Source organism: Pempheris klunzingeri, chromosome 17 (genome assembly GCF_042242105.1).
Source record: "Pempheris klunzingeri isolate RE-2024b chromosome 17, fPemKlu1.hap1, whole genome shotgun sequence".
NCBI lineage: Eukaryota > Metazoa > Chordata > Actinopteri > Acropomatiformes > Pempheridae > Pempheris > Pempheris klunzingeri.
Window position 1 is genome coordinate 9,749,930 of NC_092028.1, and position 58,183 is coordinate 9,808,112.

General features: G+C 43.1%; 3 protein-coding genes across 4 annotated transcripts; all 3 read left to right on the forward strand.

The window, feature by feature from the left end:
• Window positions 1-1,848: 1,848 nt before the first annotated feature.
• LOC139216320 (microtubule-associated serine/threonine-protein kinase 1-like) lies at window positions 1,849-30,582 on the forward strand. The gene is made up of 27 exons (XM_070847413.1): window positions 1,849-1,876; window positions 2,751-2,793; window positions 11,760-11,854; window positions 12,687-12,762; window positions 14,664-14,736; window positions 16,041-16,201; window positions 16,894-16,969; window positions 17,750-17,959; window positions 19,193-19,294; window positions 21,403-21,535; window positions 21,624-21,691; window positions 22,138-22,214; window positions 22,370-22,578; window positions 23,995-24,133; window positions 24,248-24,380; window positions 25,124-25,289; window positions 25,428-25,529; window positions 25,663-25,785; window positions 26,137-26,246; window positions 26,374-26,534; window positions 26,705-26,943; window positions 27,070-27,294; window positions 27,395-27,624; window positions 28,077-28,199; window positions 28,301-28,434; window positions 28,532-28,719; window positions 28,922-30,582. The coding sequence occupies exons 1-27, from the start codon at window positions 1,849-1,851 to the stop codon at window positions 30,580-30,582; spliced, it is 5,085 nt and encodes a 1,694-aa protein (XP_070703514.1).
• Window positions 30,583-32,667: 2,085 nt separating this feature from the next.
• Window positions 32,668-40,760, forward strand: LOC139217390 (cysteine protease atg4da-like). The gene is made up of 11 exons (XM_070848731.1): window positions 32,668-32,761; window positions 34,173-34,423; window positions 34,548-34,631; window positions 34,735-34,908; window positions 35,691-35,994; window positions 36,087-36,151; window positions 36,497-36,624; window positions 36,899-36,977; window positions 37,063-37,139; window positions 37,537-37,656; window positions 37,858-40,760. The coding sequence occupies exons 2-11, from the start codon at window positions 34,231-34,233 to the stop codon at window positions 38,026-38,028; spliced, it is 1,395 nt and encodes a 464-aa protein (XP_070704832.1). The 5' UTR covers window positions 32,668-32,761; window positions 34,173-34,230; the 3' UTR covers window positions 38,029-40,760.
• A 622-nt stretch (window positions 40,761-41,382) lies between these two features.
• On the forward strand, window positions 41,383-56,878 carry smarca4a (SWI/SNF related BAF chromatin remodeling complex subunit ATPase 4a). 2 transcript variants are annotated; one of them, XM_070847152.1, is made up of 34 exons: window positions 41,383-41,466; window positions 43,052-43,315; window positions 43,598-43,730; window positions 44,980-45,438; window positions 45,644-45,742; window positions 45,835-46,090; window positions 46,718-46,844; window positions 46,994-47,167; window positions 47,329-47,502; window positions 47,658-47,825; window positions 47,927-47,977; window positions 48,086-48,216; window positions 48,373-48,436; window positions 48,528-48,637; window positions 48,853-49,000; window positions 49,153-49,316; window positions 49,445-49,511; window positions 49,641-49,751; window positions 49,861-50,103; window positions 50,278-50,391; window positions 50,805-50,912; window positions 51,055-51,141; window positions 51,263-51,309; window positions 51,413-51,579; window positions 51,745-51,908; window positions 52,041-52,307; window positions 53,634-53,711; window positions 53,804-54,022; window positions 54,148-54,410; window positions 54,580-54,685; window positions 54,822-54,923; window positions 55,061-55,193; window positions 55,278-55,417; window positions 56,187-56,878. In XM_070847152.1, the coding sequence occupies exons 2-34, from the start codon at window positions 43,094-43,096 to the stop codon at window positions 56,217-56,219; spliced, it is 4,929 nt and encodes a 1,642-aa protein (XP_070703253.1). In that variant the 5' UTR covers window positions 41,383-41,466; window positions 43,052-43,093; the 3' UTR covers window positions 56,220-56,878. The 2 variants fall into 2 exon arrangements, with proteins under 2 accessions (XP_070703253.1, XP_070703254.1); XM_070847153.1 differs by having other exon boundaries at window positions 52,041-52,268.
• The last annotated feature ends 1,305 nt before the right edge of the window (window positions 56,879-58,183 follow it).

Below are 58,183 nucleotides of genomic sequence, written 5' to 3' on the forward strand. Positions count from 1 at the left end.
TTCGTTCATCACTCCCTCCCTCCCTCCCTCCCTCCCTGCCCCCTTCTCCCTTCCTCCCTCCCTCTGTCTTTTCTCCCCTCCCTGGGGAGAGACCGGGTCCCTCTGTGAAGAAAAACAATCACACCAAGACAAGCTGCCGAGCATGATTTGCACGCCATGTTTTGAGAGCTTTTAGGCTGCTTGAGTGGTGCTTGTGTTGTGGAGTGTGTAGTCCTCGTGTGAATGAGGAAGAGCTCGGCTGGAGGGATGCTGGGAGTCTGTCTGAGTCTGATTAAGGACAGCCAGAAGCTCTGGAGGCTGTCCATGGTGCTGAAAGCCGTTCTGTCTTTTCCAGTCGCTCAGTTTCTGACGCTTTATCTCCCTTCTTTTCTCCCTATTGCTTGGTTATTAATCTGTTTCTATTCCACTCTGATTTCCACATCTTGACTTCTCTACTCCATTCTACCTATCCCTCTTTTCTAAATCCCAGCTCTTACTGTTCTTTCTATCTCCCTCTCGCACACTCAGAGTTTATCTGGTTGTGAGTTTATCAATACATTATCAGCTTTAGACAACCTCAGAGCAACAGAAGTGTTGAAAACAAACTACAAAACCAGACACATAGTGATTGAAATACAGTAAGACAGTAAATCACACACAAATACAGTAAAACACACAGCAGAGCTAAAATACCCACAGCAAAACAAAATAAGCATCAAAGTTGGTTCTTTGGATACATATAAAAAAAGCTATATTTCTCTCAGGGGAAGTTGGAAACCAAAAACGGTGCTAAGAAAGCTAGAACATTGATCTTACATTCATCATGCAGTGAACACACACACGACTCTAAATGAATGCTGATGCTGCTCTGTGTCCACTGGATGTGTAAATAGGTCTCTGTTTCAGGCGATATATCACTGGTTCTTTCGATTGCCCCAAAGTGGCCAAAGAAATCAGTGAATGCGGGCTTAAGAAAGATGTGTAACATGTTTATTAGTAAACTTTAGTGGTGTTGGTTGGAAGGTTTTGTTTGGACAGAGCCAAGCTAGCTGTTTTCCCCTTCCCCCCTGTCTTTATGCTAAGCTAAGCTAATCATCTGCTGCCAGTAGTTTCCTATTTAGCGTACAGAGTGGCATCGATCTTCTCATCTAACCTCTCATTAATTCCTAACGCCAGCATTCTTTCTAACGGCCAGCAGGGGGCGACTCCACTGGCTTCTAGAAGAAGTCCAATTGTATCGAAGTCTATGAGAAAATGGCCCTCCTTCTCACCTGATTTATTACCTCAGCATATATTTTCGTATTGAGTTTATGGTCTCAGTTGCTAGTTTCAAGTCTCCTTCAATACAGCTTAATGTTCTCCCATACAGAGTAAAATAGATGGTATGGTGGGGTATTCTTTAGGGCGGGACAACCTTGTGACTAACCACCAATCAGAGGCAGGGTCTTCGCAGAACGAAAATCACTGCTGGTTTCAAAACCAAAATGCCACAGTCCACAAACCAATGGATGACGTCACAGTGGCTAAGTACACTTCTTATATGCAGTCAGTGATGAATAAGGCTCCGCAGCGGGAAAGAGTATAACGTGTGTGTGTGCCTGGGTGTATGTTTGTGTGTGTATACTGTGCATTACTCATGTTTACACAATCACATTGTAGGGACTCATTGTGGGTACATTAAGTACCCCATAACATAAATCATCAATTAGGCAAGTTGTGGTTATGGTTAGAGTTCTCCAGGAAAATATGTCAGTCAATGTATTGTCCTCCAAAACGATGAAAATATGTGTGGTCACAGCCCACTACCTCTGTCTTCACCCTCTCCACTTGTCCCTATTCCCACTTCCCTGCCCTATCCATCTTCTCTACATGGCCCCCTCATCCCGAGTCATCGCGGGTAATCAAACATGAAATGAAGCCGCAGACCAACTCTTGTTTGTGTACCGGCTGTGTTCTCCTATCCATCTCACTGTTGTCTTCCACTTTCCACCAATACTTCCCATTTTTATCATCATGCTCCTCTCTCTCGGGACAACTTCCATTTGGATTCCGTCTGTCTCCTTCGCATCACATCCCATTTCCCTCCGTAGGACACTATCAGCCCCACCATCCATTATAGATGAGCACTGTGGAGTTGGCTTCACATCCAATCTGCCAACTGCACCCATTCATGGGTAAACACAGTCATTCAGTGCGTGTGTGTGTGTGTAATACATTGTCATCAGTTATGTTTTTGTGTACCTTTGATTCAATTCAATTTCTATTTTTCAGTTATGTAACAGTCCACATGACCTTGTCCCCGAGTCACTTCTTCACTCTGCTGGGATAGATTAACCTCCCTTTACTCTCTGCTTCATTCATTCATGGTGTCCGTGGCCTGCAGTGAAAGCTTTTAAGGCACAGTCCTCTTTCAGTGCTCAGACATTGAGAGCACAAAATAAAAAGAAAAGTACAAAACACAACCACAAATAAGAACTACACTCTGTACCACAGCGCCTAAGCCTTGAGAAAATGACCCACAATCCAATCCTGGCTTTTGTTTTTCCTGTCTAAAAGACAGACCCACCCTATCTCCCTCCCTCCCTCTCCCTCCCTCCCTCTCTCCCTCCTCTGGGTCTTGGCCACACTTACCCAGACACAGAGACACCAGCGCACATCTAAAGGTTGTGGGAGCCACAGTATGCATTGTCATTGCTATGACATTTTCTGAGACCTTCACACACTTTTTGACTGCTCTCCCTGACTGCTCATCTGCTGCTGCTGTCGCTCAGAGCTACGCCCAGAAACTGGCAACATGTTCCGACGCACTAAAAGGTACAATAAGAGGCGCAGAGAAGTGATGATTTAGTTTCTTTGATGTGAGGGGCGGTAGCATTGGCTCTCTGTTATGCTTATTCAGTGTCTCTGAGGCCCAGTCCCTTTTCCTGTGTGAGTCTACAGTGTCTGCAGTGTACGTTACAGGGAAGTTCATACTGACAGACTACTGTGTAAGGCCACTGTTTGCAAGTGTGCCTGTGTGTCTAACTTGGTTTTAGATGTCTGCTCTGTTGTGCTGAGTGTGCATGTTTAGAGTCGTTGTGATCTGTAGGATTTTACAGAATACTGTTACTGTAACACTAAACGTCTGGCAGCTTGTACTGTAAGTAGGTTTAAAAAGTTCACAGGAAAGGATGCAATGTGAGAACTTTTTTTCTAGTTGGATGAGAGGCAATCATAGTATGTTATGTTATGTTATGTTCTAGTAAGTGATACATGTAAATGTGTTTTTAAAGCACCTGTACTAACACTATCTGTTTCAAGAGAGTCCTTAAATACATATAAACAGTTATCTGATGACTTTTTAGCCATGAGAGCAGCGTGGATCTATAGACGGCAATATTGGCTGGTTCAAATCAAGATATCTCAACAACTGTTTGATGGATTGCCATGGTACTTTGTGCAGAAATTCATGATTCGTGATTAGGATTCATTCTCATGACTTTGGTGATCCCCTGACTTGTCATCTAGTGCAATCATCAGGTCAAAATCTAAATGTGTCCTTTACCTGCAACACCAATGACATTAGCCTGTTTAGTGCTAATTAGCAAATGTGTGCATGCTAACCTGCTAAACTAGCAAAGTTAACATTATACCTGCTAGACATCAGCATGCTTACATTGTTATTCTACACATGTCAGCATGAAGCTTCACAGAGCTCCTAGCATGGCTGTTGATGCTTAGTCTTGTTATGTGACAGCTCAAATGTGGAAATTTGGAAAATAGGAAGGGTGTGTCCTTAAACACAATGACTCCACTGTGATTTCACATATTGTGGTATTTCATCTTGTGGCACATGATTCTGTTAACAGTCAAATTTTCAGAATACACCTTTTCTTCATGCATTTAAGTGAAAATGATCAAATCTGATCTGTAAATACGCTCAAAAAATAAACCAAGCAACATAGGGATGTGTGAATATGAAAGTTAGCGTGAACCTTGAGATTTCTTTGTTTATTTACTACTATATGTTTGGCCCTGGATATGGTTTTGTTGACCCTGATGTGAGTGTAGGATTAAGTTATTGAAAACTATTGTATCAGTGACTCATCGTAGTGACATTTCCAGCAAAACTGCAGGTGGACTGATTCACCGTCTGAAGTGATCAATTGATGATTACATGAACCACAGATGAGTCAGACAGAACAACAAACACGTTTTATTTCTGGAGTCTGATTCACTGATGGTGAGAGACATTTCTCTTGGAGTTGGATGTTTGTGATGGGTTTTTATCCAGCTGAAGTTTTTATTATGGAAGACCTTGAATCCCCACCAGCTATAGCAAGCAAGTAAAACATTATCACATTAACAAATCGCATTAATTAAATAAATAATATGAGCACCACTTATCTTTGTGCTTATAATTGATATGTTTAATCACTCTGATGTCAACAGCCCCAAGATTTGAGCTGACATTCAAGCAACGGGGGTTTCCTGTTTGGTGGCGGTAGTAGTGGATGTCGTGCTGAGTCTCTCAGAGTGACTTCACTGACTTCCTACTGATTGGGGATTAAACAGGCTTCTATTACAGCAGAGACTCTCGCTATGGTGCACCTGAGCCCAGACACACAGGCGGACAGATGGAAATAATGCAGAAGTCTGTGCTGCACTCCTACAGAATCGTTTTCAAAATCCTGCAGTGTGGTTGGGTTCGTTGTATGGAGAGTGGGGTAAAATGCATAAACTGTGTAAAATGTAGATTTTAAGATAGTTTCAAGCATTTACCTGTAGTTGCTGAAAAGTTAACATGTCAAAGTCACAGCTAGGAAAGCGAGAGGAACAAGGGAGTGCGTGATTGAGACAATGAAAGTGAAGGAGGTGGAAAAAGAGGAAGGTTGTGCAAGAGGTGAAAGAGAAACAGAGATAAAGCGAAGGGCCCTGGGGTGATATCTATGTCTGCTCCTCCATTAGGGACCAGCTCACTAAGGTTACGTGAGCATGCAAGACATGCATACTAGCTTTGCCTCTCCCTCTCAATGTGTCTATCTTTGGTCTCTCTCTTTCACTTTCTGTTTTTTTCCTCCTCTTTTCTTTCATTCATTCTCTCAGTATTTTTCTGCACGTCAGGCGGGGTGATCGTTCATTCATTTACGAGGTCCGTGTCCTTGAGCATGCTAGTTTGTTCACTAAGTGACCATTAGCCGAACTGCTGCCCTAACGAGGCACGACAGGCTTGTCAAGCTTTGAATTCCTCCACACGTTGAATCCAGCTGTGGATCCAGCTGTAGTAGCCCAAGAGAGACACTCTGCATGTCCTTTCCATTGCCATTCTTCATCCAAAAATACACAAACAAAGGTGTGTGGAGCCGATAAAACTGCGTGTTGGTCTGTTTCAACCTAAACTGCAATCATTAGCATGTCCAGCTAACACGGCCACCATCTACAGCAGTAATTTAGTAAAACACATCCATTGTGTGTGTGTCTACACTCTGTGGGAGTTGTGCCTGGATCCTAGCAAAGTTTAGGGTAACGTTAGCAGCTCTGTCCTTCTGAATTAGGGGAAGTTTCCTCAAACAACCCCAGCGAAAGTTGGCTGAGATAGCATTAGATTTGCCTTGCTCGCTTATAGTGGTAAAAGTGAAATTGTTAAAAAATATAATTAAGTATGCAGACTGAACTGCCAAATGGGATAATGAAATAACAACATGATCTCACTAGGACTAATAGCTCTACAGTGTAATACAAAAACAGTGCCGTTTTCTATATTTAGCATTAAATCTTTTCATCTGGTGAGGATGGTGATTTTTTTCCCCCTGGGACTTGTAGCTTCAGCCTCAGTTTTTGATATGATTTCATGTATGTAGGCAAGTTCATATTTACTTTTTTATAAGATTTCTGTTTTGAAAGAGTCAGCTGGATAAACTAGAAAGCCAGGCAGAGACAGCATTTTCAATCAACACAGAGAGCTGGCGTTGATAGGCTAACACTTTCACATTTTAGCTGGCAAAATCAGTTTTTGCAACTTTTGTCTATTACTTTCTGAAATCTAGGACTCATTTAAAAAAAAAAATGTACTAAGAATTTTCAGTAATCCTATCTTCATTGCCGTCTGCATGGTGTGCTGCTGTGTGAGAAGCTTGCCAGCTGTAGTGACAGTGACCGAGGGGAGCAGGGGTTAGCATAGTTTCAATTGGGTGGATCCTAAAGGAAAGAAGACTAATAATTGGAGAGAAGAAAGGTTTTGTGTGCGTGTTTCCCTCGGGTGCTTTGGCTCAGGTGCACTATGCTGTACGGCAGACGGCTCACACACAGACTTAATCGTACCCATTTTGTGACACAACTCTGACACACATTCGGTGCGTCCTCTCAACATGCACACTGTCGTATCATGCCTACAGTGCTCATAATAACTCTTCCTCTGTAACTAAATACACCATTACACTTCACTTAACCAATTATGCGCAAACCAAAGGAGGTCAGTGAGAGGCCGAGACACCTGAGTCAGACTGCAGAGTTTCTCCTTCTAAGTGCTGTAGCTTTCCCCAAGAGGAGTGCACGGTTCAATACACACAGGCTCATACCGTAGGTGCTACATCCTGATTTCACTTCAGTAAAGGGCCCTGTCTTTCTTCTCCTCTTAGAGTAATGAGACTCTTATTCTCTTTGATCCCCTTTCTCCTCCACCGTCTCCCTCTCAGGGCTTCTCTTGTAGGAAAACACTTTTGAGGACACAGGCTTCTCAATAGAGCTAAATTTACCAGTGTTTGATAGATATTGCTACTGTCAGCTGCTATGTAGTTCCCCAGACTGAGACAGAAGATTTGAGCCTATTACAGAAGAAAAAACAAAAAAGAAGGTAGGGGCTTTAAAGTGCTGTCAGGGATGCTTGGGCTGAGAGCTGAGGAGCGTACCAGGGAAGAGAGGAGGTGAAAGAAAGGGTCATCATTTGACTTTTCTCCTGGCCATTGTGCATTAGGCCAGGCGATGATTTTGACATTTAACACAGTGCTCGATGCAGTCGAGTGGAGATCTGATGGAGCTGAGTGAGGACAGTGTTGTGCCTCAGGCCTTCACCGGGACCATTTTAGTCCTCGTCTTTTCCCAGTGCTCATGTGACCCGCTGGATCTACTTACTTTAAGAGACTTGGAGAGAAAGTGGATCGATTGGTGAGGACTTTTTGCCTCAGACATGCAGCTCCAGCCTCAGTCGTTTTAGCCATCAAATACATATTTAACATCATTCAACATTTAAAGCTGGAGTCTTCCAGCTGACTGGCTTCACTTCACTATAAAACTGAACCCTACCTCATATATATATTTGCATTACAGTAACATCTCACAGATGTTGCGATAACAGCACGTACATTTGCTCTGCACATTTTATATCCACCTACAGCACGACTGCAAGCACATATGTTGTTCTTTCCCCTTCAGTGCCCTCATACGCTCAGTATGCTCTTTTGTCAGAACCGGTCATTTGGTTCAGTTGTTTGTTTGTATGCCATGTTGGGATGCCCATTTTCTTTTCTACTTGCTGGTTATTGTTTTTGTGGTTCATCGTCCACTTCCCTGTGAGTGATTTTCCCCGGTCTTAAAAAAAAAAAGCACCTATTAATCTTGTTTCTTATCTCATATTGTGGTTGTTTCTTTATTTTTTCCATAATTGTTGTCATTTTAGAGCTACTGATTATTGTTGCAGGGATGAAACTGCTGCCAACTGACTTACGTGACCTTTCACACTGTGTCACCATTACAAAATCGTTTATTGCGTGCCCGCCCTCTTCCTCTGTCTCTCCCTCCACCCTGGAACAATGAACTTGAGTGACATCCACAATGAGCCATATGCCTCCTCCTCCTCCTCCTCCTCTTCCTCTCCTTTGCTGTGGTCCCTGGCCGGCGTTATCAGAAGCCTCCTTGCCGCACGCTGCATAGCAACAAGCTGTCATGTGACCACGGCTCCCTCCTCTCCTGTTCCCTCCAGGGTTGTAGACACCAACTAAATTTCTTCTGTTTTTTATTCCTGGAATAATGTGCTCTGGTGCATTCATGCTGTTATAAAACTTTGCTACAGATATATAAACAGCAAAAAAGGGAGTTGATTTGAGTTGAGGGGTGTAGATTTTTTACAGAGAAAATAAAGCGAATGCTTTATAGTTCTCCAACGTCACTGCTTCATTCACTGCTGTCCTCCTGCCATGGATGTAAACACACCCGTCTCTCTGCCTCCGCCTCTCTCTTTGAAGTGCTCTCGCTTTTGCCATCACTTTCTCTTTCTTATTTGCCTCTGTGTTTGCTCCATCCGCTCCTCCTCTATGTCTCAGATTGCTTTCTATTTCACGTCGCGTATCAAGGCTACATTTGTGTCGTTCCATATGAATGGGCGGTTTAGTTTGATCAGTGTGAATGGTCCCCCTGCTGTTAAGTAGAGAGAGGAGTATAAACATGCAGAGGATGGAGGCTCCTGTCTGTCTGGGCTTCTCACAGCCATGTTTTTCTCTACTTGTGCTATTTGCTCAAGCTCTATTCCCCCGTGTGCTTGCATTCAGTTGTGTTTGTTCAGCGTAAATATACATACATACATGTGATTGTATAACGATGAAAAAAAGTGGGTCATGTGTAACTTATTCCTGCATGGATAATGAGCACCTCTGAGAGCAGCATGCATTTCTAATTCTTGGTTTTCTCTTTTTTCCCTCGTATTATTTATTTTTGCTAACACCCCTATCTCCCTGCACATCTCCCTCCTCATCCTCCACACCTGCATCCCTCTCTCTGGCCCTCGGCAACAGCCAGTACAATCCAGATTCACTGAGTGCACAGAGTGCATCCGCCATCACTACTACCACCACCACCACCACCACCACCACCACCCTCCAGCGCCTTTCTTGATCTTAAATGACCATCGAGCAAGAAACAGGCTCGGGGCATGTCTCTGAAATTTGGATTCTCCATCAGCATCCGCATACTTGCTGGATGTGCAAAGCAAATACATGTCAGTTATGGTCTACGTGTTTACACGTAGCGCCGAAAACTGACAGCATTTTATTCTCAAGCTCCACCGGGGAAATTCAAGGTCAAGCACTGTGTGTTTTGGTGTGTTTACAGCCAGCCTCCATTGATTTCCTGCAGCACAGAGAATCCATTAACCAAGAATAGTCCTGCTGCTCGGTTTGACTTTGTTTTAGTCTCTCTCTGTCTTTCTCTTTACTCTCAAGATGCAATTACTTGAAGTAATGAAAGCCAGTGAAGCTCTGTTGTACCTTACACACTGAGACCTAGCCTCAAGTACACACACACACACACATATACTCACTGAGATGATAAGTTGCTCTGGGATCAGCTGTAGGGCAGCAAGTGTGTTACAGTGAGATTAAGGCAGGTTCAGAGAGAAAGGTTTAGGGTTATAGAGCAATGTCAGGATATTATTGATCCAGTTTAGAGAGTGCGAAATGGCACAATAGCAGTTATTGGACCCGCATGTTAACTCCAACCCATTGGCATATGTGATCAATATCCATAAGGCCAGTTATAGATCTGACCGATCGGGACATCCTGTGTGCAGTTAAAATAATGAAAACAGATAGATGCGATGACGTTGGCTCTGTTTTGTGACCTTATTGTAATGTTTAAGGGCCAATATGCATCACTAGCTCAATTAGCAGGGTTAGCGGAGGAGCAGGAGGGCGTCAAGAGACGGCTGATTGGCTGTTGGAGTGTCTCCAGCAGCCAATCAGCCGTCTCTTGATCGGATGGGGGCTCTGGTTCTTTTCTCTGGTCATTTAAAAGTCTCCACAATGCTGTTAAAGAATAAAAATACATTATTATTTGTTATATTCGGATATGAACAGATGATGCTCTCTGAACAGACACAAACATGCACACTGCTAATTCACTCTTTACAGTGATGGAAAGATTGACAATGTCCATTGAGGATAAATGTCCACAAATCTGTTTAGATTGTTCCCTAAAATTTCAGACTTTGTTTCATGGTCATTAGGGTCAGACTGTTGTGATTGTTGTCTAGGCTGTAGGCAAAAGGTTACAACTGTTGTGTAGTAGATGGCATCAAGTTCACTATTCAGATATCAAGCATGTATCAGTTTTCACCAGATTAGTTTGCTAGATGCAGGAAACAGCTTGACTGATGTTGCACTGGTGTCATTTTTAGTCCTGATTTTCCTCCATGGTCTGACATCTTGCACCATTTGACAGCAGAGAGAAACTGATGATCTGATCTAGGGACCGTTTTAAATGTGCATTCAAAACGGCCAAAGAGAGCTTTTTAGGTTTTTGTCAATAACTGTCTAATTTTTTCCACACACACTTCAGACCAACTTTATCAAAACCACCTATAGTATTATTGCCTTTTTTCCAGGAAAAAAGAGCTTTATCATTTTTTGATTATAAAACATTTCGATCAACTTTGCAGTCATCTGGACCTCCTCCCACAGCCATCCGGTTTTTAAGGAAAGATCGTGCAATGTGGCCCAGTGCAAATCTGCTTTATATTTCCCCCACCCCCACCATTAACAGTTGCAAAGCTTTCATGTAGATTGAGTTTAGGCTTACTCAAATACAAACCACATTTAATTATTTGATCAGTTTAGGTGGCACATTATTATGTATATTTTATAGTAAGTCATACCTATGTATTTATAGATAAACTGGCACAGACAGTAGCTTTGTGTTGGTCGACAGTGCAGTAATAAAAGTGTATGATTTCATTAAATTCCCTGGATGGCAGCTTGTCAGTGTGGCCCAGTGCTGTCCCGATGGCAGGTGTTAACACACACAGCCACAAAAAGCCTGGGATCGAAGAAGAAAGATTTATGCAAGTGAATCTGCATAAAACAAATGTATTTGTATAAAACACCCAGTGTGTCTCCCCCTCCTCCCCTTTCACACTGTGTCTCTGCCTGTCTGCATCTTCAGATCACTGTGTCGATCCCATCTCAGGCAGCTCACGTCTCTACACTGCAAGTGTCAGTGAGGGTGTGTGTGTTAGAGAGAGAGTGTGTGTGTGTGGAGTTGGTGCATCCCGCTCACATGTGAACCCATGTGACAAGGGCTGAAAGTGTAGAGAGGGGGAACGAACAATTGTCTTCAACTGACAGCGAAGACGAGCTGCTGTTTGCGTTTCGATTATTCTCTCCCCTTTTTTCTCAGTTGTTACTATGTGCATTCATTCATATCTTCATTTGTATATACAGTATGCACCAAAGCACATTGTTCCACACGTTTTTTTTAAAATGACTTCACACACATTGCACCTTTGCAGTGTGAGTAGTCTAACAAAATAAGAGGATTGCTTAAATATTAAAAGCTTGCTCACTACTGTATTATTATCTGCTCGTTGAATGTTTGTTGATTCCACAGGCAGATTTGAGATGACTCAAATTTGCCTGTGTAATGGTGACTGCTATTACAAGCCCCAAACATAATTAACTGAGGTCATGGAAAACCTTTTTTTTTTCATTTTTAAGCTCTCTATCCTTTCTTTTCTCCCTGCCACTATTCTCTCTGAATTTGTCGCTTTCTCATCTCGGTCCACGCTCTCTCTTCTCATTTCTTATCTCGTCTAAGAGGAGACAGACAGGGATGGATGACTGAGGAAATTGAATTCTCCTTATCGCTGCTGTGCTCCTGCAGTGAGCCACGCATTTGCACGTTGGCTTCTTCTTCACCTATACACGCCGCCACAGCACGCACACACTCCTGCATAGCAACAGGCACAGAGACACAGAGCACAAACTTAACTCTGTAGTAAGTAATGTTGGCATGCATCTCTCTCTTTTTCTGTATAGTTGCCGTACAAGCAACAGGAAAAGTCTGATCCTGACCACCACCTCTCCAACGCTGCCTCGCCCACACTCCCCTCTGCCCCTGCCTGGACACCTCGGTATGTATAGAACAACATCTTATTTATTAAAGAAAGACATCCCCAGACTAACAGCCCGTTTAAGGGTCTTTTAAATGGAAGTGACCAAATAATCATAATCCTATTAGTTAAAATTTGACATTTTGGAAAATTAGCTTTTTCGCTGGGTGTTGTAAGATAAGATTGATGTCTGATTATCATTTGCTGTGTCTGGCAAAGAATTAGTCCAGCACAGTCTTTGTGATAAGCTGAGCTAATCAGCCGCTCACTATAGCTTCATATTTAGCACACAGATATGAGGGTGGTATCAATCTTCTCATGTAACCCTCTGCGAACATGTGTATTTCCCAAACTGTCAAATTATTCCCATAGGTAACTGAAAACATGCAGACAGATACAATTATGTGTGTTGTGTAGATTGTAATTCATCTTTACTTTGGTTACTCCCTTAAATGAGCTGGCTTGATTCATTCAATGAAAAAAAACCCAGTCAAATCTTTCAGTCCATTAATCAAAACATCCACATTACTGTCCACAGTACAAGGCAGAATAAATAAAAAGCTTAGGCTACAAAGCTTTCATCAGACGGCTTTTATGGCTTTTATGAAAAACTCTAAATCAATTTCACACCACTGAAGCTCCTCAAACCCAATCCAGTGATTAGAGTCACTATCACACAAGTCTGACTCAGCTTTAGTGCCACAGTTCAGAGGGGAAAAGATGAAACCATGGTAAGGAGGTTTAAACTGGTCTTTGTTTTCCTGTGGTCATTTTGTCACAGAATGAAAGGACTTTATTCATGTTTGTCACATCTTCTTTTCCCACCTTTGTGCATGTCTTGTTATCTCCGCAGGGAGCAGCCCTCTGGACAGCCCACGAAACTTCTCTCCCAGCAACCCGGCACACTTCTCCTTTGCCTCCTCCAGAAGGTCAGTGCTTTATACCTCCACTTGTATATTGAGTGTTATTATACTCTCACTTGTTTTTTGTGTGTGTGACAGAAAGTGAGAAAGAAGAGGGGAGACATGCAGAAGTCAAGTCAGTGTGAGACAAAGGGAGGGCAGGGGGAGAACAAGTGAGCATCAGAGAGCAGGCGAGGTGTGGATCTGCTGTTGTGTGAGGTCTCGCACATCCTGGGGAGCAGGGAGCCCCCCCGCTGCACTCGCAGGTTCTTGCAGTGTAACAGGCTGACTCATGTATGACAGGGCCAAGTCATTACATTCACAGTGCCTCTGTGTTTATTCACACTGCTCCAGTGACACTGTGTGTTGGTATGTGTAACAATGTGTGATGGGTGGCCATGAATGTGTGTATCTGTTCATATGAGTGTGTTTTTCCAGTTGAGTTTATAGCAGAAGGTTTTTAGCTTGGTTACTATGCTACAAATATGCCTATAAGCCTGTCCACATACTGTCGTGTACTTGTCGTGGTCTTGGACTGCTATGGCTATTTAAAGCTCCTACATTATACAAAATGCACTTTCAATGTATTTTCAACATACATATGTATTTTCAGTGTATCTAGAGACCCTCTAACTATGAGAGAACCATTACCCTTTCTCTTTTTCTCCAGCCCCATCTTTCAGTAAATGTGAGTGAAAACACGCAGTTTAGATTTGGCTCCCCTTATGATGTCATAATGGGATCCGTTGATCATGTGACCTCCTCCAGCTCTACAACAGGTCAACTCACCCACTGAATCCACCCTGCCATTGTTTTTTTATCTCCCTAACATCAGCTTATGCAAACCCAAAGATGTCGAAAGTGAGAGCGAAGCAGCAGATTGTTCAGACAGAGGTTTAAAACAGCTGCAGCAGCCATGTCTACTATGAGAAAAATAAAACATTTACTCCTGTTGTAGTAGGACCTCCAAGTACTGAGCATGGACTTCAAAATGAGCAAAATATGGGGCCTTTAATTCCAATTAAGCAGCATCTTAATGCGGCAGTATACAACGATATCTCAGACAGTAGTGTTCTTCTGACTTGAGACAAGAATCTTGGGAAAGGCTCTTTTCCTGTTTCAACATGACAGTGCCCCTGTGCACAAAGGCAGGTCCATAATGAAACACTTTTCACAGTTCAGTGTGGAGTAACAGGTCTGCACAGAGCCATGACTTTAACCCCCCTTTGGAATGAGCTGTGACTGTGAGTTGGACCTCACCAAAGCTCTTGTGGCTCTTCTGTAGCCTTTATACCATATTTAAGGAAACAAAAGCTGTACTTGTAGTGTAAGGGGCTAAAATAATGGTCAGTCTGTAGTATTGATACATCAACAAGAGCAAGAATTAACTATCATGCGTTCTTGTAGACAGAGATGTATGCAAAGAGGGCCAATTAGACTGTTGTTTACCTCTGTCTCTCCTCATTCAGACACAGTGTTGGGAGTGGAGGCTCTGGGAACTGGGCGCTCCTGTAAATCCTCTGTCCTCATTTATCAAATCCGTCTGCCTGCCTGTCACTGTGCAATCGAGGCACACAAAAGCACAGTGAATGAGTCCTCTGTGCTCTCCTCACTGAGGAAGGCCCCTGGGACAAACTAGATGTGTTATGAGTCATTGGTCTGCAGAATGAAATTCTTTAGGTGCTGCTGAAATTGATATGTGTCCACGTAGTAAGTTTATGGAAATAGGGTTTCAGAGTTTTTGTCCTGCATTTAAATGTATTATTTCACAGCAACCTAAGACAACCACAGGTATTTACATTTAATAGGCTCTGGAGTATTAGACATGGTGAACACAATACAGCCAAGCTCACATGAGCTGGGTTTTTTGATAATATATGTGCATCAAATTGGGCTTTTAAATGATGTAACATTTGTGTTCTCTGCAGAGCGGATGGACGACGATGGTCTTTAGCCTCTTTGCCCTCTTCTGGATATGGCACTAACACTCCAAGCTCAACGGTAAATAACTTCACTCCCTTCCCATCACATAGATCAGCGATTCCCAGCCAGGGGTACTTGTACCTCAAGGGTACTTTTGCAGCTACCAGGGTGGATATAGCTCGACTGACAACTAAACTCAAGTATTCAAGTCATTTGACAGCGCCATGCCAACACATTGTTGTTTCAGGAAAAAAGCAAGCTTTATCATCTGTCTTCAAATCTCCTACTTAAAACACACAAACACCTTTAAACTTCATCCACCTCCAGCATGTTGTTACTTATATTTCTTTCACTTGTGTCAGTTGTAGTGTGTCCTTGCGTAACAGCAACGTCAGAGGCTTGGTCCTTATTCTCCATCTGGCTGTGGATGGAGGGTTAGATTGAAGGAGGGAGGAGGACGGGAGGGGTAAATGATGAGTGCCAGGCTAGTGGGATGACAGGGACATGAGAAATGTGGTGTAGAGAGGAGAAGCTGGCATGAGATAGAGCACATTGGGTTCCACAGTAGTTTTTAGCTCCGGTTAAATTTAGCTATCTTCTATCATTAGAAACTAAAAGATACTTCATGGAAATCAGTGGTCTGACTTTTATGAATCAGACGTGCGTCCTTCAACTACAGAAACTCAAAACTTGAACAGAAAATTCAAGTAAAATGACCACAGCAATGAGACTCAGTACAACCAGTATAAAAACCTTGACATACATGAAACAGACAAAGAAAAATGGAGGATCCAAGTTTATCCCCTCCACCCTTTTAAATCCAACCATTTTCAATTAGTCTGTCGCCTGTGATTGATCAGCGATCGATCTTTCGTTTAGCGAAGTAAGTGGAGGAGTCTCGTTGCTTTGATGAAAGCAAATGAGGGGGTGAGGCATGGTTTGTCTGTGAGACAGAGTCATGGCTCATTGGACTGCTTCATTAACATTTCAACTCTCATTTTGTCATCAGTGTTGTCTGAGGAATGAGAACTTTAGTCTGCAAATACTGTAATAAGTGATCTATTAGCTGCTTCACTTATTACCCCAGCTGGAGGCAGATAAATAAGGGTGACAGCTGCTGCTGTTGGACATCATGTGCAAGAGTTTTGTCAATTTGTTGTCATGAATTTTCTTTTTCATTTTGATCCAACTCCACCCGCTCTAATGTTCTTGTTCCTCTTCCTCATCTGCCAACTCCCTGCTCCACCTCCTCTCTCTCACCCTCCCAATCCTCTCCCCTCCCTCATCTGCTTCCTCTACCTTCTCCACTCTCTGCTATTGCCTCCCCTCCTCTTCCTCTTCCTCTTCCTCTTCCTCTTCCTCTTCCTCTTCTCTCGCTCCAGTCCTCCAGCTCGTCCCAGGAGCGGCTGCACCAGCTGCCCTTCCAGCCCACCATGGATGAGCTCCACTTCTTATCCAAGCACTTTGGCAGCACCGAGAGCATCACAGATGATGATGGGGGCCGCTGCTCTCCCCACATGCGCCCTCGCTCCCGCAGTCTCAGGTCAGCAGCAGCAGCAGCAGCAGCAGCACCCATGAGATTAAACAGCAGCTTGGGCTGCTCAAAAGCACTATCCTCTTTTTAAAAAGGACGCTTTCAAAGCAGATTTGCAGGGGTTGCCGCTGGTTGATCCTGTTATTGCTTTTATATAACCACTTGAATTTTGCTGGTTTGAAGCAAATATGTCAGAACTATGCTTAAGATTTGATTAGAAAGTTTGTATTGTACACATGTCAAGATGGGCTCGCCATTAAAATGAGAATATGTATGTTTTTAAAGAGGAAATTACACATTAATTTACAAATGAAAAGAGTCAACATGAGCATCTTGTGGAGACTAATGTTAGCCAGTAGTGTTGGGTCAGATTACTTTGAAATGTAGTCAGTTACTGAATACAAATGTAATGGCAATTTTTGTAATCCATTGGATTAATCTGAATAACATCCACAAAAGTTATAAAAATGTATATAATCAAAAATGTAACCAAGTAATTCATGACTAATTACATGTAATCCCAACCATGTTTGTCAGTTAGTTGGCTAAAGTACAAACTTTCTCTTATTATTGGATCGTTTCAAGTGCTAATCAAATCCTAAGCATAGTTCACAGTGAGCACTATATATGACTGAATTCATTTTGGGTAGAAAGCCTAATCTTTTTGACTGTATTCCATGTTTTTCTGTTTTTTCCACCAGCCCAGGACGATCCTCCTCGTGCTACGATAACGAGATAGTCATGATGAACCATGTGTACAAAGAGCGCTTTCCAAAGGTGAGACACACACAAATAAAGCTGCGTCCTTACAAACATCACATTCCATTAAAAAAAAAACACAACAGTGAGCTAATCCTTTAGCCTACAGAGCATTAAATCAATCTTTCATACCACAATAACTGTTTAATCCTATCAAGTCAGAACTCAAATATCAGATAAATAAAGGGGGATCTCATTTTTGATTGAACATGTTCAGAGATTTGTGTACACAAACGTCTGATATCATACATCCAAGCAGCGAAAAACCATTTGGCCTGCTACACCATAGCAAACAAGATTATGTGACACTGCCAAGTTGCGATAAACCCACCCTGTCACAGAGATTATTAAGTTTATTCACTGCACTTATAAATGCTGCCACAGCTATGAACACTTAAATGAAATAGATTCCCTCTGCTCCCTTTCACTCTCTCGGCGGGCTGAGGTTTGTATCAACAGGAAATAGGCTGAAAGCTTGCACAGTGATAAAAATCGAGCCTAGGAAATTGGGCATTATAGTTTGGAGTTCATCTGAGGTGAAAGCTCTTTGGGCTTGCTCACACACAAGTCAAAATGAAAAATGATGTTGTATTGAAGTCAGTGACAGGGCCACTCTGTTTGAGCCATGAATTAAATTTCTGTCTGAGCTTTTCGTCACGTACCTCTAGGTTTTCTAAAGAAATGATCTTTTTCTAAACTTGATCTCTGACGATTCTCCTTCTGCTCTCCACTCTCACTATTTTCATCTCTTTCTCTCTGTCCTGTTCGCACTGCTCCCCACCTTTTGTTCTCCACCAGGCCACAGCTCAGATGGAGGGGAGGCTGGCTGAGTTCATCCAGGCTTTCTCTCCTGAAAACGTTCTTCCGCTGGCCGATGGAGTCCTCAGCTTCATTCACCACCAGATAGCTGAGCTGTCCAGAGACTGCCTGGCCAAAGCCCGAGAGGGCCTCATCACCTCTGTCTACTTCTTTGAGCTGCAGGAGAACCTGGAGAAGCTTCTTCATGATGTGAGTGAGAAAAAAAGTGATGCCAACAAGGAAGCACTAATAAGCTCATTTGCTTACAGGATTAGTATTGAAACACTCAGACTGAAATATGTCATTAGAAAACTAGATACAGAAAAAATAGAACATTTATTGGCACGTCAAACGTCTCCTTAAAGCTTCTTAATGCTTTAAGGAAATGCTTAATGCTTAATGCTTAAACTTTTGTATTAACAATGGGAAAACTGACTACATGTAATGTGAAAGTGATCACTTAGCATTTTAGCTAATTGATTTTGGTTTACTACCCGCAACTTTACTGCTTTGATTTCTTCTTACTGCCCTCATGAATTGTATTTCTGGCAGCAGGCAGCTGTTTCACTCCACCACTCCACCAAGATGACAGACCCTGGTCTGGGATCATGACATGAAACAGTGGTTTCTTAGTTACAATCGCGAGTTATCAATTTTGTAGTGGTGTACAAATATATAGTTAGAATTATTATACCCTATATAGTGAATCTAAAGTATCCCACAATGCAGACATACAAAATAGTGACTAGCTGGTGAACATATTATAGCATTTAGAAGAGAAGAGACTGTGGTGTGAATATTGGTAATGTATTAACTAAGGTTAACATAAAAAATGCCACCAGTTCTAACATTTATTTATACCTTCATTAATAAAAATGTTTCTGTTTCTCGAAGTAGGAAATCAAAAAATGTGTCGCGTATCATTTTTGGTATTGGTACAAAAACACAGGCAATATAGTTGAACTACTTTCATAACCAAAACAGGCACAGAGACAAATACCGCTGTACTCTCAGCGACTGGGGCTGCAGTGATTCTTTGTAGGGTAACGATTTATAGACTCAGTTCAAGTCTTCTAATTTCATTCAGACTCGTGATGCCTTTGATGAGAGACATGATTGAAATTGCTGCGTTAAATGGAGGCTAATTGTGCTCATGATTTGTCAGAGGAGATAACTGGTATCAGGGAATTTCATCAGCGACCCCATTTTGGCAGCTTGACTAGATTGCTATGATTACTCTGGGTTGCCTGGTTTTGGTTTATTTGTGTCTGCTGTGTTTTTCATGATCAGATACTCTCATATCTCGCAGCTTGTTCTGCCTTTGTCACTCTGTCTTTTTGTCTCTCTTTCAACTTTCACTGTGTCGGATGGCTTTTCTAAATGTTGTAAATGCTAATGTATATCTTCTCTCTTTCCACCTCCCTGTATGTCTCTCTCTGTCAGGCCTTTGAGCGTTCAGAAAGCTCCGAAGTAGCCTTCGTCACAGAGTTGGCAAAGAAGCTTCTCATTATCATCTCCCGACCTGCCAGGCTTCTGGAGTGTCTGGTGAGATAACACACACACACTGTTCATCATTTATCTACCCTTGTAAAAAAAATCCTACTGAGATGTTCACAATCCATTGCAGAACATTTCACAGTTCACGTCTCTTTTGTGACGTAAGACAAATTGATTTTCTTTAAATAAACATGAACACGGAGACTCATTTGTTAGCCCATTATAAGCATTTAAGCACCCTGATGTATTACATAGCAGGGGTAGAAAATCAAACACGCAAACGCTGAAGTAAAGGTCCAGCATGTCTGGATGGCAACGACATTTGCATTTAGATTAAAATTTGTCCCGTCACACTACAACTAATACCAGGGAGCAGCCCCCTGCTGCTGGGCTGCCTTCCAGTCTGACTCAGACAGACCGTGACCATGGTGTCATTTAGAGCTGGAGGATGCCTGCGTGTGTGTTTGTGTGTGTGTGTGCATGCGTCTATCATCTAGCTGGTTGTTTTTCTGGGTGACTGTGTTCCATAACAGTCTGGTGCCCCTCTCTCAATGAGTCATGACACACTGATGGCGTTTTTTTGATTGTGAGCGACAGCAGAAACGGTGACATGGAGAATTGGCTCACCGACGTGATTCCACCCACGTTTTCTGCATATCGCTGCATTTGGATTACAGCATGCGTGTGATCCATTGCACGTTTTTGGCAACCAGGTCTGGATCAGTAGCCAGAAGTTGCAGCAGTGGTGCAATGGCTGAGCCCCTCCTATGCAATACAGCATATCAAGATTGGTCTTTAGACGAGAGGACTGCTGACCTTCACTTGCACCTCCCTCATCCTCATTGTAAGATTAGGAAAAGAAGAGTGGGGGATAAATTAATGAATTAGACCCCAACCAGGTTCTTTTAAAATGTTAATACAATTTTGCCAGACTTCATCAGATGTTTATGCCTCCACATCAGTGACAGCCGTGGCCATAGGCATTATGTATTTGGGTTGTTTGCCCAGCAATTTCACACAAATGTCTAATAGGATAAAATGATAAGTGATGACATTTTGTATCCAAAAGGTCAAAGCTGAAGTTCACTGTGACATCATAATCTTCTGCATTAACACTTTTCTGGCCATTATTCAAAGCCATGACTCAGGAACAGAAGGGGACATTGTGACCATGTTTCACATTCGGCCAGATACTGAACTGGTGACACTAATCTTGGGTGCCCACCTCAAAACTGTGGTGATCCTAAAGATCTTCTGTATTTCAGACATGGTCTACTGTCATGGCTACAGCTATGTGTTCTGTCAGAAGCAGCTTTTTGGCTTTGTTTGTTTCAATTAACTTAACCACCACCGACACCACCAGACATACAGCAGAAACAGAACAACAAATCAAAAATTTGCCTTGCTTGATTGGTTTCACAGTCGTTACAGCAAACAACATCCTCTATCCTTAGACCCTCAGCTTGGATGAGGAGCAGTTCCTTCTTGGTAGAAGCACACAACCACAAGGCAGTAATTCTAGTTTAGAATGAATTAGTTTTGAGAACAGTTTTATTCCACTGTGTCTTTGCGAGAGCACAGGGCAGGGAATTTGAGAGAGGACAAATGAGTAAACCTGACTGAGAGAGGCTATTTGTCTTCATAACAACAAGCACACAAAGAAATGTGAGCACATTTATATGCAAAAAATAATTTTCTGTTCATAAAATGTTGCTTTTGCTGACGCTGTACTCTGACCTAATGATTTGGGCTGATTTGAATGAATGGCGTGCGTCTAAACAGAGCTCTAACCTTGTAAAGTGTAGCTTTCAACAGAGTAACAGCCCTAAAACAAAATTCAGCATTTACACAAGTCTCTCCTGAGGCTGAACAGCCCAGACTGCAGTGATGGTGTCTTCCAGAAACAAATCTTGGGCCTGCTCCAGAGGCAGTGACTCATCAAACCACTCTTAGAAGCTGCTGTGGGGGGTTTACTTGGATACTTGGATATGGAAACATTTTCTGGTTCACATTCAGATCGACTTATCTGGAAGCAATTTCTGAAACAATAATTCAATCATCCCACAGAGTCTCGTTTAATGTCGTTAATTCAATTGATCAGCTGCAAACTTTCCACCTGGTGACATCATACTAAATCTCAGCACTCTGGTCTCCAGGAGTTTAATCCTGAGGAGTTCTACCATCTGCTGGAGGCAGCAGAGGATCACGCTAAGGAGGGTCACCTGATGAAAACAGACATTCCTCGTTACATCATCAGCCAGCTGGGACTGACCAGAGACCCTATCGAAGGTGAGGGAGAGACACGTTCAACGTAAACATTGTTTGGACATAAATGAAGTGACAGCTGAAACTTAAACCGACATATTTTTATCATCAGAGATGGTAAACCTCGATAGTTACGACAGCGAGGGACCGCTAACACCTGAAACAGATGACTCGACAGAGGTGAGATCCAAGATAATCCTGAACTTGGTCATATCTCCAATGATCAGTCCATCCTCACTTTCATCTAATCTTTTCTAATTTAAGCAGAGCAACAAAACGAGACCCAGTTGACCAAGGTCCTTATTGCTCTCACTGAAAATGTCTGCTTCATCTCCTCATGACTTGGCATACATACTTTTATCCATCTAATTTAGCTAATTCATGATGCCATGCCTCTAGCATCAGGCAAGCCTCCAACTGCCAAAATTAAGCTAAGTAGACAAAAGCATAGATGAGAGGGAGGGGGGTATCGTCTAGAACTGAAGACACCTTACAGTTATCCATACCGATGATTTTATTGTGCGTCACCAAACCAAAATTACACTGGCAAAAGATTAAATTATTTTTTTGACACTTTTTCACAGTGGATTGTATTAAATCACAGCGTTGTGATCTTTGATTCACAGGGTAAGATTAGAGCAATGAAACCACCAGGAGAAGCAGACTTCCAGACCATCAAGCTGATCAGTAATGGGGCATACGGGTGAGTAGAGCTTTAGGTCGTCTCGTTTATTCTTCAACTTTATTTTTTACATGTAATATTACTAATATTTTACATCTGTAAATCAGGCATCGACACATGATTTTAACACCATGAAGTAAAAAATATATTTTGTGCCTCTGTGTGTTTTGCACCAGTGCTGTGTACCTGGTGCGTCATCTAGAGACACGGCAGCGATTTGCCATGAAGAAGATTAATAAGCAAAACCTGATCCTGAGGAACCAAATCCAGCAGGCCTTTGTGGAAAGAGATATCCTCACCTTTGCAGAGAATCCCTTTGTCGTCTCCATGTTCTGTTCCTTCGAAACACGACGACACCTCTGCATGGTCATGGAGTATGTAGAAGGTAATAATATGTGCGTGTGTGTGTTGCATTGAGTAGATACTCTGCCCACATCTGCGCCTGTGAAGTGAAGTTAGATTTTTGTCATGATGTTGCACTTTTGTGCATTTAGCTTTGATTTTGAGTTAGTGTCAGTTAACAAAGGACTAATGGTGTGTCCCAAAATCAATCTAGTACTAAATCTAAGCAGATTTTGAGTATGTAGTGTGTTGTCACTGGAAAAGTGAGACATTATGTATATAATTATGTTTTTTTTTTTAGTGTGCTGTTGATAGACACTATTCTGAATGAACAAAGGAATTGGAAGAGATGCTCACAGCTAAAAAAGGATTTCAATTAATAAATAAATTGTGGGTGGTGATGGAACAGCTCCAGAAAGAAGAAATAATCCCGTTAGCATAAGATAATTAAGTCTGTTGATTTTTGTGTACTTACTGCTACAATAGTATAGTATGACAATTAGCAATTATGCAGAAAATACTATTTCTCAAACTGTACTATACTAGGTACTATAATCAGTATGTAGTCTGGAATCGGGACACTGCTTCGAGTGTACAGCCATGCTAACTACTCTGTGAGGCTGTAATTGGCCACAGAGGTGCTGTGAGCTAAATGCTAACATCAGCAGGCTAACATGCTCACTTGGCAATGCTGGCATACTGGCGTTAAGCAGGTATAATGTTTACCATTGTCACCATCTTGGTGTGTTAAGAAGTTATTATTTGTGCATCAGCTCTAAACACAAGTAGCCTACAGCTGAGGCTGATGGGAATGTTTGCAGTTTTGCAGGTGTTTGGTCATAAACCAATTAGACAAATGGAAATTGTCAATAACCTGATGCCGCTAGATGAAAACTTAAGCGATCAAAGTGATTGATATTCATCCCGAGGGGGACATGAATGTCTCCACCTAATTAAATAGCAACCCATCCAATCCAGACATTTCACTCAACACACAAAAATGCTGGTGCTAAAGGACAAATCAGGAGATTTTCATCCTTTTGGCACCGTGGATATTTGTACCAAATTTCATGATAATGTATCCCATAATTGTTGAGATATATCAGTCAGCAGCTCAACAGTACCATTCACAGAGCCATAGTTAAAAATCTAATACCTCTGCTGCTGCTTCTTATAGCCCTACCCTATAGGTAACAGGGTCTGACTCTTTTCATAATCTGTTTATACCTTTTCCTTATATTAACAGACTTGTTGAACATCCTCTGAATGTCTGCTGAAAGTGAATATCCTTGAATATGTTATGCAGAATGTCTGAGTTATTTTTGATTTCATGAGTGCGCTCTGTTGTGGGTGTTGCTCATCAGCCGAAGTGGAAACTAAAATGGTCTTGGACGAGAAGTACCAGGAGTCATTCATGGTCAATAGAAATGTCTGATCAAATAATGAATTCTGCTGGCAGGTGGAGACTGTGCCACTCTGCTGAAGAACATCGGGGCTCTGCCTGTGGAAATGGCACGCATGTATTTTGCAGAGACTGTGCTAGCACTGGAGTACTTACATAACTATGGCATTGTGCACCGTGACCTCAAGCCTGACAAGTAAGAGCTAGTTTTAATCAAACTGTTGCAAAGAGATGATACAAACTGTGGCACTTGCTATTTCAAGCTTACCATAGCTTGAACTTGCAGTAACTTTTCTATTTCTGTTCTCAGCCTCCTGATTACCTCAATGGGCCACATCAAGCTCACAGACTTCGGTCTGTCTAAGATGGGTCTCATGAGTCTGACCACCAATTTGTATGAAGGACACATAGAGAAGGATACTCGGGAGTTCTTGGATAAACAGGTACGACAAAGACAACATACGAATTCAGTCATTTTAATTAACCTGTATTTATTGTGATATGGAAGTGGTGAGTAAATTTGAAATAATTTACATCATCACGTGCAAAAACCACATATGCGATGGAACCGTAAAATCTAATTGGCTGCAGCATGGACTGTTCAGCTACAATATGATCAAAGTAAAGTTTAAATATGAAACCTCCTTTGATGTCTTCATTTCAATGCAAGGATATTCCCTGTCATTGTGTGCCAGGCATATCCGAAGCATGAAAAAATGACACCCTTAACAGCTGGCAGAACAATAGGCCAGTATTTCCTCTGGTATTATGATCCTTTCTCTATTAGGTGAGGTTTATTTTCTCAATTCAGTGCTCATGCTTTGAATCTAAGCCTCATTATTTCTTGTGTATGCATAATGGCAGCCAGAAATCTGTTAGCATTCAATGCATACCCATCTGCACATGAAAACCCTCACTGGGGCTTTCATCTTGTCTTGGCATCTCTTAAGTGATCTCCTTAGCTAGGCAGAAATATGCATGCTCCATACACCTCTCACTCAGGGTCAACTGTCTTCCGCTTAGCAACAAAATAATTCAAACATACTTTTAATGTCTGGAAAATCCAATTAAAATTCATGTAAAATTATATTAGATGTCACAATAAATGCTATTAGTAGCAAAAATGCACTTGGGACAGGGTTGCATGTAAGTCAAAGGACTTGGTGTGTTGCTGTTTGTCCTTTAGGTGTGCGGAACTCCAGAGTACATTGCCCCAGAAGTTATTCTTCGTCAAGGTTATGGGAAGCCGGTGGACTGGTGGGCTATGGGCATCATCCTGTATGAGTTCCTGGTGGGCTGTGTACCTTTCTTTGGAGACACTCCAGAGGAGCTGTTCGGACAGGTCATTACAGGTGAGGTGGATGGATAGATAGATGCATTATACACACTATAAATTGCTAATAAACAAACAAAACACACACAACATGCTTTACTTCAACAAACGCTGTGTTTTCCTCTTGTCCTCCTTGTCTCTCTGCTGAATCTGGTAGATGACATAGTGTGGCCAGACGGAGAAGAGGCTCTCCCTGTAGATGCCCAGCACCTGATCTCCTCCCTTCTGCAGACGAATCCACTGGCTCGCCTGGGCACAGGTGAGTCATTTCTCACTTTTACTCCCCACGTCTGTTGTATTTCTTCCTTTTTTCATTTTAGACATACCTCCACAGGCCAGTCAGATTATTTCTTTTACCACTTCATCATCTCCCCCTCTTGTCTGCCCTCTAGGTGGTGCTTTTGAAGTGAGGCAGCACTCCTTCTTCACAGAGGTAAACTGGAACAGCCTACTGAGGCAGAAGGCAGAGTTCATCCCTCACCTGGAGTCTGAGGAAGACACAAGTTACTTTGACAGTAAGTCTGCTGATGGGGATTCCAGGCATGGACCACAGATCCCTTTGAGCCTCAGAAAACCTTCATCAAAACTCAGGGCTCTCTGAATCATCACCATCTTTGCCACAACATCCCCATTAATTCTCCCATGTTACCATGATAACTACTGTAATTGTAGAAAGGTTAGTCATTTAGGACATGGCTGTGTCATTTAACTCAATCAGTTGTCAATCATGTCAGTTGATGATGATAATGCTGAGCAGACGTTTGCAGCTTTTCTTGTAGGTTAACCTCAGAGCACAGAGAGAAAGATAACGCCACTGTTTATGAATATTTGCCGATTAAAAAGCTGTGGTTACCTTTCATCACCAGCCCGATCTGAGCGCTACCATCATGTCCAGTCATACGATGAGGATGACACCAACGACGACGAGCCTGTGGAGATACATCGCTTCTCATCCTGCTCCCCTCGCTTCAGCAAGGTCACATTGAAGCTAGCTACTTTTCTTTTTTATCTACATAGAAAGCGTTAAGTGTTAAAATGGCAGTGGTTGTCCATCAGGCCACATAACTATATAACGTTGATTGTCTTGTTGTGTGGACCTGCAGGTGTACAGTAGTATGGAGCATCTGTCCCAGCTGGAGCATAAACCCACCGGTGTGACTCTACGGGAGCACAAGGTCCCCAGGGAGGATCGAGTTGCCAAGAGAGAAAGTCTGGGTAGCCTCACCCTCAGAGACAAGAGCTGGAGGACTGGATCGCCTGAAATGTGAGTGCAGTTGATAAAAGTTGTCTAGCTTGTTACAGAGATATTTAACCCCACAACACAATGAAATGTTTTTCTCTTGTTTAAAGAGGTGTGTATTTAATATCAAATACTGGTGAACAGATTAATCTGGAATAACTTCATACCAAAGGACCACTGCCCTGCTTTTTCAGGAAGCGCCTGTCCTGCTCTGAGTCCTCCTTCACTGAGAGCGACTCCAGTCCACCTTCCGGGGCCCGAAGACGTTTCTCGGCCCTCATGGACACACATCGCCTGGCCTCCCCTCTGGAGGTTGACGGTGAGCTGCCTCTCTCTGGCAGGCAGCCTCCAGTGAAAGCCAGGGGGACTTCGCTGGAGGGAGCCATGGGTGCTATCATCTCTCAAGGCGATCCGAGACCATTGCTTAAAGATAGCAATGGGGTCACAGCTGGAGGTAAGAGAGGATGAGGCAGCACAGTATCACCTGTGACCCTAAACCTGTATTTGATAACAAGAGCATTTACTTATCGTTGTGTTTCATGTCACTACCCAGTCACAGACAAGCTTCTGAGACCTGCTGATGCATCGTTGCCTCTACCAGGCAGTGCGACTGTTTTGGGGCTTCCAGACCCTCAGGGGCCCCGAGGGGCCACCACTGACCTGGTGCTGAGGAGGGTTCGCCACCAGCAGCTCTCAGCTGAGGGAGAGAAACGTCACTCACGACCAGGAACCAAAGTCATCAAATCTGCCTCTGCTACTGCTTTGTCTGTCATCATTCCTGCAGGTAAATGCAATGCTTATGTGACAATAGCAAATGAACTGTAAAAACATACTTAAAAATAAAATCCTTTAATCAAACTTTATCCCCACCCCTCTCTCCTCAGTGGAGCAACATGGTGCCTCACCTCTAGCGAGCCCCATGTCTCCTCTGTCCCTCTCATCCAACCCCTCCTCCCGTGACTCGTCTCCCAGCAGAGACTACTCTCCCATGGTCAACGTCCTGCATTCTCCAATCACCATTCACCGGTCTGGGAAAAAGTATGGCTTCACTCTCCGAGCCATCAGAGTCTACATGGGAGACAGTGATGTCTACAGTGTACATCACATGGTCTGGGTGAGAGAGCAAAGTGAACTGCATGAAACATGGAGAGTAACTAACAAATCAAAAGCTGCCGAACACTAACCATATATCCATACTCACCAAGATTTAATAAAAGCAAAGCAAACAAGGGTACACATATTTTTGCCTTTGTCCTTTTTAATTTCAAATAGTTATTTTGCATTCAAACTGTAATATTAGATGTCAAATTAAGGCAGTCTGTTAAATTTGTCAACTTTTTGGGTCTGAAATTTGATATCTTTTTTTTTAGTTTGAAACCAACCTTTCCATAGCATCTTTCAGCACAGTGTAATCTATGCTATCAAATGCTTAGATATTTTTGCCAGAGTTATCATTATGGTCTTCTTTGTCCTGTTAGCCCCCATTAGAGCTTTAACTTGCAGATAAACAGCTTTTCTGAGCAAATATCTAGATCTGTTTTAGTAAGTCTTTTGTTCTAATCACAGCATGTGGAGGATGGCGGTCCCGCCCAGGAGGCTGGACTTAACGCTGGTGACCTCATCACTCATGTAAACGGGGAGTCAGTCCACGGTCTGGTCCATACAGAGGTGGTGGAGCTTATCCTGAAGGTGATGACTACCTACCTGCCCAATTTATATATACACATTTTTATCAGGTGGTTCAGTTAGAATTTTCTTTGAAAACAATGTGATTTATTTAAATATTACAGAGTGGAAACAAGGTGACTGTAACAACGACTCCATTTGAGAACACCTCTATAAAAGTGGGTCCTGCCCGCAAGTCCAGCTATAAATCCAAGATGGCGCGGCGCAGCAAGAGGACAGGAGCCAAGGAGGGACAAGAGTGCGTTACTGCAAACAACATTATTACAGTGCATTATCTTTTGTTTTAAATGCCTTTATTCTCCCCATCATATTTTGTTGTTTTTTTTACTTTTCAGTAAGAAGCGCAGCTCCCTCTTCAGGAAAATCACCAAGCAGTCCAACCTGCTCCACACCAGCCGGAGCCTCTCCTCTTTAAATCGCTCTCTTTCATCAGGGGACAGTCTCCCAGGCTCCCCCACCCACAGTCTCTCCGCCCGCTCGCCCACGCAGACTTACCGCTCCACTCTTGAATCCCCTTACCTGGGTTAGTATGGAAGCCCGAGAATACATGTGTCTGTTCTTATTTGGTTTAACTTTCTGCTGTAGCAAAGATAATATATTTTAAAAACATGAATCGGGGTATATTAAAGGCAACATTTTTTACTGTGAGAATTCCTGATATAAAAATGTTGAATGTTGATATTGTGATAGAAAAGTTTAAAGATTATTCCCTCTCCTCTCCTCAGGTACCTCCTCCCAGAGCAGCTCCCCTGCATCCAGTACCCCCAACTCCCCAGCAGCTTCCCATCACATGAGGCCCAGCTCCTTGCATGGCCTGTCTCCCAAACTGCACCGCCAATACCGCTCTGCTCGGTGCAAATCTGCTGGCAACATCCCTTTGTCCCCCCTGGCTCACACCCCCTCCCCGACCACCTCCTCCCCTCCACCTCTCACTGGCCACACGGTAGGGAGCTCCAACACCACACAGATGTTTCCTGCCAAGCTGCACTCTTCGCCTCCTGTTGCCCGCCCACGGCCCAAAAGTGCAGAGCCACCCAGGTCGCCCCTGCTGCAGCGGGTGCAGTCAGCGGAAAAGCTGGGTGCACCAATTCTGCCTTCTTCCTCTTCATCATCATCGTCGCCTTCTCCTCTGACAGGTGGGGTGTCGTTACGCAAGCATAGCCTAGAAGTGTCGCACGGGGACTACAGGAGAGAGTCCTTCCACTGTGAGCACAGCCTGCAAAGTCTGCTGGAGATGGAAGGAGAAAACGGTCCTGCTCCCCCATCTCCTTCATCGTCTTCCTCCCCCTCTCCCCCCATGGGAGGGGAGATTGGAGGTCTGAAGCCTGTTAGGAAGCTGGGAAGGCAGGAGTCACCACTCAGCCGTGACACTCTGCTCACAACAAGAGAGAAAGATACCCAAACCACTGAGCTCACCGGGTCGCAAACTGAGAGCATAGCTACAAAACCTGAGTCCAAGACCACTGTTGTTGACACAACTAAAACATTATCCACTGCTGAGATCCTTAAAAATAATAAGAGCGAAGCTGCAGCAGAGACGAAGTCTAGTCCAGCACTGGTTTCATCCACTACAGAGGCCAAGCTGAGCCCAGGCGACAAACCTCAAAATGCAAGCAGTTCAAGTTCTGAGGCAACAGTCTCCAAGAGTAAACTCAGTGAGAAAAACTCAGCTCCCGGCACATCCAAGAGCCTCCAACAACAAGACAGCAAGCAGCAGAGTGGGCAAACAGGCAGCGGACCTGCAACTAAAGCTCAGGAGAAGACTGAGGAGAAAGTCAAAGGCACTGCAGGTACAGACAAAAGTAACATGCAGAAGGTGTCATATGCAGAGCAGTTCAAGCCACATAAAGGAACAGTGGCTGGAGAGAAAGGAGGCATCGGTGGCAGTGATAAAGCAACTGAGACAGCCAAGGTGAAAGGCCCTGCACCCCCAGTTCCCACCCAGGTTCAACCCCAAGCCGCAGCTCAGGTTCCAGCTGCTGCCAGATCCAAAGCGGAGAAGGTATCAAACAGTTACCGTGGGGTCAAGGAGGAGAGGGCCCACCTGGAGGTCCTGGAAGAGAATCCCATGTCACCCTCCTCTAACGCAGCTTCACCCTGCTCAAGCAAGTCACGCCCCATGTCCCCAGGGGATAAAGCCAGCTTTGTCACCCAGCTCACGAGTGTTGCCAAAACAGTGCTCGGGCCTATGAAAGGGGCATCACAAGAGGGGGCCAAAGTAAAAGACACCCCCAGGTCAAGCGAGGAGAGGCGAGCAAACACAACAGGAAAACCAGAGGCTTCGTCTGGGGGCAGCCACCGGGGGGCGCAGGCGGCGACCTCAGCCGCCGCTGGCACAGTCCAGTCTGATAAAGGAAACAGTCGGAGCTCCAAACATCATTCGTGATAAGAGAGCTGTAGAAAGAGTCCGACTCTCCCATGTAATGCCTTTTACTGTAGCATCACAATAACATATCATGAATTAACATGACTTTGAATGGAGGGGAGACATAAATGCCTGACGAAATAACACCAAATAGATGACATGCGACATGTAGACACATAAGATGTGAAGATGCATCGGCCATGTTGGAAAATGTGTGCTCATGGTATCATAATGTAGGCCCGTGTATGTACTGTATCTTCATCACAATGTGTTGTATATAGGAAAAAATGCATATGTCTTAATGCATGTCTGACACTGAAAGAATATTTAAAAAGAAGATAAAAAACAAACATATAAAGCAGACCTTAAGGTGGTGAACACTGTGAACAACTTTTCAACCGACCACAACAGGCAAACTGTTCATTTTGTGTAAACAAGCAGGATTCTGTTAGAAATGGGCATTACTCACATTTCACGTCAGCTCCAGTGCCATCATTTAGTTCAGTTGAAACTGTCAAGGAACAACCAAATTGTATTTCCTTAAAGTTCAGTTACTTAAAGAGTTCAAGGCTTGTATCATATAGTGAAGAAATAGAGCAAATATACTGGAAACTGGACCAAGACAGCAAATCGTTTGTCCGAGGGTGAATCAGCTGGTTTGCTGTAGATGTGTTTAAGGGCTGAATTTCAGTGGGATTGAAAGAGGTCGATTAGACGAACTTGCACAGGGACACTATGCAATGTGCTGATGACTTTGCTTTTTTCAGTGTCCCCAGTTACAAAGTTTACATTGTGCTCCAGACAAGAAGGGAAGACAGAGGAAAGGGTTGCAATAAACCGAGCAAACTCATGTAGTTTTAAGTGTTGTCTCCATTGATCGTAGTGAAATGTGCAATGTTATATATTTTAGGCAATTGAGTCAATATAGTGTGTTTGGATAAAGAGACAAAAGTGCGCGAAGAACCATAATGAAAGTAGCACTTATAGGAGAGTAGGCTAGAGATGCTCTTTCACTCATTCTTTTCTATTTATGCAGATGTACGGTGTTTTGTGTCATGTTACGTGTGAAGGAAAGTGCCAGTCTTTTCAGTTAGGGATAAAGTGATTTTTTTGTTTACACTTACGTATGATAATATGCAATCCAACAGTGCCCAGTTCAATAAAACTGAGCACCCTTGTCAGTGATACAGTAGTAGACTGCACACAAAGCCAGGGGTAGATATGTTGGCAGCATCGTGGTGGCGAGGTCTGGTTTGCTCTTGTGTAAAAATGGTCTTGATAGTTTTGGGACACCAGGCTCAGACCTGTCTTAGACTGCCACCTTGTGGGGGGCACATAACACCGAGGAAGTCCTGAGGATAGGTGTGCATTTTTCCTGTGGATCCCTCCATTCCACACATTATTATCCTGATGCATTATTCTTCTCAGATCTCTTTCAGATGAGTTTTGCAACCTAAGGCTCAAAAAGTCACCCGACAATAACCCAAACTTCTGTGTTTTCGTGTGTGATGTGACAAAATTGCACTTTATTTTTTGTCAACTATTTTTATTTACTTGCCGTATGTATTTATTTAATTATTTTTGTATTTGTTTTATTTATTAAAAACATTTTTTATTCATTAAAACGTTTTTACATGTGAGCAGTTGCTGAATTTCTGCTTTACTGCTGAAATTAGTTATTTATAAAAATTTTACATTTAGACTGAGAACTCTACTAAATCTGTGTGCAGTTTTGACTTTGTCATTCCATAAGTCTGAAGTTGTAATATTGCTATCACACCCATCTTTGTCCAATTGATTGACTTTTTTTTTTACAACAACTATCTCTTTACTGTTGTTGTCCATTACATTGCTACATATTTACTAGCCACTGTTGTGAAAAACCAATGCAAAAAAGCCTATAGTGCAGAAATGTAATAAATGCAGAGAAACCCATCGCTTTGTGTGACTTTCTTTTACAGAAAACAATACAGCGGGTATGAAATGTTCATTCAGAGGGATAGTCACTCTCATTGGCCCTCTGCTGACCAATCACAGCACAGCTAACACGTAACTAGTATAAACAGGAAGTGAGCGAAAACTCATTACGCTGCTTCTTTCCGAGGATCGAGCGGAGGCTGCTTGATGGCGGTGGAGCCGTGAACATCATTCAGTGAGTGTCTACAAACAACGGAAACACAATGAGGACGCCTGAATGAAGGTAAAACATGAATGTCATGTCACCGGTAACTTCATAAGTGCTTGAGTTCGGCAGCGAGTCGACGGGCTGTGAAGTTGGAGGTTACTGTTGTCGGGATAAGAAATGGAGACTGTGCACAAAACGTTTCCTGACGTTGAGTTATATTTAATTCCTATAAAATGTGCAGCTTGTAATTTTGTGGGACGTCACTGTCCGCGTTATGATTTTTTAAATCAGTAAGTTATTGGCTGTTTGTGACGTGCAGCTGTTTCCATTCAGTCCAGATAATATTCAGTCCACAGTTTGTGGTTTGAGATGAAGGTAAACTGAATCAGGACGTCTTAATATTTATTTTTAATAAAAGGCCACAATGTATGAAGAACGTTACATTTCATATGAGTTGCATGACAAGTAATTTATAATGATTAGATAACTGACAAAGTTGTCACTTTGATTTGTTTTTATTATATTTTGTCTTATTTAACAGTACTTAAAAGCATGTTATACTCCAAGTATGATAAAGCCACATCAGTTGACTATTTTTCTACATAAATGATTGTTATTGATTTTATCGTACAATTTGTCTTTTGAGTTATTTGTTAGTTACGACGCGGTAAAGGAATGAAAACTGTTTCTGCAAGTTACCAGTGACTGCCTTAGACTCAGTGGTACTCATGCAGTTTACTTCAGCACAATTTGATGGTACTTATTATGTACTATTTCCATTTTATTCTGCTTTATACTTCTTTTCCACTACATTTTAGAGCACAACAGTGTACTTTTTACTCTACTGCATTCATTTCATACATATGGTTTATTAATTACTTAACAGATAAAGATTTTATATAGAAAAACATACAATAAGTAAGTGTGTGAGTTTCATTTCCCCTTCAATTGCCTCTGGTTGTTCCATTTGAAGGCACAAAGCGGGGAAACTATCAAATATTTAATTAAAAAAATAATAATTAAAGAAGAGAATAATAACATCATTGTTGCAGGACTGTTACTTGTGATGGAGAATTTGTACTTGTGGTATCTTTACTTAATTAAAACATCTGAGCACTTTTTCCAACCATGAAACACTACTGTTGTAAACATACCATGTAGCTGCACATATTGCTTGTTGCAGTCGTCTTGTACCTAATGTGTGTTAGAGGTAAAAAGCCAATTGCAGGCTAGCACCTCTGCTGCTGCAGTTAAATTGACATATCTGAAATTCCTTCAGTCACATGGTGCAGACACATGGTTTCCGTCTTTACTTAGTGTCATGGAGAATTATTTATTTTGCTATGGCTAACATTAACCTGTTAGCCCCAAAAGGAGAACTACTTTGTTTTAAGACGAGATAATGTCATTTAGCTCACATGTCTGCATCAGGGCCTTGTGTCACATGTGTATAATGTTGTTTAATGTTCCCTCTACGTCTGCTTAGGCTGTAATGGAGATAAAGAGCAATTCTTCACGCTCAGCCTCAGTCATCTCCAGCTGTTATGGATCCCCGCACCCCGTCAGCTCGTAGCGAGGGCCTGTCCCCCGCCGATGACCCAATGGACGACTGGTTCTTTCTCCCCTCCGAGTCTGCTGGGCCTCGCATCCTGGAAGCGAGCAGGGAAGACCAGGAGGCAGAGGACAGAGGCAAACTCAAATCCAAGTTGGTCTCGGCGTGGAACAGCGTCAAATATGGTCGGTTTTACCAACATCTGACGTAGCAGATGTTTTATGCTGTCACTGTGCAATAAAAGAGCAGATCTTGTTGCTCTCTTTTTTTTTTTTTGTGAGATGAAAGTGTTTCTCTTTAATGTTTCAGGTTGGTCCTTAAAGCAGAAATCCAAATTCAGCAAGAGCTCTCCTGTGATCATGCTTGGGAAATCCTATGAGCTCAGGGATCAAGGTGAGGCCTTGAGCAGCGGACGCTCATACCATCTGGAATTGTTCCTTTCGTGTGATTCTAAAAGCAAAAGGAGGTGTTAATTAACGCTCTGTAACTGTGTCAGGGGAAAGAGAGCATTTCCGTCGCACCTTCACATCTCTCCTGTGGATGACGTACAGACGGGGCTTCCCTACTCTGGCAGGCTGCTCTCTGACCACCGACAGCGGCTGGGGTTGCGTCCTACGCACGGGGCAGATGCTGCTGGCACAAGGCCTGCTCCTACACCTCATGCCGCCAGGTGACAACACACACAGACACACTGCAGAGTTAGATGCCTATGTAGTCCAATAGCTGCAAAGGGCAACAGACTTATCATGGGAACAGTGTAATCTCAAGGGAACTCTAGCACATCACATGTAACAAATGTATTATATCCTTGCCTGCACTGTGCTGTACTCTCAGGGGCAGCCAAGCTGGGCTAGTAAACATTTAGTTTGTCTGGTGTCACTTTTGTCGCATCATGATTAGATTTAGCTACTTCCTTACGCATGTGGTATAACAAACTTAACTACTAAGATGTTGGAGGATCGTAAGAGAATTTTCAGTCACAAGAAACTGTTTTGAAAAAGTTTTGCAAATGACGGCTTCATATCAGAGAACAAAGACTTTAATTTACACCCATCGTACAGTTTTTAAACCACTTATTGTGGTGCAATCACATCAAAAGATAACAAGCTAAATATGATATGACAGTGAAGTTAGTTTGCTGAGCTTGTGTCACTTAGAATCTACTCACAGCGGAAATTATTAATAAAATCCTACATTTACTCATCATGAAAATCAATGCACTGTGTATAAATCTGTAAAGAAGCTTCAGTACTTAAATTACAGTGATACACCACCAAAATATCAGTTACGGTACATTTTGTTCCTTTCGTCCCTGCATGGCAAGAGTGATAACAGCAAAGGGAGAACAAAGCGGTCTGTCCAGGTCAAATGATAAACAAAGTCGATATCCAGTGTCTTATTTCAGTTACATTGTACAATACTTACATTACGTTATCTCGACATTATTTTGAGGTTGGACTTGGTCCGTGAGCCACCACGCCGTCAAAGATGACATGGACCTGCCGGTGGCTCACCACACGGACACAGCAGAGCAGAGACTGGATTTTAAGGAGGGCCCCGGAAAGAGGGGCCGAAAGCTGAGCTTGGATTCCCGCCTGGACAGACCCCCGGAGGCTACTCACAGACAGGTGGTGTCATGGTTTGCAGACCATCCTGCCGTCCCTTTTGGGATCCACCAGCTCGTGGAGTTGGGAAAAAGCTCCGGGAAGAAGGCTGGGGACTGGTATGGACCCTCCATCGCAGCACATATCCTGCGGTGAGACCTGAAGTCAGGACGTACCGGTCCAGTCATCCTCAACGATATTTATCAAGACGTAACGTCCTACTGTAAATGTAACTTTGTTTCAGGAAAGCTGTGGCAGCGTCCGTGGACCTTCCCAATCTAGCCGTGTATGTTGCACAAGATTGCACCAGTGAGTGATTTCTTTCAGTGTATTTCTTTCTCTCCTCTAAAGGGCAACGTTCATGCAGCTGTGCTCAGAAACAGGCAGTCCCCCCACAGCTGTGCAAACAGAGACATGGATCAGCACAGTTATTTAGAAGCATTTAAATCACCTGTCGGCATTTTTCTTTATTTTATTTAGAGAGTTGGAAGGTTTGTGGTGCTCATACAGCCTCATTGTAGTAGTTACATGCTCGCCCTCACTAGTCATAGTCATAGAAAAGCCAAATATACAGGAAATGCAAAATTATTCTAGAAAAAAAGAGGAATTATTGAACCGCGTCAACATGTGTGTCTCTCTTCTCTGTGCTCTCAGTCTACTTGGAGGATGTGAGGAGTTTGTGCGAGCGGCCTCCTGCTCAGTCCTGGAAATCCATCATCATCCTGGTTCCTGTGCGACTTGGGGGACAAGATCTCAATCCCTCCTACATCACTTGTGTCAAAGTGCTCAAACTGTATTCTACGCTTTCACTCTTGTGTTCATTTTGTATAAACTGAGCAGTTTACGAGGAAACACTAAACACTCTGGGGAGATTTCAGCAAAAGTATTGCATTTAGCTTGTAATTTATTAATCTATAGGTTTCATTCTCCCTGCATCCTGTCTGGTCGCACAGTTCAGTAATACATTTCTCTGTCTTTGTTTGCTCTGAAGCAAACAAAGAATGCATGTCTTGCAAATACAAAGACCAACAACCCATCCCTCATTCTTCTCCACAGAAACTTTTGACATTACAATGCTGCATTGGGATCATCGGGGGCAAACCAAAGCACTCTTTGTTCTTCGTCGGCTTCCAGGGTATGTGCAGTACAGTGTTCATCATCATTATTGTGCTCGGCTGTTTGACAGCCCGTCCCGTCACTTTATTTTTCGTCCTCAAAAGATGACCACCTGCTGTACTTGGACCCTCACTACTGCCAGCCCACAGTGGACGTAGCAAAGAAGAACTTTCCCTTGGAGGTATGAGGAAGTGTTTTATTTTCACTTCACTTTCACTCTGTTCTATTTCCTCCTGAGACAACTGTGCTCAGTCATGTAAATCAATGGTTCCTGACCTAGTACCAAGTTCATTTGACTGTGAGATTAACTGGATGTTATTTAATATTATTGATATTTTTTTAATTCAATTGTAACTTTTTATTTATCTGTTTTTTTTTTTTCAAATTAGTTGAGTTACTCCACAATGTTTCCATGCACTGCCAATGACTCCAAAATAACTGGTTGGGAATCTGCCCAACCTGAGTCACTAACTCAATTAAATCCACATTAAACCTTCTTGGAATACTTCATCTGAATCTAATGAGACATTTTCTGAATGCTGTTCTTTTCTTTTACTTCCTCTTCTCGCCGCTTGCAGTCGTTTCACTGTAAATATCCCAGGAAAATGGCATTCTCCCGCATGGACCCGAGCTGCACCATAGGATTCTATGCTAAAACTCAAAGGGACTTTGAATCACTGTGCACGGCTGTTAATGAGGTACGTGACTGCGTTACTTGGGCTTGTATTCATTCTCGCTGTGTAGCTTCTTCTACATAAGATTTGTGTGTGTCCCACCAGCTGTGATTTTATTTAGTTGTGAATGGAAGTTGTGAGAAAATCACATAAGATTAATTTGTGGAATTGAATCTGGATTGTTCCTTAACTGGTTAATTGAGTTATTGTCTTTTCCTCCCATAGTCTCTCTCTACATCTGCAGAGACGTACCCCATGTTTATATTTGCAGAAGGAAAAAGTCAGGAGGAGGAGGAAAGCAACGCACCCACAAACAATATCACCTACATCCAGAGGAAGACTGAACGGAAAAGAGTCGACACCAGCAACAGCATGGACGAGTTTGTTCTATTATGAACAGAAGGAGATCAGATCTGCCCTGGGGGGCGTACAGTGATCAGTGATCACACAAGAATGTGGCAGATACACGTGTGGCAACTACTGAGCATTGGAACAATGTCTCCAACATCCCTTAGCAATAGCCTCTAGGGACTTCTGGTATACCTGGACCCTATTTTTACATATGTTGAGCTTGAAATAACTACGAAAGTAGGCTGCAATGTCTACAACGTAATCCTTTGGGGAAACTGCACCTGATAAAAATATGTCCACTAAAAGAGCTTGTTTTTGTCAGTGACAGGCTCAGATAAGTGTCTGACAACGGATCTCTACAGAGATAAACCAGTTTATTAAAACATAAGATCCTTTTTGTTTAACCAGACGTTCTGTTGCTCTCTTCAAAGTCACCAGACTCCACTGACAAAAATCTGAATTTTACCTTGCAGAACACGAGTTGTTAGCTGCTCGATTGTTTGTGCTGTTGTGTGACTTTTGGTGTTTTAAAGGGTTAGCTCCGATCCACACTAACATTTTGTAACACTTAAGTCAAGCGCATGCCATGTTCCCGGCTGAGGCTTGTCTGTCAGTACCTACCAATCATTTCGAACCCAAAACATGTAAAAATAGGGCACAGATTTAGAAAAGACCTAAGTTACCCTATAAGGTTTAGTAAAATGAAGTGGCCAGGCATCATAAATGACACTACTATATTTTTATTGCTGTTTTGTGCTCATTTGTATTTCTATTTATTGTTTTAAGAGGAAAATGTTTAAACTAATATCATTTGATTGAAGGTCTTTAAAGAATGAAGGTTTTCTATTATGTCATCTCAGCCTATTTGTGTTCATCTATAAAATCCATGAGGTCATGGTGCTTTAACGTAATCTATTCAAAAGAATAAGAATCTACTACTAATAATACCCTTCTCCCAGGGACAAACTTAAGGCATGTGCTACTGTAAGATACAGTCTCTCACTGTTTCATGTCATGTGACAGGATGTTCTGCCTTTTGAATGGATTAGAAAATTGGATTCCTGTGAACGTGTGACTCGCATGAAAAAACACTGCAAGAATGAGAAGTCAGATGTTGTTAGGAAGAGGACACAATCAGGGACGCAATATCCTCATCAGCTTGATCATTTTGCTACCTTTTAATGAATAAATAGCAAATGAATGAGAAAGGAACTCTGTTCATTCTCTGTTAAGTATATGCAATTCTGTAACAGTCTAAGCACTGCACCCTGCTCTCCCAAAAATATAGACTGTGTTCTCTTGAGCAAAACTTGAAAATACATAACCCTCAGCCATCCCTCATGCAGTCTCTTACATGCATTCCTCTGTAAGCGCAGCCCTCATGTCTCCAGGACACAGCTGGAAATACTGATGGCCACAGTAGTGAAGTTCAGGCAGCACTACATGCAAAAAGAAACCATGTTTCCATGTGTCCATGCTTGGTTGCCCTGTACCTAATAATCCAAGATGGTGACTGAATCAGTCACCCTATTCCTGGCCCCCTCAGCAGAGCCACCTCTCAAACCTCTACTGTTCTCCCTTCTCCCAGGAGAACCAGGGGGGAAATAATTAGAAGGCAGCGTGTCCAGACTGCTCCAGGCCTGGATCCTGGCTTTGGTTATGTCGTTTAGTGAAGCGGCATCCTGAGTGCAGTGAGATGCTGAGGTGGACGCAGGCTAGTTCCTAATGCTCCAGCTCCAACGGGGCCCCTGGAGGATCAGGGGTTCATTAAATAATTTGTGATCATAACCAGCAGGGAGGTCTTTCCCAGCAGACTCAGGTCAGCCGGCCAGGACTAGCTCCACTGCTGCCTGTTGAGATCCAAGTCAAAGCTCATGGGGTTCTTTCCCAGGCCAATACCAGGCTGATAATGGTCCCAGAGTGACATTTGTGAGTGCAGGAAAACCAACAATACTGGTTTGTGCTCTGCAAGAGTCAGAGTAGGAACAGCAGAGGCGCAGTAACGCAAAACAGACTCCGTGGAGGAGAAAATGAAGTGGGCTCTGTCCCTCTTTCCCCATGTGAAGCAGCAGATTTTAGACTGTGCTGCGTCTTCTCTTGTGCATTATGAGGAGAACAACAGGAGTCTGTTTGCTTGTCCTCAGTACGTTATGAAGATCGGCATCTTTTTGAGCCTGAGCACCAGAGGGCCAAGTGTCACTACTTCTTTGATGGTTGGGACCGGCCTCCCTCTCCAACCTTTGCGCCAGTTACGAGGACTAAAATCTAAGGGTTCAACAAAGTGATTGAATATTTCGTAATAGTGATTGAGTTATTTAGATGTATTGTTATAGATGTCATGAAAAGAAGGCTCAAGAATATTGGCAGACTGAAACATGCAGTCCACTCCTTTCATCCAACTAACAAGTGCTCACAAGTATAAATGGAAAGGTAAGGTCAGGGCCATCTGTCTGCAGTCCAACCTGACTAGACTTTGTCTTTTGGTGGCATAGTGTGAAGAGCTCCTCGGCGTGGGAATCTGCAGATTAAAGACACTGACACGGCCCTGACCTCGCCTTCCTTAAACTGAGCAGTCACATGTGAAAGGGCCTCCAACGTGCCGCAGTAATTACAGCTGTTATGTGATCATTCACCTAAATATGGGATGCATTATATTCCTAATGGTTCTTGAATTGAATCTGAAGTGGAAGATTTTGTGTGTGTGTGTGTGCTATGCACAATCTACATGTGCACATTGTCCATAACTGTGGAATACATAATAAAATCATTAAAAATTACATTCACTGAGGAATAAATAGCACGGTCTACTTTTTGTGGGTAGATTTAAATAAAATGTGTTGTACCCCTCTTTCTGTCTGTCGAAAGCAATATAAATGGGCATCTTTTTCTGGTTCCAGCATTAAATATGTCAAGATTTACCTTTTTCTTTTGTCTTATAAGACAGCGAATTGAATATGTCTGGGGTTTTGAGCATCTTTGGGAAAAAATTAGAAATGTTCAATAAAAAAAAGCCCTCTAATACTGAATAATGGTTTCTTTTCAAGCACACCAACAGACTGGTATGGCAGTTATGAGACACAAGAGCGAACATTTCATGCTCTTTTCTGTCTGCTGCTCCGTTAAAGCTTCATTTAGTTTGATTTCTCGCTCGATTTGCGAGTTTCCAGCTATTTTTTACACTGAAATAAACGCGTTTAATGCATTCGGTCTCGCTGTGTTTCACTCTCCCATCCCCCACACCGGCTCCCGGCTCTTTCATCCCCCACCGTAACGCAGCCTCTACTGGGCATGCCGGAGGTGAGCGAGGCGGCGGATGGGGGCGCTACAGAGCCGCACAGGCCGGTCCCTGCCATACAATCTACCGAGAGAGGGGGGTGAAGGAAAAAAACCAACTGGGTAGGTCGGTCTTTGTTTCTGGCTAGGAGGAAAAATCAAGCGACGTTGCAACCGGTGAGGATTCAATCGTCGCCTTTCACCACTCGTGTAAGTTCACTATTATTTTGTTATCAGCCGAGGAGAGTTGGATGCGCGTTTTTGGCCGCTGTTGGAGGATGTTGGTGCTTTTAAAGGGCGCTTTTCGTTGAGGAAAAAGACGAGACCGACATTACAGCACCGCTGCTGTGGCGCGACAGTGTGCAATGAATGAAAATTGTTTTTGGAAATGTGCTTAGAGCGGAGCACCGAGCCAAGGGTACGGGAGGCGCGTTGGATCAATCAGCCCCGGCGATGAGGGATGCTCTAACCTTTCTCATGTCGCCGCTTCGGGACGGGGATCTCGCAAAATAACACATTTTTCTGCGTAATTAGCCTGGGAGAGCATGGCCGGCTAGGCTAACACAACTAGCTCGCTAGCATGCTAGGCACCGTCAAGCTTGTGTTGTTCATCAATACGGGCTTTTACTTAGCTTACAGGGTGGTTCTTTGTAGCTTTACTGCCGGTTTGGTGTCATTTTGCGGTTGAACCGAGTGTTCAGAGAGTAACAGGAAAGCCGTGTTGCATTTAGTGAAACAGGAGGTTAAAAGCACGGACATAACGTAACGTTAACTATTAAATCCGGCTAGGCCTTGCTAACGTTAGCAAAGCCACAAATGCTAACAACAGCTAACCTAACAGTTATTTTCTTGTAAATATAAACATTAGAACAACAAGACGGACACAGAGTTTCACTTTTACTGTTTTCTTAGTGACTTTTAATTGACGTCTGTGCGTGTTTCAGCAGGGGCTGTGTGTGGTTGAACAGAGCCTCGTCTTCATGTTTTTTATACCATAGTTTTGACCCATAAAGTGACAGTTTTGATGACCTCTCGGTGACCCTCCGTGTGTGTGAAGCTCACATATTACAAACACACACTTGCACCTTTGCTGGTGCTTCCTTAACTTTGTGCGCACAAGTCAGATGTGTGCCATCAGTGTTGTGAATTATCTTCTCCCATTCAACAGCCAACCATCTGTCACACACTCAGCTAACTACGGTTCAGGACTGGATGTGTTTAAGGGCACAGTTCACCTTAGAACAACATCAGAACTTCATGCTTGTGATTAGTTGTGGTTTAGAGTTTTTTTTTTTTTGTTTTAGTTCACACAACAACAGAGAGGCTTTGTGTGTGTGTGTGTGTGTGTGCGTGTGTGTGGGGGGGTTTTGTTTTTGCTTTGCAAAGCATCGAAAAAAAAAAAAAAACACAGCAGCAGCATCACTTTCCTAAAATGATAACATGCCCAGTGATCCACAGAGGTTACTGAGGGTTACTTGCTGCTGAATACACTTTTGATGAATGATTGTGACTGATAGTGTAACTAGTGTAGTTTGAATGAGACACAATGGTTGAGTGTTAATATGAAACATTACTGCTTATTGAGCTCATTCTATTGTTTGGACCTCTGGTTGGTATCTCCACCTTGTCTAATGAATTTGTGCTGCATTTGTACACTTGCATATGATTACATGTGATTATGTCGCATGGCCCACTGTATAATTCCAGCTTGAATTACCTCTACAGTGAGTAAGAATTTATTTTTCAGCAAATGTATAAATGCAGTCTGATTTATTGCTGCCATCTCTCTTCACAGGGGTACTTGCGGCTGCCACACATTCCCACTTTCCCCTGAGAGATGTCCACTCCTGACCCCCCAATGGGAGGGACACCTCGGCCCGGACCCTCCCCAGGCCCAGGGCCGTCTCCAGGAGGCATGATGGGCCCGAGCCCAGGTCCCTCTCCAGGCTCAGCCCACAGCATGATGGGGCCCAGCCCAGGACCACCTGGATCTGGACACCCCCACCCTCCACAGGGACCATCAGGATATCCTCAGGACAACATGCACCAGATGCATAAAGTACTAAGCTGTTGTTTTATTTTTTTATATTCCTTTCTTTGCCTTCATTTATACATTTTCCTCTCAGGTTGAAAAAGTTCATCCTTTTCATCTAATGATTTGTGATTATGCAGGAACAACTCATGTCTGCTCATGTGTTGGTTTCTGTTTACGTCTTTTACAGTATAGCTTACAAAAGAAAACTGCCTAATATATCAAGTTTTGGGGCAAATGTAAAATAAGAGTTCCAAACTTTCATAAAGAATTGTTTTAATCAATGATAATTCTCTGTCTGTTAATCAGCCCATGGAAGCCATGCATGAGAAGGGAATGCCCGATGACCCCCGCTATGCCCAGATGAAAGGCATGGCTATGAGACCAGGCGGGCACAGTGGGATGGGACCACCTCCAAGTCCAATGGACCAACATTCCCAAGGTAACACATCACACATGACCACAGGTCTTAAGCATTTTGCAAAGTCACGGAAGCTCAGGAAATTAGATCAATTAGTGGGACATGTAATGAAAATTCAGCACATTTTGAGCCTCTTATTTAAAAAATATTAAAAATATTGTATAATATGTCAAACTGCCAGTGATGTAAGTATTGAATAAAGCATACATGACTTCAATATGAGTATGTGGTTCTCTTTATCTAAAGCAGGGATCTAAGACACAGACCTCTGCTGACTGATACTCGAGGGCCATGGTGCAGGTATTTGTTCCAGCATGCACACACCGCCTGTATTAACTCACCTGAGTTAACTTATTATTGATATCAGGTGGTGTGGGTGTAGGGTTGGAACAAAGAAATACAGCACCGTGTCCCTCGGGGGCTGGAGTCTGAGATATTTACTCAGATTTTTTTTTTTGTCATGGAAAAGTTTGGGAATTTTACATTTGAGTTGGAATTTTGCACACAATGTTGTGCTTTATGTAGCTTATGTTGTAACTTTTGGAGAGGTGAAATATAAATATTAATAGTAAATACATTCTCATGCTAAACTTGCAAACAAATCACAAAAATATTAAGGTGGCCGTTAAGAACCCTGGGATAACTTGAATGAAACATGTGCTTGCATAAGATGAGAGATTAAAAATTGAGGATCACCTGTTTGTCTTTGAAAACCTCCACACAGGAAGAATAGATAACTCTGTGATGTATTCATACTGTGTGTGTATGTGTGTGCGAACCCATCGAGCTGGTTTCTCTTCTTGTGTCGCTGCTGGTTTGGCAGCATGAGCAGACAGCAGTGGGCAGGACAACAGAAGGGGCGGGGTTTAGGGGCTTTCCCTTTCAGACAACAACAAAGACAGCTGCATGTACAAAACCACACGGTTAGTAAGCAAAAGAGCACAGGAGGCGAGAGACGCACGTAGGAACACTAAAAAGAGATGACAGTGTGTATGGTTTGGAAATGGTTCTGTGTGTAAGCGGTGTAAAGAGTGTTTTGTTCAGTTGACATTTACTGGACTTGTTGCATAAACTAAACAATAAAAAAATTGTTACTTAGCTTGAGCCTTAGCCTTAGATTAAGTATCACTTAATTGTTAAAATGCTTTCAACCTTTTAAACCCTACTCATGATCAATACATCCCCTTTATCATATAAAGAACCTTTTGAAGCACAATATTTTAATATTTTTTTAGGCAAACCCGTCATCCATCTGTTCTGTGTTTACCAGGCTACCCATCTCCATTGGGAGGTTCAGAGCACGCACCCAGCCCTGTCCCAGCCAATGGCCCTCCCTCTGGCCCAATGATGCCTGGAGGTCCCTCTGGACCAGGGGCTGGCCCTATGGAGGGCAGTGGGGACCCTAACCAGGGGATGGGTCAGCCTAACCGTGGAGGTCCCCAGGGTCCAGGTGGACCCGGTGGTGCAGGTGGTGGACCAGGTGGTGCAGGTGGACCCACTCCTTTTAACCAGAACCAACTGCACCAACTCAGGGCTCAGATTATGGCGTACAAGATGCTAACCCGCAGTCAGCCCTTACCAGAGCACCTGCAGATGGCAGTGCAAGGGAAGAGGCCCATGCCAGGGATGCAGCAACAGCCAATGCCCAACATGCCACCTACTACAGGGCCTGGAGGTGGGCCTGTGGCTGGTCCAGGACCAGCTCAGGCTAACTACAACAGACCGCATGGTGAGTCTGGAATCCTACTGAATGTTTTTGTATCTCTTAACAAAATGATGTCCAAGCATATTTTTAACATAAGCTTTGAACAAAGAAAGCAGAACATTTGATACCTCAGCAGAGACACCTGGTGGCTGAACATGTATTTGTCTCTTTATAGGCGTCCCAATAATTACTAATTTCCTGAAAAATGCAATTGTTTGTCTTGTTTTAGGCATGGTAGGTCCCAATATGGTGCCTCCTGGACCTGCAGGAGTTCCCCCGGGTATGCAAGGCCAGCCTACTAACGGACCCCCTAAATCATGGCCTGAAGGTAAAACCGGGACTTAAGGCTGACCTAAGTAAGCAATGTGCATGTTTATGTGCACATCCAGAAAAACTGACCTCGTGTTACCTCTCTTCTAGGACCAATGGTGAATGCTGCTGCCCCATCCAACCCTCCTCAGAAGCTGATTCCACCTCAACCCACTGGCAGACCCTCCCCCGCTCCTCCCTCTGTGCCCCCTGCTGCCTCCCCAGTAATGCCCCCTCAGACACAATCCCCAGGACAGCCTGCCCAGCCCCCTCCAATGATGCTCCACCAGAAGCAGAACCGTATAACCCCCATCCAAAAACCTCGTGGGCTGGACCCAGTGGAGATCCTCCAGGAGAGAGAGTACAGGTGAGATAGGCTGTACACCAAATATGTACTTTTAAAAGACTGTTATGAAAACTGATCTGTTCCCTTATTTGGATATGTCCAACAACTCCACCCCTGTTATTTTAATAATTTCTGTATGTATCTTAATGAATACATTTCGTCATTGATCTTTGTTTTTATATGCCGCATAGCATCAAACAAGCCCACATACCACAGCATTTATAGCCTGAGCTTTTTATAGAAATACTTAAAAAAAAAAACTTACTAAACTCAAGCAGAAGCACAATTTACAGTTCTGTGAGTAAGTAATTCAACTTATTGATCCTCTGAAGAGAGATTGGTGTAAGAGGTTTTATGAAAAGGCACATTACAATTCCCCTAGAAAGCTTTTAAATGCATTGTCCAGTAATCTTTGAATTCACTGTATTACTTCTGGAAACCCCTGAATGCATATTGTTGTCTTAATGTCAGACATGAGTTTTGAAACCATGCCATAGACTGCAACTGCTGCAAATAATCTGTGGAAGGAAACGGAGGAATTAGTTCTGCCAGATAAATAAATGTTACTGATCAACCTAAATGAAAAAGAATAATGGTTGATATCAGTGTGTGTGTATATATATATATGTTTTAATATGTGTGCTTCAGGCTACAGGCTCGTATTGCTCACCGTATCCAGGAGCTGGAGAACCTGCCTGGCTCTCTTGCCGGAGACCTGCGCACCAAGGCCACCATCGAGCTCAAGGCCCTCAGGCTGCTTAACTTCCAGAGACAGGTAACCATGAAGTTGTGTTTAAAGCAAAGACTGTGGCATGAATGCCCCCGCTGCTTATTTAATCCATCTCCAACTTTACTGGCCTGTCATTGTTTTCCCCCAGTGGAGTAGATGCAGCGTTTGATATGTCAATGTTCTTGTGCCTACAGCTGCGTCAGGAGGTGGTGGTTTGCATGCGCCGCGACACTGCTTTGGAAACCGCCCTCAACGCTAAGGCCTACAAGCGCAGCAAACGTCAGTCCTTGCGTGAGGCCCGCATCACCGAGAAGCTTGAGAAGCAGCAGAAGATCGAACAGGAGCGTAAACGTCGCCAGAAACACCAGGTACACCGGGGGGGAAGACTTACATGGGTGGGAGTAAAGCGGGGCAGTTTTTAGCAGGGTAAAAGTATTCAGTTTGCAGATAGTATTATTCAACTCATTGTATCTAATGAACTGATTGTGTCTAATAACAGTGGTGGCTCTGTGTATTTTCCTGTCCATAGGAATACCTCAACAGCATCCTGCAGCACGCCAAGGACTTCAAGGAGTACCACCGCTCCATCACAGCGAAGATCCAGAAAGCCACGAAAGCTGTCGCTACCTATCATGCCAACACCGAGCGTGAACAGAAGAAAGAGAATGAGCGCATCGAAAAGGAGAGAATGCGGAGGCTGATGGTGAGATTCAAATAGATAAGAGACGCCTTAATACAATACAAGTTTGTATTCGCTCTTTGTTGGACAGTTTCAGGAAGAAACGGAGGGCATGTTACTTTTAATCGTGCATATTAATCAACACAAGCAATTAACATCTGTGTGAATGTTTGTCCCAGGCTGAAGATGAAGAGGGCTATCGTAAACTTATCGACCAAAAGAAAGACAAGCGTCTGGCCTACCTGCTTCAGCAGACAGATGAATACGTGGCCAACCTCACTGAGCTGGTGCGTGCCCACAAAGCAGTACAAGCTCTCAAAGAGAAGAAAAAGAAGAAGAAAAAGAAGGTAAGTGTTTCTAAAGGGCATTTGTTTCTCTCTTTTTTTTTTTTTTTTTTTTTGTTGAAGTTGGATTTTTACTTGTACTTTAATTTGTTCATGTTTTTCAGAAGCCAGAGACTGTGGAGGGAGGTGCTCCTGCCCTGGGACCAGATGGAGAGGTGAGCTTGAAGATGCCATTATTGATAATCTTAACGTGCACGTGCTTTTATTTCTTCCCGGTTTCTTTACAGCATTTAATGTTTTTCTCGTTTCCTCTCTTCTCCCAGCCTTTAGACGAGACCAGTCAAATGAGTGACCTCCCAGTGAAGGTCATCCACATGGACAGTGGAAAGATCCTGACTGGTGTTGATGCACCTAAGGCTGGCCAGCTGGAAGCCTGGCTTGAAATGAACCCAGGGTCAGTGTCATGTCTGCTTCATAATAGCTTAAGACATTTGCTGCTGAATTGATTGATTGAAATTCTAATGAGAATGCTGGTAGGAGACGATCTGGACTAAAGGGGGAATATGTCGAAAATTTAGTTTTTTATCAAAAACATTTTGTCCCTTTGCAGGTACGAAGTGGCGCCACGTTCAGACAGTGAAGACAGCGGGTCAGATGAAGAGGAGGAGGATGAGGTAAAGAACACAATGATGTCTACATTTAAGTAAAATGGCCACTTGCAATTTACTGGAAACAGTTTTCTTACCTCCCATTTTTTGTTGTCAGGAGGAAGACGAGGAGCCTCATTCCTCTGCAGCTCCAGCAGAAGAGAAGAAGAAGATTCCTGATCCCGACAGTGAAGATGTATCTGAAGTGGATGTGCGGCACATCATTGAGTAAGATGGAACTGAGGTTTCTGTGTTATTAGTTGTCTCTTTTGGCAATGAATGTGTCCAAAAATGGCTTTTAGGTCACAATTAAGTTCTCCAAAGATACCTCTCAGGCATTAATGTTATTTTATTTATTCCCCTCGTATCTTGTTGCTTTAGTTTGTGATTTTTTTTCATCCACTCAAAGTTTCGTTGTGCTTCCTCCCTCCTGTTTCCACCAGACACGCCAAGCAGGATGTAGATGATGAGTATGGCAATGCAAGTTTCAACCGAGGCCTGCAGTCCTACTACGCTGTGGCTCATGCTGTCACAGAGAAGGTAGATAAACAGTCCTCACTGCTGGTCAACGGGCAGCTCAAGCAATACCAGGTATGTAACCAGAGCCTGCCATGAAGAGGAGCATGAAATTATCTAAGAGGGAATGATACTTTTGTGAGATTTTACAAGTCTGTGCTCGTGAAATTCGACGTGACGGCTTAAGTTGCATGAACTGAGGCTAACTTTGATCATTTTCTGCTCAGATCAAAGGTCTGGAGTGGCTCGTGTCGCTTTACAACAACAACTTGAATGGCATCCTGGCCGATGAGATGGGTCTTGGAAAAACAATCCAGACCATCGCCCTCATCACTTACCTCATGGAATACAAGCGCCTCAACGGGCCCTTCCTCATCATCGTACCTCTTTCGTAAGCCCCAACACATCTTCCTTAAACATAACGGGCCTCCACAGAAAGCTACACGAGCTGTGTTCTCTGCGTCTATATGTTGAGTAGAGTTGAAACATGCCTGTTGTGTCTTTGTGTTGTGTTTTCAGAACTCTATCAAACTGGGTCTATGAGTTTGATAAGTGGGCGCCATCTGTCGTCAAAGTCTCCTACAAGGTCAGCGGCACCTACTTATATTCCATCGATTTTTGCAATAACAGAAATTCTTGAAGCTGCAAGGATTTGGCCGTTTTATTCAGTTTCGTTAGTTGAGCATAAATGGAAAGCAATTCTGTTCATTTTCAGGGGTCTCCAGCTGCTCGTCGTGCTTTCGTTCCCCTCTTGCGTAGTGGCAAGTTCAACGTGCTGCTCACCACGTACGAGTACATTATCAAAGATAAGCAAGTGCTGGCAAAGGTAAGGATGCATCCTCGGATACAAAATACAAAATGTATTTATTCTAGTCTGTTCTTTAAGCCCTGGTACCACACGTATCTCTGTCTGACTTCTATTTTTCCTCCCTAAGATTCGTTGGAAATACATGATTGTGGACGAGGGCCATCGTATGAAGAACCACCACTGTAAGCTGACCCAGGTCTTGAACACGCACTACTTGGCCCCGCGGCGTGTGCTGCTCACAGGCACTCCGCTGCAGAACAAGTTACCTGAGCTCTGGGCCCTGCTCAACTTCCTTCTGCCTACCATTTTCAAGAGCTGCAGCACATTCGAACAGTGGTTCAACGCCCCCTTTGCTATGACCGGAGAGAAGGTGGGTCTGGTTGCTTGTGTTGTAAGTGGTGGTGGAGGCGAGGTCGTAAAGAATTTAAGTAAACATACCGAATAAAACAATTCAAATTGTCTCCACCTCACAAGGAGCTGCAGTAAAACGTTTTTGAATTCTGGATGCACCCTTCTCATCCCCTCCTTTCTCTTTTTCACACAGGTTGACCTAAATGAAGAAGAGACCATCCTGATCATTCGACGTTTACACAAAGTGCTCAGGCCTTTCTTGCTACGCCGACTAAAGAAAGAAGTCGAGGCCCAGCTGCCGGAGAAGGTCAGCTTGCTTTCAAATTCACATAACTTGCTTGTTATGATCTTTTGTTGATCCATTGACTGCTAGCTTTTTTTCACACATTGCTGCATGCAGTAAATTGCTATATGCTCACTAAATTGCTATATCCAGCAAAATAGATTCACGCACACCAAGTAGCTCCAATTGTAAAGATTTTATTTGCTGTGACATTTCAAGCACAATTCTCTTAATCAGACTTAATTGGAGAAGTTTGATCCAGCACCCATCGTATTGGAAACTGGGATGTCTTTTAAAAAATATATGTATATTTATCATTTCTTGTTCACAGAACTCCTGAGACTCCTTAACATAATATCTGGATATGTTTTTAAAATTAAATCACTGATTCTAATTTTGTGCTTTTACTGAGTTTTCCTCTTATTGCTTGTTTACAGGTGGAGTATGTGATAAAGTGCGACATGTCGGCCCTACAGAGGGTTTTGTACAGACACATGCAGGCCAAGGGAGTCCTGCTTACAGATGGGTCCGAAAAAGACAAGAAGGTAAAGGGGAGAGGATGATGTCTTTAAATTTCAGAGATGAAACCTTATTTTGTGGACACGAATTGTACCATACTTTAAAAGCTCAAAAATAATGGGAACTAAAAGGTGTGTTTTCCGGTTGTGTTTTTTTTTTTTTTTCTAGGGTAAAGGTGGAACGAAGACCTTGATGAACACTATCATGCAGCTGAGAAAGATTTGCAACCACCCCTACATGTTCCAGCACATCGAGGTACCAAATACAGGCACCACCTTGATCAGGCCAATGTTAGATTTTTTTAGTAAAAGCAGGTGCAGAATCCAGGTAGAATGTACTAATGAATGCGACCTTTTTTTGGTTGTTTGTTTTACAGGAGTCGTTCTCTGAGCATCTTGGTTATTCTGGGGGAATCGTGAGTGGGTGCGTAGAGCTTGATATCGTTTGTGTTTTTACGACACACGTGTGTCTTGCCTGGTTGCATATTGGCTCATTTCTTCTCATATTTCCCCTTCCTCCTGTCCAGCCCTGACCTGTTCCGCTCCTCTGGGAAGTTTGAGCTGCTGGATCGCATCCTGCCCAAGCTGAGGGCCACCAACCACAAAGTGCTGCTCTTCTGTCAAATGACCTCACTCATGACCATCATGGAGGACTACTTTGCCTACCGCAACTTCAAGTACCTGCGTCTGGATGGTGAGACACCTTTGACCAAGGCCAGTGTTTGGTGTATAAGCTATTTGCCATAAACCCTGTCTGTTTATGACAATGCGCTTATAGCTGGCTTATAAATTAATGCACAGTGGCCATTCTCTTCTTTTTTTTCTGTCGCCTAATCATACGAAACACTCCCCCACATAGGAACCACCAAAGCAGAGGACCGCGGCATGCTGCTGAAGACATTCAATGACCCAGCCTCTGAGTACTTTGTGTTTCTGCTCAGCACCAGGGCAGGAGGCCTGGGCCTCAACCTGCAATCTGCTGACACAGTCATCATCTTTGACAGTGATTGGAACCCACATCAGGTACTCAAATGCAAATATATACTAAAGAAAATTACCATCAACATATTTGCGACGTTATTGTTCATGTAACACCATTAAGCTACGGTCATGTAAAAGTAACACGATGAACTACTCATGTTCATTCTCCTACAGGACTTGCAGGCTCAGGACAGAGCCCACCGTATCGGTCAGCAGAACGAGGTGCGAGTGCTCCGCCTCTGCACCGTCAACAGTGTGGAGGAAAAAATCCTGGCTGCAGCAAAATATAAGCTCAACGTGGATCAGAAGGTCATCCAGGCTGGCATGTTCGACCAGAAGTCTTCAGGCTGTGAGCGTCGGGCCTTCTTACAGGCCATTCTGGAGCACGAGGAGCAGGATGAGGTCGGGGCTCGAGGAGGCTGCCGCACTAGGGGGGCGTGGGTGGGTGTGATCTGAACCTGTTGGCACATCGCCCACCCACCCACATCTGCCTGTGCGCTGCCCCACCTCGTCATTCTCCTTACTTTTTTTCTCCCCTCTGTCTCTGTACTTCCTTCTTTTCTCAGGATTTGTGAGCTTTCATCAATCCAGACTCCTTTTCTCCTTTTATATATTTCTGCTTCTGCAAAAACCTTTGATGGTTAATATGATACTTTATCTTTCACCCCAATATGAAAACTTTCCCCCTTTTTATTCCGCTTTGTTTCTCTCTCTGCTGTTGGCTTTTGTCCTGCAAACATTTGTGTTTTTACCTTTGGCATTCAAATCTAGTGATAACTTGAACAGCTGAAGATGCTAAGCTTTAGTAATAGTGTGTGCATAATTATCACGCAAGTGCCCTTTTCTCTGAATTTGTATCGAACACTCATTGTTATAAGTGAATCCCAAATCTTAGTTGCAAGTATATGTAATTCAACATTTTTCTTCTTCAAATGTAAACTACATCAACTCTTATGAGAAAAGGGGAAAATAAATGTACGCAATTATTACGTCACTCAATAACAAATCATCTTCTCCCAGCTTATGTTACAAACTCAAGAATGAACAAGCATGTCAGAAATGATAAATATAAATGAACATGACACATGTTTTCAATGGGGTTTAATTCAAGCCAGCAAGGTGGCCTTCAAACCCTTTGCGAGCCAAGCAGTGGAGTACTTTGATGCATGTAATGGAGCACGTCCTCCTGTACCACTGCTTTAAGAAGGTGTCTTCCAGGAACTGACAGTAATTCCATGGCTCCACTTTCAGGCCATCTGTAGCTGAAAAGGGTCCAACCAGTTCGTAGTTGATTACGCTAGCCCACACCTTTATTTTTTTCCAGCTTGTGTGGCGACTGAGGGAAAGTCTTCCTTACCTTAGCATTGCTTCTGAGCACTTGGCACCTTGTCAGCAAAAAGCTGCCTAATAATTGTGCACATCTCAATAGAAGATATGGCTCACTTTCAGCGAGAGCCTCGCTCAATCAAGCAATTGGATCACCTGAAAATGATTCTGTCGGGTGGATGTTTAAGTTTACATGGTTTAGAATTTTAAAACATGTTATTTTGTCCACAATATGGACTTGCCTAATAATTATGCACTAACCTTACAATACAGACCTAAAGATGATATTTGCAATGCCTACGTAAGGTAATTAGTAGTATGCGCTCTTCCTTTTTTTAGCTTTTGTGTGAGTGAGAGTCAATAGTTCAGAGACTTGGCTCTGAGGTGACACATAAATCTGCCACGAGTCTCTTGTCACTCTCTTGTCTTATTTGTCTGCAGGAGGAAGACGAAGTTCCTGATGACGAGACGGTCAATCAGATGATTGCCAGAAGTGAAGAGGAGTTTGAGCAGTTCATGGTTAGTCCCAGTTCCATTTCAGTTATTAGATATGTTGTTACTCTATAATCTGACTCTACTAATCCTCTGTTGCATCTTTTTTTTTATTCCAGCGCATGGATCTAGACCGACGCCGCGAGGAAGCCCGCAACCCCAAGAGGAAACCTCGTCTGATGGAGGAGGACGACATGCCCAGCTGGATTTTAAAAGACGACGCTGAGGTTGAGAGGCTAACTTGCGAAGAGGAGGAGGAGAAGATGTTTGGCAGAGGATCCCGCCAACGTAAGGAAGTGGACTACAGTGACTCGCTCACTGAGAAACAGTGGCTCAAGGTGAGATGTTATCACGTGCAGTTGGTAGAAACGACAGCAACTTTGCATGTCAGGAGGCAAAAGTGAATCAGTACGAATTCAGTTTTGACCTGAACAAGCTCAATGATCATTTCTCCTCAACACAGGCCATAGAGGAGGGAAATCTTGAGGACATCGAAGAGGAAGTGCGTCACAAAAAGACGACCAGGAAGCGCAAGAGAGACCGTGACCACGACGGAGGCCCGGCGACACCCAGCTCCAGCAGCGGCCGAGGGCGGGACAAGGACGAGGAGGTGAAGAAAGCTAAGAAACGTGGTCGTCCTCCTGCCGAGAAGCTCTCTCCCAACCCTCTCTCCCTCACCAAGAAAATGAAGAAGATAGTTGATGCCGTCATCAAATACAAAGACGGGTGAGACCAAACGAAATCTCGTCAAGCATATTGGCTAATATTAGGTCCTGTTGAGCATTCTGGGCAATAAGGTAACTTCAGTGAGGCTATCCACTGCCGTAAGTGGCCATTTTAGCTTCAGCACTGACTCAGTCACACACACTGAGAAACGTTTTCCACTTCTCTGCAGTAATGGGAGACAGCTGAGCGAAGTCTTCATCCAGCTGCCCTCTCGCAAGGAGTTGCCCGAGTACTACGAGCTCATCCGGAAACCGGTGGACTTCAGAAAGATCAAGGTGAGGACAAAGGAGCACCTACCTGCTCTGCATGTTCAGATTTAAATAAAAGAAAGTTCAGAAAACCAGTCGTTCCTTTTGGCTTTTTCCACGTGATAATGGACTTGTATGTCTGACTGCTTCTGTTGTTCATCAGGAGAGGATCCGCAGCCATAAATACCGCAGCCTGAATGACCTGGAGAAGGATGTGATGCTGCTGTGTCAAAACGCCCAGACTTTTAACCTGGAGGGCTCTCTGGTGAGTTGAACCAGAGGGACACACTCACAGAAGTACAATAGTGGAAGCAGCTTAAATTCACTTACAAGAAGTCTAGTGGATCCTCTGGGGAAGGAGAGCTATGATAGTAACTCGATGTCTCTCTGTAAACCGCTCAGATCTACGAGGACTCCATTGTGCTGCAGTCCGTCTTCACCAGTGTGAGGCAGAAGATAGAGAAAGAGGACGAGAGTGAAGGGGAGGAAAGTGAGGAAGAGGAGGAGGAGCCAGACGAAGGCTCTGAGTCCGAATGTGAGTATCGCAAACACCGTTGTAACACTGGCGGGGAGAGGCACCATAAACACGAAGGTGTTAACAAGCTTCCATTTCCACCAGCTCGTTCGGTGAAGGTGAAGATCAAGCTGAGCCGGAAAGAAAAAGGAGAGCGAGGAGGAAAAGGACAACGACGGAGGGGCCGTGGTGCTCGGGCCAAACCTGTGGTGAGCGACGATGACAGCGAGGAGGAACAGGAAGAGGTGAGACAAGAACAGACATGAATCAGTTAGTCCATCAACTGAAAATTGTCAGTAATTCTGATAAATGATCGAACGATTTACGAATTTGCTGCTTTTCTCTTATTTTTAAATGACATACTTGATTATCTTTGTATTTTAAACTCTTGAGAGGGACAAAAAGAGGAATTTTTCACTATTCCATTACATATTATAATGGAAATCTAAGTTTAACCTTCAAAGGAGGATCATCAGTCTTTTTAGATTATAATAGGCTGTGTTGTGTGTGTCTGTATTATCTGCTGTGGGGATACTTTGTAGATAGATGTCATGTATTTAATCAAAAGTATGTTTAGGGGAAGAACTTCCATTCTTTCAAATGTGAGCATTTTTTGCTCTATCCATCTTCTCTGGCTATGTGATAGTAAACTGTTTATGTCTGTAGTTTGGACTGTTGGTCGCAGGAAATGTGTAACTGGCATTTTTGATTATTTCAAGACATTTATAGACCAAATTTCAAAAGGAGTGTTTTTAAAAGGAGGAGTTGTTTGAATTTCATAAAGCCATTGCTAAGCCCATAATAATGTAAAACTCTCCTCACTTCAGTGTGATCCAAATTTGAATTGCAAACGCATCTTCGTGAAGACTGTTTACCGATTTAGAAGTTGGCCATTCTAAAATGTTCTTATGCATTTGATAACAACGTGGAAATGTGTCGCACTGTTTGTGAAGCCGCCACTTCTGTTGGACCGTGAAAGTAAATCCTTGTTTCCTTCCTGCCGTTTTGTGTCAGGAGCGTTCGGCCAGCGGCAGCGAGGACGACTGAAGTGAACCGCTCCTGATTGGACCGACGGCCCACTGAGCCCCTTGACTGGACTTTATATATTTTACTTAGATACAGCAGGGAGACTGTCGGTGGAAAAGGCCTAGTTTTACCTAGATGAGCTGATTTTTAGTGAGACAATTGTATTCTCATTAAAGTATACCATTAAATAAAAACCAGTTTAAAAAAAAAAAATAAAATATGATATGAACCATCCACTTCCATATTTAAACCATTTTCCCAGTATGAATAGTGTGTCTCTTTGCCTTTTTTTGTTTTCTCCTGTAAGTGGAAAATCGACAGAGCCTGAATTATTATAGATTGATCGTGGGCCATAAAGACAGCTAACTGTTTTTTTAAGTGGTATTAATTTTCTTGTCTTTTACTTTGAGACGAAGCGTACATGTGAACCAGGAGTCACTGCGTTCCCTGAAGTCCCTTTTTGAATGCATGTCGTGCGTGTCTGTGGAAATGCACCTGGATGTGTCTTCGCTATTATCTCCGTGTTTAATTTAAGACTACAAGCGGGATCGCGGTACATCCCACCCTGCAGCCCCTCCCTCTCAGGTTGTGTATGTGAGGAGGGAGGGAGGGATAGCACCATTCTCTCGTGTCGGTGTCACTGGATTCCAAAAAGTACAATAAAGGCATCTCATAATTAACCTGTTGTCTTCACTGTTTTTTTTTTTCTCTTCCATGGTTATGAACTGCACTCATCACATCTGTACACTAGATGGCTCACTGAGAACACATAGCTGCAGACTTGTTTACATCCTCAACCATCCTTTTCTCTCCAGTCAGTGTGGTGGTTCAGGTACAGCAGAGTTTTCATCAGAGGAAGTCATTTTTCACTTTTATTCCTGCTCTCTGTTGTAATTCATTTGGTTTAGGCCATAAACTGAAGGGTTTTTTTTTTTTGAGTTGTTTTTTTTAGATGCTCCCCAACACCAGCAGTCAGGATCCAAATGTGTTCGTTTTGATTTATTCTAATTTGGCTTCCAGTTAGCTACAGTTTCATCTTCACACAGGGTTCATGCAAAGTCCTTAAAAGAAGATGCCTGGCAGAAATGTAGTTTGTGGTTTGGCCCCTCTCTGTGTGGAGTTTGCATGCCCCCCCCCCAAATGCTTGGTGAGTTTTCTCCAGGTACTCCAGCTTCCTCCCACAGTCCAAAGACATGCACATTAATTTGACTGTGACTCTAAATTGCCCGTGGATGTGAGTGGTTGTCTGTCTCTATGTGTCAGCCCTGTGACTGACTGGCAACCAGTCCAGGGTGAACCCCGCCTCTCGCCCAATGTCAGCTGGGATTGAATTTGAATTTGAATTTGAATATGCTCCTTGAACATAATCTGGTGTTTCATCTACACAGTCACTCATGCAAATCAAATTCAGTATTTGAAAATGTACTGATCTCTCATATTTGTTTGTGTCCTGGTGTCTGACAAAGTCAAAGTTAGTACTAACAGCTGGTAAAATAAAGTGACAGTATTGATCGCTGTAGATGGAAATGAACTCTGAAAATATTTTTCACGTGCATTTATTGGAACAATTTAAATGTGATTTTGACCTTGCAGGCTTTTGAAAAATCTTATTTCTCAAAAACTACAAATCCTGCATATGAAGTGAGATAGTGTCACTTTTTTTCATACAACTGAAGTCAGCGCTTTGGTCCAGTTTGCCTTTTAGTTGTTGCAGAACTTGAATTTCATGTATCCATTACTTTTAGCGGACTGTTTCAACTGTACATCCATTATGTTAGCTACTATCACATTTACCTATTTCATCTACTACTCTTACCTGCTGTATATGTTCTGATATCTCTAACTAGTCTTCATGCATTTTCAATCACAACATTCGGCACAGTGTTGACGCGTTGCAGCTGACTCACTATGTGGGGATATATATTCTTTAAATCAAATAGAAATATACAATTTTTCACATTAGTTTAGCATCTCCAAAATCCCTT

Bases quoted from the DNA above. Each gene is read 5' to 3' on its own strand.
- LOC139216320 (XM_070847413.1), top strand. From the start codon at position 1,849: ATGGCCCCCTCATCCCGAGTCATCGCGG. The intron at 21,536-21,623 runs GTGAGGGAGAGA...TTTTATCATCAG, and splicing joins GACCAGAGACCCTATCGAAG to AGATGGTAAACCTCGATAGT. The intron at 24,134-24,247 runs GTAAGAGCTAGT...TTCTGTTCTCAG, and splicing joins CGTGACCTCAAGCCTGACAA to CCTCCTGATTACCTCAATGG.
- LOC139217390 (XM_070848731.1), top strand. From the start codon at position 34,231: ATGGATCCCCGCACCCCGTCAGCTCGTAGCGAGGGCCTGTCCCCCGCC. The intron at 35,995-36,086 runs GTGAGACCTGAA...ACTTTGTTTCAG, and splicing joins ATCGCAGCACATATCCTGCG to GAAAGCTGTGGCAGCGTCCG. The intron at 36,152-36,496 runs GTGAGTGATTTC...CTGTGCTCTCAG, and splicing joins TGTTGCACAAGATTGCACCA to TCTACTTGGAGGATGTGAGG.
- smarca4a (XM_070847152.1), top strand. From the start codon at position 43,094: ATGTCCACTCCTGACCCCCCAATGGGAGGGACACCTCGGCCCGGACCC. The intron at 43,316-43,597 runs GTACTAAGCTGT...TCTGTTAATCAG, and splicing joins ACATGCACCAGATGCATAAA to CCCATGGAAGCCATGCATGA. The intron at 52,308-53,633 runs GTGGGTGTGATC...ATTTGTCTGCAG, and splicing joins GCCGCACTAGGGGGGCGTGG to GAGGAAGACGAAGTTCCTGA.